The sequence below is a fragment of the Dermacentor silvarum genome, chromosome 10 (genome assembly GCF_013339745.2).
Source record: "Dermacentor silvarum isolate Dsil-2018 chromosome 10, BIME_Dsil_1.4, whole genome shotgun sequence".
Taxonomy (NCBI): Eukaryota; Metazoa; Arthropoda; class Arachnida; order Ixodida; family Ixodidae; genus Dermacentor; species Dermacentor silvarum.
The window spans coordinates 103,790,470-103,852,377 of NC_051163.1; the positions used below are offsets into that span (position 1 = coordinate 103,790,470).

At 47.6% G+C, this 61,908-nt stretch overlaps 2 protein-coding genes across 3 annotated transcripts; one reads left to right on the forward strand and one right to left on the reverse strand.

Moving 5' to 3' along the window:
- Nucleotides 1-869: 869 nt before the first annotated feature.
- On the reverse strand, nucleotides 870-22,370 carry LOC119431728 (CAD protein). 2 transcript variants are annotated; one of them, XM_037699201.2, is made up of 9 exons: nucleotides 22,180-22,370; nucleotides 21,184-21,335; nucleotides 19,212-19,481; nucleotides 17,469-17,527; nucleotides 13,095-13,178; nucleotides 11,127-11,268; nucleotides 7,717-7,897; nucleotides 5,220-5,405; nucleotides 870-990 (listed from the first exon to the last, which is right to left on the reverse strand). In XM_037699201.2, the coding sequence occupies exons 2-9, from the start codon at nucleotides 21,287-21,289 to the stop codon at nucleotides 885-887; spliced, it is 1,134 nt and encodes a 377-aa protein (XP_037555129.1). In that variant the 5' UTR covers nucleotides 21,290-21,335; nucleotides 22,180-22,370; the 3' UTR covers nucleotides 870-884. The 2 variants fall into 2 exon arrangements, with proteins under 2 accessions (XP_037555129.1, XP_049513061.1); XM_049657104.1 differs by having other exon boundaries at nucleotides 22,242-22,351.
- A 443-nt stretch (nucleotides 22,371-22,813) lies between these two features.
- LOC119465841 (acyl-coenzyme A thioesterase 13) lies at nucleotides 22,814-36,844 on the forward strand. Its single transcript, XM_037726313.2, has 3 exons — nucleotides 22,814-22,916; nucleotides 24,943-25,124; nucleotides 36,607-36,844. The coding sequence occupies exons 1-3, from the start codon at nucleotides 22,833-22,835 to the stop codon at nucleotides 36,824-36,826; spliced, it is 486 nt and encodes a 161-aa protein (XP_037582241.1). The 5' UTR covers nucleotides 22,814-22,832; the 3' UTR covers nucleotides 36,827-36,844.
- The last annotated feature ends 25,064 nt before the right edge of the window (nucleotides 36,845-61,908 follow it).

The following is a 61,908-nucleotide window of genomic DNA, read 5'->3' on the forward strand; positions in this document are numbered from 1 at the left end:
TACAATGTAGTTCGTTTTTAAAGATAAACAGTTAACTAGGTCATAGAAGACATCAAAATCTACGACGTTACAGCAAGCTGGTGTGGGATCATCAAAAATATACTTGCCACAAAATTTCTTAATCCTGACTGGATTGCAAAACCTGGCTTTGAACATGCACGACATGCTACAGATGAGGCTTACGTTTGAGACCGCTGCAATCGTTACCGTCCAGACAAGTTGTCAAATTCAAAATGACTTAAAAGTTTGACATGAGAACAAATCAAACCTGGCACTCATTCAGCAACTTTTGCACTCATTCAGAAAAAAAAAAAAAAAAAAGTGTGGATTAAATTCAGGTAAATACTGTAAGCTACAGTACAATGCAATCCATGAATTCAGGCCAACGTGATCAGTACCACAGATTGGGTGTGAAATTAATGGCATGTTCAACTAGTCTATACAGAGTGCTTTGGTAATGCTACAAAAGCCACGTAAGGAAAACCCTGAGCTCTATTACAAGATTAAATAGCTACAATGTTATAATGAAGCCTGATTATTCAGCCTGGTTACTCTTAAAATGGTCAGGCATGTGCACAAGGCACGTGCCGGTTTCCCACGAAGAACCCACCTGGCAAAATGCAGTTCCTGTGCTTGAACTGGTAGGAAACAAAATGCTCACGAGTGAATAGGCATGAAGCCCTCTTTTATTAATTTCTGGCATTTGCCTGCACCAGCCTTTACGATCTCACTTGGCTTATATGATTACATCTTTCAGATACTGCAAGTATGAAAGATGTCTGCTCAGCACCATTCCACACAGTTTTTAACTGATATGGTAGGTGTGCAAGCTCTCATGAAAGAGGCAGATTCTTCTAGCCCACAGCGAAGGGCACAAGCTGTACTTACTGAGTCTTGCTGGCAATGGAGTCCTTCACGGAGTCAAGGAAGACATCAAACAGAAACTCCAGGTCAGCTGGACCAGCCATGTGCTCCGGATGAAACTGCACACTGAAGGTTTCCCAGAGGCAACGTGTAATCAATGCAAGATTTAGATAAAACAGTATTTGTAAGATATAGCACTAATCAGGAACCCCCCCCCTCTAAAAAAAAAAAAAAGAATACTCTGGTTTCATGTGCCAAAACCACAATCTGGTTATGCGACATGTTGTAGTGCGGGAGTCTGGATTAGATTCAACCACCTGGGGTTGTTTAACATGCACCCATGAACCGCACATGAGCATTTTTTCATGTCGGCTCCAAACAAACCAGCAACTTTGAGCTCAGCAGTGCGACACTATAGTCACTGAGCCACAGAAGTGGCTATAATTTGTGAATGCAGAGCAGTTCTCACTCAATACACAAGAGTCCTGCCAAAAGAACTCTATGCATGTGAAATACAAATCACCTTGACCAAGGACCAAGCTCCTCAGTCAAGGCAGTGAATTATTTTCCCCAATTGCATAACCTTTCAAGCTAGCCAGAGCATTACATAAACATAGTGCATAGAATCTTCTTGCTGCTAATATCACGAGGTTGTGAGAAGGAAGTAGCGGCAACAGTGGACTTCACAGTAGTTAGGAGGAACACCGAGAGATGGTGCAAGTGTTATACAGGGCATTGTATTTGCTTGACAGAGCACAGGAAGGTGGACTTGGACTGATGGGCGTGGTTTTTGTGGTGTGGCGGCAGGTGCAGTGCAATCTTATCCATGTGTTCTTCACTGTTGCGTTTTCCAGTCTGCTATGTCTCGTTTTTGTGGCCCTGATCGAAATTCTGTTGATGTACATGTGCTGTAAAATTTCGGTGATACAAATCTCGCGGGGTCGTGTAAATTATTCTTATCACCCAAAATTTGTATCATCAAAACATGCACAAACTCAAGACAAAATGAATTTATTTTTAGCAGAAAAAAAAATCCTAATAGTGGAAACTTGTTGATACGTCCCTTGCTGCTGCGTTTTCCCGGCTGCTACATTGCGCTGTCGCAGTCCCGACCTAAATTCAACACTGACTTTCATGTATAAAGTTCCCCTTGATACGTCACGAATCTGTAATTTTCCTGCATCTTGCATTGCGTTTGAATGTGGCGATCATGTAAATTTAGCGGTGCAGCCATCTTGTACGTTGCAACAAGCGACCAACACGTTGCCGATACGGCGACAAGCAACCAAAGTTTGTACTAAGTGATTGAAGTTGAACAAGCCAGGCCCTGCACAAACATATCAAGAGAAAACTTGCGCACAGCAGTTGGTGAAGCAATTCAAAAAGTGCGCAGCGATAAAAACTTACCGAGAATCCCGCACACTGGGCCAAATCCACCAAGCGCAAGGCTACATTTACACTAAAAGCTCATTAATTTGAACTCGGTTTAATTAAAATCCCGCATAATTTGAAGGTTTTCGGTGGTCCTGACATTTGCCATGCAACCTTTTACTACCTAATTTGAACAGCACGCACACCTCTACCCAACCAATTCGCTGGCTTTAACCAGTGGCCTCCGAAACTTTGTTACTGACTACATGCACGGTGTATGTGTTAAGATGCATAAAACTGACTCTGTGCCAAAGGGTAGGCCTAATCAAGGAGGTTGAAAACTGGACGAGCTCCAAAACGCAGCTGGCTGATAAGCACCAGGCGCCTTTGCCAACTCTTTCGACAATACCGAAAAACAAGGCAAAGATCCTCAAAGCCTACAGCAAAACCTATTGGATAAAGTGCACAAAGGATTCATTTTCCTACATTGAAGACGCCAAGATGAACTCGCTACAGCATGCAAATGCAGCCCATCTGCCTGTTAATGGGACGCTGCTCCGTGAAAAGGTCAATGAACTTGCATGGTAGCCTGGCCAAGAGGAATTTAAGCGTAACAATGGCTGGCTGTCGTGATTTAAATACTGCAACAACCTCATGCTCTTGACAGTGTGTGGCAAAAACGAGAGCGTCGACACCATAGTTGTCGAGCATTGAAATATGCATACATTGGCTCCACTGCTTGATCTGTACGTGGAGGACGATTTTATAACTTGGACGAGGCCGTATTATTTTGCAAAATGCTACCAATGAAGACTTTCGCCCACAAGGATGCAATCATAACAGGAAAAAAATAATCCAAGGACAGAATAACTGTCCCGTTTGGCATGAATATGTCCGGCAGTCACAAGCTTTCACTGCTGATAATTGGTAAAGCGGAGAAGCCTCGGTGCTTTATGAATGCGCAATTCCCTCCTAAGGACTACGCGCTCTACAAAAAGGCTTGGATGATGGCAGCACTGTTCGAGAATTACATGTGAAATCTTCACCACAAGTTTAATGCTACCGGGTGGAAAGTTGCTTTTGTCATGGACATGCCCAGCCTAGGCTAACATTCAGAACTTGAAAGCAGTTAGGCTTGTCTTCCTACTGCCGAATGTTCCAGCAGTAATGCAGCCTATGGATTTAGTAATTCTGCATGTGAGGAAGATTTATTGCTGCCATTTGCTAAAAAGAATACTCCTGTGCTACGACAACTGCGAAAAATATTCTATAGACCTTCTGGGTGCCATTTGCCTAATCGTGTAAGCCTGGAAGCAAGTGCAGGGCAATATGATCAGGCGTTGCTGCAACCAAGCTGGGTTTTTCAAGCAGCAAGATACTATTTCCGCAAAGGATCCGAATAACGGTTGTGATGACATGTCAGATGCCTACTGCACTCTGGATGATCAAGGAGAGGCACTGTGGTCAAGCATGAATGACTTTGACGAAGACGACGAGAGCTTGCGCGACGGATTAAACTTAGCAGACTATTTGATCGCGGAATTTGATGTGCAGACGTCTTATGCAGACTTGGACGGATTACAAATTCAAGCCCTCCTTAAAATGTCTTTATCTTGCCTGTTAAGGCATTAATCATACCTTCATGTCTCGTGGTAAAGTTAAAAGATAAGCATGTTCTTTTGAAAATCAGAAGTACAGTATAGACCACTTATAACGTAACTGCTCTTAGTGCAGGACCGGATATAGTACGGTCTTCTCAGACTCCCGTTAATTTTCCCATAGCACTCCATGTATACGCGTACCGCTTACAGTGCAGCCGCGTGAGACGAAATACCGGTTATAATGCGGCTTCCGCCGGAAAATCTCGCCGACAAGGTCGGTAGCGAGCACGCTTCTCAACGAGGTGCGCCCACCGATGGGAGAGGAGATCAACGAGGGCGATGCGGAGGAGGAGCATGAGACGTGGAGCATGAGTCCAAGGGCGATAAAAATCGTCGCCGTGCGCCGTATGTGCGAGTAAAAGCGCGTGGGGGACACGTGCCTTCATGGAGAGTGAATGCACAGCGGAGAGCAAACGCGACTTCCATCGCGCGAAAGGCCGTGGGGGTATGGGAGGGAAGTGGGGCGGGGGGGCTTCTACTCTGCCAACAAATGCACCGGCTGTCGGTGTTGTCGTACGCACCGTATCTTGAAAGCGATCTCCACACGGCTCTGACCTTTGTATGCGCTGTGCTTGCCGCTCAGTTTCCGTTGAAGCGATAGACCACACCAACCTTCGCTCGCTGCGGCGGCCACGTTTCCCCACGCCCGCGTTTTGACAGTGGTTGTTTGCGGTCATCGAGTCTATTCATGTTTGCTTGTGCGCGTTGACGCCACGCTTGTTGATTCAGTTAGTAAGCGAATGTGTTCAAGTTTATGCAGCCGATAAAACTACTATCCCTACTCCTTATAGCTCTCTACTAATTTGCTATCGCAATTGATGCTTCGCCTTTCGGGCGAAACTGAGACATTTAAAAAAAAATTACTTTTGTCTGCTTCAAGCGAAGATCGTGGGTACTTGGAAATTAACTTTTCAACATTAATAAATTTAAACGAATGCAAAACTCCCAGTCGCACGCTTCGATTCTCGGATACGCGTGGCTGCTTGGTCTCCATGTTTTGCATACGTGCAGGGCTTGAAAATCGTTTTTGTTATAGTGTGGTACCGCTTATAGTGCAGATATTCACGACTCCGGGACTTACGTTACAAGCGGTCTACACTGTTCACTGTTCAAGTTCACCCAACATTTCACTTTTCATGCTCATACGAATTTTTTCACAACTTGTTCCACACTGATTCATGTTTAGGTGAACTGAACTTTCACTATTGACATGCCTCTACAGTATATTGTGAGCTCCCAAAGCAAAGTTACCAATGCAGCCCTTTAGAAGACAAGAATGCTGATTACAGGGATGGAAACATGTGGTAGCTTTCTAGTACCAACCTGAAGAACGGTAGTTTCCTGTGGACAATGCCTTCATTAGTGTGGTCATTGGCATTAGTGAAAAGTGGTGACCACTCAGAGGGAAGTGTCGATGCGTCCACGGCATAGCCATGATTCTGCGTGGTTATGCAGCAGCGACCAGAATCGCCAAAGAGGCAGGGCTGGTTGTGGCCACGGTTGCCGTACCTGAAAACATTCAAGATGGTAAAGCAAAACAATGAAAGTGCAGCGGCCACAAACACACTTCGTGTAGAATTAAAACAGTGCAGTACACCAAATGACGGTGCAAGACCTTTCACAAGGAGTAAGATTAATAAATCCAGCTGTGACAATGATTTTTAATGGAAGTGCGCCTGCTGCTTGAATTGCATTCTACAGCCTGCCATTAGGGAGCAAATCAACATCACACATCTGTCCACTGAAGGTACAAGAAAGACTGATCAGTAATCTACATAACTGTAGAACCTATTACTGGCATCAAAAAGCGTCACTGATTCCGGGACACCTAACTTTCAGCACTAAGCTCAAGAATCAACTAATTGCACGTCATGGTGCCAGCACAGATTGCTGCATTTATTCGAATATAATGCAAGATCTTTTTCCAAGAATACTTAACCTTGAGGTCACCCCCCACCTTATATGCTACCTTGACAGATTCAGTTACTGTTTCAATATCACAGCAGCAGTGCCACATTTCAAGTCATCAAGATTTTAGACAGCAGCACAGAGCGTAGCAAATAATAAGCCCTGGCAGGTGAGGCAGTACCATATTAAAGCCGGCCCTTTTGTTAGCATTGCAGAAAAACCTCAGATTGCTACACTGGAGAAGTGGGTTTGATACCAATTCATGAGTTTTTTTGCTCTTTAGTTTCTTTTCTTGTCTGTGACAGTTTGTCTGGCACGATGAGAACCTTTTCGCCAATTACCGTACATCTCATAAGGTAAGACTGCCACATACATCGGACCATCGGGTCATGTATTCGAGTTTCTTGCACAACCGTTGTTAAATGCGCTACAAAGCACATGTAAAAACAGTAGAACAAACATTGTAGAAACAGCGCAATAAATGTACTCATCCTCTACCTGACAATGCATTAGATCTGGCTGTCGAGATCGTGAGGACGTGTTGCTTGCTGTCACTTGCTATTAACAGATCTAAGTGGCGAAAATGTTTTCTTCTCGTCAGAGAAAACGACAGAAAGAGAGAGAGAAAGAAAAGAGAAGTTCCGCGGGGAACCGAACCCTGGACCATAGCGTGACAAGATGAGATGCTACCTCAACGACACTGCTGAGACTTGCTGATTCACTTTTCCAGTTGTCATACTAACCATTGCCTTGAAACTGTTAAGGCCTCTGCCACATTATTTTTGTTGATTTCGGCGTTTTGAAGGCTGATTATTGTGTGCTGTACATACATTCTACGCTAATCTCGTGTCTTATAACGTATGTAATGCCAAGAGTCGCCGCAAAATGCCTCTTTCATTAGAATAGTGAGCCGTCCACTGCGCTAGCACTTATTGCCGTCTAAATGTGCTACAGCACAGACAGTGGAATCTCATTGATACAATCTTTATGGGAACCGGAAAATAAAGTGTATCATATGAAAATCGTATCATTCAAAGTATTATCCAACCAAATTGTATTATCGGGAAAAGAAAAAAAAAAAAAAAAAACTTATCCCCAAAAACGTATTATGCAGAATTGTATCAACAAGGTTCCGCTGTACTCCTCTTTCATGTTCGTGCAGGTTTTTAGCTCGCACAAGTGATGACGGGAAGGCATGCAGGATAAGGAGCTCTGTACATACTTTAACCACTGTATTCTGAAGGTAGCACGAAGTTTTGCGAAACGCAGCTACTGAGCAGCGTTCTTCTTATGAAGCTGAATTAAATTCTCAGATTTTACGTGGCAAAACAATGATTTGATTATGAGGCACGCCATAGTGGGGGACTCCAGATTAATTTAGACCACCAGGAGATCTTTAACGTGCCCCCAATGCACAGGACAAAGGCGTTCTTGCATTTCACTCCATCGAAATGCAACCGTCGCGCCCGGGATTTCATCTCGCGACCTCGCATAGCCACACACGGCAGCTTTCTTCTTATGGATCTGCCGTATCTTTAAGGTGACAAAACTGGATTGTTGGCTCTAACGTCCGACGTAGCTTTGGACCATTTGATAAATAAAATGAACAGCTTGAAAATGCAAAACTGGTGGTTTTTATCCCAGGTGTACGCACTCAGCATATTATTTTCTTTGTCACAAAGTCAATGAACAAACAGAATTGGCTCATTTCGTCACTCATAACTGCTGTTAGCAGTAAAAAAAAAAAAGTATATGAAAAACAACAGTTGGCCATGAAGTCACAGTCACAAACATTTTGAGATAACAGGTAAAGCCCTTGCCAAGCAAACACTGAAACATGTTCCAAGTGCACAGGTGCCTTCGGTGTTTGTGCTTCAAAGCAGAGGGGCAATTCAAGCTGCTGCATACATACTTCATCTTGTACGTCTTGGCCCCTATGGCGAGGCACATCAGCTGGTGTCCTAGGCAAATGCCAAAGACGGGCTTCAGCTTGGCGGGGTCGGCGCATTCAAGAAACGTTCGCAGCATCTTGACTGTCGCAGCACACTGTGTCGGGTCTCCCGGACCGTTGCTCACGAACAGACCGTCACAATCTGTAAAAGAGGATGAGAAAAGTGCACAACAGCCAGCCTTGAGACGACAATCTGATCAAAACCGGAAAGTACTACAATTGGGATAAATGAGGCACTGAAATATGCTTTATACTCACGTTAACACCACACGTGGTACTAATTTGCTTCATTTACTGCCTCGGTAACACCAGCATGTGTTCTTCAAACAAGGCCACAGCCTGCTTGCAGACTGTTGCTACTGATTGTAATCTCTATATGTAGCAGGGACCCCTCCCACAAACTCTCCGATTCCGAAGCCCTGCCTTTGTGTACAACCCACTTGTACTGCCTACTGGCACAATAAAAATAGAAAAGGAGTAGGCTTCCAAAGGTGACTGCAGTCACCAACCGTTCATTTGGACACCGATAACACGGACATTAAAAAAAAAAAATTATGGTGTTTACTGTGCCAAAACCACGATCTGATTATGAGGCACGCCGTAGTAGGGGACTCCGGAAATTTGGACCACCTGGGGTTCTTTAACGTGCACCTAAAAGTGCACGGGTGTTTTCGCATTTCGCCCCCATCGAAATGTGGCCGTCGTGGCCGGGATTAGATCCCGCGACCTCGTGCTCAGCAACCCAACACCATAGCTACTGAGCCAACCACGGCGGGCGATAATTCGGACATACTCATAGACTCAATGTACAGTAAACCCTCGTTAAAACAAAAACACCTTAGTCAAATTATTGCTTTATTCGAAATTTCTCCCAGTCCCAGACCCAAATGCAAACATTTTAAACCGGATTACTTGAAGCATACTGATAAGGTGTTCTACTTAGAGAGAACTGTCAAGGGGTGCGTGTGCACTCACGGCGGCACTCAGCGCTTTCGCACCTAAGCCCCATGAATAAACAAAGGTATCAACATTCCTCCACTCCTGGCCTCTCCTTCTTGCCATGTGTGCCTTTGCTTATTGCACGCCCTCTCAGTTTGTTCTTTTTAATTGGGACGATCGTGCTGCGCAGCACGCCGATCGTTGCCATTGCCGGATCCACAATCACCACGATCAAGAGCAACTGTAAGGGCAACAGCGCATGTGTCAAAAGAAAAAGAAAAGAAAAAAAAAACAAACAAGAAAACAAAATGCACAGCCGGCAGCGTGTGGACACTCGCACACTTGTTTCTGCGGAAACAGCACGAGCACAACCACACAGCTCTGCTCCACAGACAAGGAGATGCAGATAAGCCCCGAACCGCCTCACTTGCCCTCGCTCGCTGGCTCGGGCGGCAAGATAAAAGAATGTCACTGCTTTTATTTTTATTCAGGGGGCTTATTCGCGCCAAGCAAGCGAGACACCCCTCTCTGTCGGCACACCCTTTTTCTCCATGCTATTGCGCCCGCACGTTACAAGTGGCGAGCGTTGCCTCCATCATAGCACCACAGCACTGTAGAAGTAGTAGTAGTGTGCAATGGCACCAACAAATGTTACTGCGCGTCGCCTTCCGTGGGCCACACCTTGCACAAAGAAGCCAATTGTGACCAAGAAATTCAATCCCGATCTGGTTCTATCATGATCGAAAATGCACCGTGTGGCACCCATATTACGACTTCCGCGGCATTGTGCTATTTTCAGTCAGCTTTTTTTAGCTTTTATGGAGCAGTCAATCGAATTGCCACATACAGCTAATTTTTTTGCCATCGTTTTCAGTTCTTTATAAAGAGGATTTACTGTACAAGTTTTACAGCAAAAACAAACAATTGGGGTTTCACGTGCCAAATCACTATCTGATTATGAGGCACATTGTAGTGGGAGTTTTTGAATTAATTTTTGACTGGCTGGGGATCTAAGTACTTGAGCGTTTTTTTGCATTTCGTCATAGATGGTGTAGGCCTCAAACAAAGCACACAAGTTGCAGTGATGTCGACATAACATGCACATGGCGCAAGCAGATTCAAAAGAACATTCTGGTTAGCCCCAATTTTCTTAAGCTTCAATGTCCACAGTACATTTCACTCCGTTTATAACTAACTCGATAGTTCCGTGAAAAGTTGTCATATCAGCAGTTCACTATATATGGACTTGACCTTAAAGCCACCAGTTAAAATTTGGCACTACTTTGGTCCGAAAACGAGACTTTCAGTTTAATTTTTCTTCCTGGTGCATTCCTGCACCTAGCTGCAAACTTCCGTTACAAGCGTGCATCTAAAGAACGAAGTGCGGAGTTGTGCAGCACTACGGCCCCCGGTTCCGATCACCTGTCATTTCAAAACTGCAAGCGCAGCTGCCATTTTTTATTTGGGAGCTTGTGATACATTTTACCACGAGCGGGACATGACTATTCTGCACACGAGAGCAAAGTGTTCCAGTTGGCTGGAAGCGTAAACTTGTGAAACTACTGTGGCATGCTGCCATTCTGTGAAGGTCTCAGCATTATGACTGAGCGTCAGCCACACAAGAGCCGTAACATTATGTTACCTATGTCGACTCGGGCGAAAAGAAATGAAATATTCGAAAGGCAAGCCGTTACGGCGAACCGTTATCACCAATTGGCAACACGTAAAGTGCCACTGAACCGTGATCTTCTGGTAACGGCGTCGTAACAGCCAACCCTCTGCAAAATTGTGCAGTGGCAGCACATGGTGCCGCATTCTCGCTGACTTGGGCCACATTGACAGGAATGCTTGAGCAGCCGTTATTACCATGGTGGAAAGACATGGATGGTCACTCCAAATAGTTAAAACAGACGCAATGCACATGGTGCCGCACGAACAATTGCTCAAGAACGGGAGTGGCGCCGTAATGGCATCTGATATCACACCATATTCGAGCGAGGCGGTCTCTCACTAATCTCGAAGGCTGTATCATTGTCGGCGTTGGAACTGGAGTGGGGTGTGTGCTACCGTGCACCCAGTTTGGTAGTGCTTCCGTGCTTTGGCACTTCACGTATGCCCTCTTTTTACAGTGATCGGGTTCGAAGCGTTCATTGTAGCAGTACGGAGATTTAAAAAATGTTTGGTATATCTGGCAGCAGTTTCCATAGGGAGGGTTGGAAAATCGTAAGTGCACTGAAATATGGTCGTTATAACCAATAGATTGTTATAACTTGGATTGTTACGAGTGGGTTTGACTGTAGTACATTTGTGGCTATAAAAGGCAGCAGAAGTGACAAGCCTTGTTCAGTGAGCAAAACTCTTGCGTCACTCAAATATATTGCATTTACCAATCTGGGCACACTTTGCAATGGCATTAAAGGACAGCTCCTCACCCTTGGGGTCCACAGGATGGTCCCAGGGCACCACTGTGACACGAGCTCCCCGAGATATAAGACAGCGCAGCTGGTTATACTTCATGCCGCAGTCCACCACGGTGATCGATGGCTTGCCTGTTTCATTGTACACGATGGGTGCCTGCAATGTGTGGACAGCAGAGACGTCACAGACACCTCTGACACAGCAGGCGCTATACTCTTGAGCTATCACTATCGGGAATATTTTCAACTTTAGCATCACGTAATGTTTAGTGCGAGATGCATCCAATATACGCACACTTAAAGTGACATCTCCGAAAGTGGTTGACCAAGAAACACATGCCTGAGGAAGCACTTGCTTACTTCATTAACACCAGAGAGCCCTAACACCATTCCACAGATAGGAAAATTAAAACAACTTGATCATTTCTAGCGTGGAGAGTACATATGCACCAAAAACACAATGAGACGTCTTTTAGGTAATAATTATTTTAATAACCAGTAATTGGTTTGCTAACCTATCCATAACTAAAGCTTCGCTCCAGCATGTCGAAAGTGCTACCATGGCGTAGGTGAGCATGTGCTAAGGTCTTTTTGGACGGGAAAGGAGGCTGCTGCTGGCCGCTCTGCTTGCTTCGGTTTGGCCTCGACTTCCCGCACGTCTTTCCTTGTCATTTTTATGGCATGCGACATTACGGTAGCTAGCGACACATCAAACCCGAGCCAAAGGCTCGGGTTTGATGTGTCGCTAGCTACTAACAAACCCGAGCCTTTGGCTTGGGTTTGTTAGAAAAGCGGTCCACGAGAGAAATTTTGTTCAAAACAATTGCGCAGTTTTTGGAGTTTGAATTCCATTGGAGTTCTTCTCTATTCAAATACACAGGACTTTGCCATGATCAACAAAGCAGTTTGAATTATCCGTCAATTTGAATTAACAGATTTCAAATCGCGATTTCAGTGCATTAATGATTTTTGTTAAAAAATTATTTTATCTGCAATCTCACATTTGTAAGCAATACCGTGAATTTTCATATGGCCTGGATTGGAAGATCTGTTGACTCGCCAGTCTAGGTAGAAACCATAGGAGCATACCAAAAGTTTTTAGCACTGCCTAGCGCCGTGCAACATTCACATCACACATTAACTTTAACCTTTCTTTTTCTTAAATTTTTAAAACAAATTCAGTCATCTCCGAGAACATGAAGGTGGCAAGCAAGCAAGAGACATGCCTTGAAAGCAACTGACTTCCCTCAATCTGCGCGTGGCACTTGCTCGTCTCATCTAAGTCGTGGTTGGACTGAAGCGAGGGGTGCGGTGCTGCATGGCCAGTTCATTAGCGCTTACATTCTTTGGAAGTTCGCGTGCACCCTCTTTTAACTGCGACCGGGTTTGAAATGTTCGTTGTAACAGTACGGCACTTTTGAAAATGTTCCGTTACATCTGGATGCAGTTTCAATTGGCAGGATCGAGAAATTGTAAATGCAGTGAAATTAAATCCGATAACTTAATATATCCGGGATGGTTATAAGTGGGTTTGACTGCATTATGTTTTTTTTTACGACATTGTTTGTGGCAAGCTAGTGTAAACAAGCTGTCGATGAAGGCATTTGTGCCCAACGCTCGAAGGCGTTGGAAATTTCAATAGAGTTCTGCGCAACTCCACTGACCCGATATGCCACTGATGCAAAGGCTCATGAAGCTAGTTGTGCAGCAGCACGCCCTACTTTGCCATTGTGTTGATAGACAATCAGCGGTATGCAGGTGTTTGAAATGCTCATGTAATGCTAATATGAAAGGCATTCTATTTGGTTTCTTCCCTTCTACACATCATTCTGGCATGGTAGTGTAGCCACGTTGTGCATGCTTGCAGATACCTCAACGAGACATCAAAGGTGTTTGAAAACAGTGCTGCCATTCGTGACGCAAGCACTAAAGTGCTAACACTTGTGGTTGCAGTTTTCCTACATCATGTGGCACCCTCCTCACCTTGAGAGAGACTTCCTTGACGAGGTTCAACAAATTTGGGTTTTCAAACTGCAGGGGAGTGTGCTCCATGCCTTCTACTATAATCTGCAAGTGAGCACAGGCAGAAAGAAAAGCTTACAATTCATCCATATGCTAGTCTGACGCATGTGCTTAAACAACAGCCAAGAGCTATGAAACCATCTAGAAATACTATAAGGCAATGAAAAACAAGGCATGCTTTTTCTTACACACAATTGTATGCCATAATCAGCTGAAGGAAAGTGCTTGTGAACCCAACAGTACCAAGGACGCTGGGCTCCTTGATATCATTGCTTTTCTTATTATCAAGTTCAAATGCAAACAAAAGTTTTGAAAAGTGGTTCGTGGCAGCTGCCTCTAAATGGGGAATCACTTTTGCTTCCTTCGAACGAAAGGTGGCAGGGAAGGTATAGGCAACAAAGGCCAGGAAACACAAAAGGAACAAAGCATTGGGATAACTGGCACTGCACATTCCCATAGCACTAACGACACATATTCTACAAGAAGACAGAGCTCTTTGTGCTTCCCCTACAAGGAACACCGGAGTTCTACTGTAATCAATAACATGCCACCCAAAAAGCAGCAGCACTAACTGGTTACTCTACAAAAGTGCCATGAAGCATCCCTGCGGTCACATGTCAGCATGAAGTGAAGAAGCTGAACTGCCCCAAACCACAAAGAATAAATATAAAAAGGCACTGCACTTGTGACTTGGCACTCGAGTTTTCTCTCTCTGTCCGGCACAGTTAAGTTTCTTTTTCAAAATGTACAGAACCACAGTTAGCACTTCTACACATCGTAGCAGGTTTTATATGCTCTTTGTATGATGTAATTGCCATACGTAGAATCTGCTGTTTTTAAGGCTTGCAGAAAAATTTATAGCAGGTGACTGGGTCGACGTTTCAAAAGTTTGTCTCAATCAATTACACGAACTCTCGCCACTGCGCCTTGGCGACTAAAATTTCAGGTGCTACATGATGGCTCGATTGCCTAGACAAGACATGCAATACTAAATTGCTAACATCGCTATTAGAAATTACCGAGGTATGCTCGGTGACAAACCGAGTATTTCAGAACAAGCTCAGCCCATAAAACTGCGTGGCAGGTGTCTTTTGAACCTCTGTGCTCTGAAACACGCGCCCACATTAAAAGAAGGCAAGCTGCCAGATCAGACAAGTATGTTGTCAGCACGTTCAGAGAGAAACCCCTTCCCACTCAAAAGCAGCTGCTGACAAAACATTCCTTGCACGGCTCCTGCTATCTTCCCACAGCTGCGTCTTCTCAAAGGCAAGCACACGTGTGCCATATGTGGCATAGCTTAACCACAAGACACATCCATGCCGCGCAATTTCTATGCTGGAAAAGCATGTTGTCGTTCTCAATACAGCCGACGTTAATGAAGATATGAGAGGCAGTACTTCTGCTCCTATAACCAAGAATGCAGGAAAGTAAACCAAGAAAATGGGGGTGGGTGTCAACACTAGCTTTTCCTTCCGTTTCCAGGGATGCTCGACTCCCACACAACCTGATGCTTATATTTTCCCTTCACAAATCTTACATCTGCCAAGTGAATCTTCGTTTCTCCACATCACACATGCACAATGGAAAGACCCATTGGCATAGTTACGCAGCCACACCAAGAGATGGCTTGAGCGCTCCATACTAGTACATAATGCCTAACAATATAGATAGCTCAGGTGCGAGAAGTGCTTCTGGTTACTGGTTATGGAACAATGACATGCGCAAATAAACTGCATGTTTGCCAGGACCCTTTGCAGGACTGTCTGTACTTTAGGCTTAGAGTAGACCTAACTGTTGATTATATGCTTCGCATCTTCCTTCTGTTGTCATTGTCACCCAACCCATGCTCCTTTCTTTTCCTTCCAACAGCGCAGAGTAGATGGCTAGAGGAATGTACCTCAGGCTGACCTCTCTGCATTTCGTATCATTAAACTTATCTCTCTCAGTCCCTGTCCCGCAGAAGGCTTCTCGTTTGGAAGTAAAACTCGACGCTCATACACCCTTTGACTCACAGAACTGCACCAGCGAAAGACTTGGGCTTTGGAACCAGGCACGGGCTCCAATAACCAGCGCATCAAAGTACGAATGGCGCCATTTGCAATCGAGATACCAAATCTTAGCCGGCTTTAGGCGTACAGAGAGGGTCGACTCACATGTGTCCGGTGATATGCCAATAAAATATGCCTCCCCTATCTCCCTTGTTCGAGTGTCGCAATGCAGATACAACACTGCAGTTTTTGCAGCGTGGTAAGGTGTTGCCCCTTGTACATCGCACAGGCACAGCCGGGTGAGAGACTAGACAAGGTACATAGACGGGTAAAAAAACGATGCCTTTATTCTGCGACAAGCGGTTATATATAACACACAGTGGCCGACGGAACATCACCCGATCCGTCACGTCAACAATGCACGGCGCAGCAGGCTCAATCGCTGCGAACGGTGCGCCGTGTGCTATTGACAGTTTTATTCAAAAGTGGCTTGCATCCAGACTGCCTACAATGCTGTGCAAAGTGGGAACATGGAGGGCATATCAAAAAGTAGCTGTGCTCTCGTAGCCACACGTTCAAACATTTGTTGACGCTCTGGATTATCTGAAAGCGACATTCTTTACGCTGTGCTGCACGTGCGCTTATGCTCCTGGTTTTTATTTAGGCTTATGGTTTCCTAATAAAAATTCAGTTGTAAGTAAAGCAATTATGAGTGTTTCCTTCTCTTGTGCTTTATCTTTTTTTTAGCCATAATTAAATACGGTCAACCTATGACAACTCGCACAATTTTCTTGTTTTGTTTTCTTCTATCTTCATAGGCATGTCTGGAAATAGCCAACCGTATTTATTTGAATATAGGTTAACCTTTTTTCGAAAATGATCTTCAAAATGAGACATCAACCTATATTTGTGACTGAAGAACCTAGACTTATATTCATGAACAAATGTAGCAAACTTACTGAGCTAACATACTTCCTCTGTCATGAGTATCTTAAGGCCAGTCTAGAGATTATCCAGACTGCCTGAAATTCTGCATAACTAACACACTTGAAGGCACCAAGGAGGATGTCGTTTGGGTGACAAGGATGCCTGTGAAGTATCCCATGAAGACGACTTCTCTGGCAGTTCCAACGAGGATGCAGCTTATGACATCGACTAGCGAGATTTAGTAGCCGAGCTCACAGTAAATAAAGGCATGTCACGTTCGAAGTTTTCATAAAAAAAAAAAAAAAAAAAATATGGGTCGACATATATTCAAATTATAATTTTTTATTTCTTGGCAGGTTCAATAAGCATGGGTCGACCTATTATCGAGTACTGTATTTATTCTATTATAAGGCGATTATAAGTTGGGGAACCCAAGAATAAAAAATTAAGTATGCACACTAATATAAGGGGTTATAGAGAACCCGAAGAGTTATTCAAACTTGGAAAGGATTGCCTGAAATACTGAATTACTCACACAGCCAACACACAAGATGGTGATGATTAAAAGTGAGAAAAGGAGCATCAACACGCAGAGTGTCGATTGTATGCGAATTTTCATTTTAGGTGTGGCTTCACAGCAGCACGAATCATGCCTCATGGTGTAACTTCACGGCACGGTGACGTGCACTGCCGTAAAGCCACACTATCAGGCGAAATTTTCAGTGCCGTGAAGCCACACCTAAAGGCAAAATTCGCGCAAGGCAAGGGGGAGGCGAGGGTGAGGCTAAGAATTATGGGAAAGAACCTCGCCTTATATTTGAATAAATACGGTACCTAGCGATTATTCTCGAACAAACCTGCATAATGTGCCGCTTCATTTATTCTTCTGCCTTTTTTTTTTTCTGCAGTCTCGGTGCAAATCTTAGTGGAAAAGATGCGAAATATGAAAAAAATGACCAGAATGATAGAACAAGCATGCATTTTGGCAATTCCATTTCCCCTGTTCTCTGTTCTGTTGTCGATGTGCATATACGTTAGCACATACTGGCACCTTTCATGAAAAGTGTATCCATCTTCTCTCAAAATAGCTACGAGGGATGCTCTTTGCTGTCCAGTCGTTCTTGCACATTATTTCGCGCTTTTCCGCTGCAAGAAGTATGAATCAAATGCCCCAGCAACAGGTAGTTACACATTATACCCATCCACATGAGGATATATCTTTATAATTTACCAACAAAGGACTCTGCCATCTATTGTAAACTTATATTGGTACATCCACCGATAGTTCTCCAGCAAGCTCTAAGATCTCGACAAACAGATCGCTGCCCATCTTAATGAAAGCAGACATCAGGCCTGGGACAGGATAGCACAGCCTCACATGCACACCAAAGCAGGCTATGAAATGAAACTTATGCCTGACCTTTCCAAGCATGATGCCCTTTTCCCGAATCTTCTTGGTCAGCTTCCTAGTATCAATACCTGTAAGACAATGCTGCTTGTAAGCGTCTGGTAGTTAAGTGGGCTTTTTCTTGCACTGAGTGCAGGAAAAAAAAAATTCAATTCCTACAACTAAAGCACTGGGAACCAAGGCTTGCTGACCGACAGCATTTTCAGTTTAATGTAACAACGGGGACAAAATATTACAAGATCTGCAAGCGGATGCCAAACTGCATTTCTGCGCCTTTTGATGAAGCAAGCACCTGGCGTCGAGACATCACAATGAGCATGCATGATTTTTTTTTCTTGCTCATGTATTGCCAATATATCCACTTGTGGCCACCCTGCTGTTAAAATCAGCATTAATACAGATAATTACACTACGTCAACCGTCTGCTTCAGTTGAGGGAGTGTGCGGTGCATTGTCGCACATTAGAAGAGCCGAAATAGATACCGCTCTTCCAGCGTAGTAATCTTCTGCACTGATCACGATTGCGATGGCAGTAACAAACAAAAATAACCCACTGACACTTTTGATTGTGACAAAAAAAAAAGAAAAACTATAATATGCAAAAGAAAATTTTTGTCTGTGACTAGCACAGTGGAACCTCTTGGATACAATTCTGTGTAATACGTTTTTTGAGGTGATACATTTTTTTTCTTTTCTGATAATACGTTGGATGATAAGCTTTATTTTCCGGTTCCCGTGAAGATTGTATCAACGAGATTCCACTGCACTTTGCAAAGCAGCTTTTCTCCCAATGTTTTACAACTAGCTAAACAAGACTAAGGCTAACAGGAACATGGAGACGAAGTAAGCAACAGAAGTCAAACAAGGGATGTCTTAGGCTGCAGCCACAGACATCTCATATTGTCCCACTCAAAAACTGGGAACAGGACTATGAAAAAGATTACCTGTGCCTGAAGACAGAAGGAGGAAGTGACGAAAAAAGTACGAGAAGATGGAAAGATGGTGTCTACCAGGAGAATTAAAGGAATGTTCAAGGCCGTCTGACATTCACTGTTACAATATTTGCACTTGTCGGACTGAAGGAGACAAAGCCGGTCCACACCATGCAGCACAGCCAAATCGGAGCATATGAGCGCGAGCATGCACTCAAGCCCTGTCGTGCACAAAGCAAATGCTGTGTATATGCATTAAAGTTGATAAGAGTGATAATACCCGCTCTTCTAGCTAACAATGAATGAAAGTGTTACATTTGAAATAGATGCCTATGCAATTTTGTCGTAGTTCATTTGAAGTCGTATATGATGAACCCTAATTTTAAAGTGCCACCGGAATAAAACTGGCTGTGGTTATGAGGCCGTATTTGGTGAAGGTTTCTTTGTGGCGTCTGAACATGTACATGCCATGGTCTGTGGTGGCACTGTGGCACATGTGTGTAAGAATGCCATCAGCATTCTTAGCCTACTTCCCCAGCTGTAAATTGTAAATAAAGGTGTCTCCAGCAATTCGGTTTGTCGCTACCTTGCTTCAGTGCTAATCACATTAGCATTGACAGTCACGACGAGACGAATTCTGCCGCAATTTTCTTTCCCTTCTCAGTTTCGTTCTGGAAAGAAAGAATATCAAAATGTTGTGGTTCAATGGCTTGTTTCAATTTGCGGTTCCCTTTTGGTTTGACACCCTGATCAGAAGTAACAGTTGTACAAAGGTGGTGTCCCTGCCAAGAAAAGCACCCAAACAAACCGATGACTTCCTTACCCGAGATGCCTGGCACGGCTGCAGCGTGAAGCCAGTCAGAGAGGGACTGACGGGCACTCCAGTGGCTGTACTTGTCCACACACTCGCCCACGACCAGGCCAGCTGCCCAAATCTTGTGCGACTCGAAGTTGATGGGAATGCCGTGCACGTCCTTCTCGGTGTTGGGAACACCATAGTTGCCAATCAGCGGATAAGTCAACACAAGAATTTGCCGGCAGTACGAGGGATCGGTCAGCGATTCCACGTAGCCCACCATGCCTGTCTGGAACACTGCATGGCAAATTGCGGGGAGGGGAAGAATGACGAAGCAGCCAGCTTGAGATATTTAGAAAATTAGCATTGCCAAAAATGAAAAAGCTCCCTAATCAGTGCAATGACATTTAAAAAAATATTTTTCAACTTGCAGGTTAAATTTCTGCCGAATCAAAGAGAGAGCGCAAAGACAAACAAAAAGCAAAGTTAAATTAAAACTTGGCAGTCCTGAAGAATGAATGCACTGCAAAGAGCAGCGTTTCCACAAGCAAGGAAAAGACAAATGTTGAGAAAGGATTGGCCCCGCTACTTTGGAAGTAAGGTGCCTTCTCCTGCTGACACACAGCCTTTATCAAAAGAAACGAAACCACTGCTCGCATGGCTGTAGCTGCCTCCACAATGTCTACCTGGCCTGCCAGTGCATCTGAAGCACTTCAAAAGTGAGGGAAGTGAACCCTTACCCCCCCCAGAAGTTTCTAGCGCAAGAAGTGATGACACAGCACAGGCAGGACTTGGCAACATTCATGCCCCTAGTCAGCCTAGTGGCTTCAATAGTTTTAACAAAATTCTAGCATCTCCTTGCCAAGAATCTGTAATAATAAACAAGTCTTGCTGTATTTTATATGTGGGAAAAAGAAACTACAACAAGGCTATCCTGCTGATGATTCCTTCACCAGAATGCACGAATGTACGTTTTTGTCTTTAGGCTCTCAGCAGTGTTTCACCAGATGTGTGCGTGGTCCCCTGTGAAAACTCATTGTCACTCATTAACCAAGAGTGGCAGAGCATGGTCTCCAAGATCCTTAGCCTGACACAGATCAAGTTCCTGTGCTCTGTCGACTATCTCAGAGGCTGTGAAACACACTATTGACTCACAGATAGCACACGGGCTCTTCTGTTTATCGAGGCTTAATGCTACATTCGGCTGGTTCAAATCGAGTGCTTGGAACACATTTGGCTAGTTCTTTCAGAATGCCGGGATCCAGCTCAGATCGCTGGATCTGGTTATTATGTGGTTCCTACAGCATCCGTTGTTGGCGTAGCTAAAGTAACCACCCTAGCACGATGGCAGTCATGGCCGTGCCTTGGTACATGCACACCTTGTTTGTTTACAACAGAAGAAGCGCTGTTGTGTCTTCAGGGGCCACCTAGTGGACATGTCTATTTCTTCTGCCGTCAGAAGAAATAGACAGGTGAAATAGGCTGAAGAAATAGACAGAAGAAATAGGCTGGCGAAGGCGTCAGAAGGAGACAGGTGCCCCCAGCTAATCAGCACTGCAGCAGCAGACAAAATGGTCATGTCCACTAGGTCGACAAAGAATACCGCCTCCTGGTCCGGCCTCCGATTGTTCCGGCATGCGGCTGCACAATCAGCTAGTTGAGTCCGATCAAGCGTGGGCTCTACATAATTGCAATCTCAGTGAGAGAAGGCAGTAGCGAATAGTCAAATGTACCACTAAATTTAAGAAAAGACCTGCTGCCTTCAAGAGAGACTTTATCCTTAATGAAGGCCACTTTTTTATATCCCAAAGCAACATACCAAGTTGAGACATTTCAGCTTTTATCGATGAGCATATGAGGTCATCCACAAGCAAAATGAAAGTGCATATTCAAGATGAAAGTGATCAGACAAGCAAGCAAGTTTTCAGTATGCTCGTGTGAAGCTTCACTAGCTGTGACAGACAAGGCTTGCGGAAAAGTGTGACCTTATCAAACTCACCAACTTCCCCGGATATGCACCTCGGATTTCCAAACGCGACACCTGCATACGTAGACCCATCTTCCAGGATGAGCTGCGCAGATCTGCGCTTTGGCGTGGTCTCCATGGCAATGCGGTGGGTGACGCTGCTTGTTCCCGGCTATTAGGGCAACCTGAAAAAAAAAAAAATGTTTTTCACATCAACGAGAACACTTCAGCGTCGGGGCAGGGACGTATACAGGGACAATGACAAAAACAGAAACTACAGCTGAAGATCGAGCGCAGGACTCTCCACCAGTGATACCAGAGGCCATGCTGCAAAATGGTACACTTTAAATGCCTTAGGCACGTTTGGTGCAACTGTGTGGCTTTAGTGCACTGTACACGGCAAAATGTGCCATCACGTATAAACATAAGAAAGCAGCGAACCTCCAGGCGGTAGAAAGGGTGAAACCAGCTTAATGCTTCGCGCATTATAAATTCCATATGAAATCGCGGAGTTTGGTGCGCTCGTTTAACCGGCTAATTGGTGAACGGCTACTGGAAGTAACATTACACGAAGTGTTTAACTTCACTTCCACCCATTCTTCCAAGCTGTGCGCGGGAGAGTTTGTCGCGGTCGCCTCTCGTTTGCACGGCAAATCCCAGCGAGTTCAGCCAATGAGAAATTTCCTGCCGCCGGAATTATTTCCCTATGTGAAAGCGAAAAACTGCAACGATTTTTACTACACCATACGTCGGAAAACCATAAAGTTATCGAGATGCACCTAAGAAACGTGCCGACTGCACGTAGCTCAGGAGACGGCAACTGCGAGAAACTGAAGGCACGAATATTTGGCTCAGCGAGTTGTCACGGGTGTGGCAGTACCCGACTCTTCTAGAGACAGGCGCAAACAGGTTACTGATGCTGCTGTTGAGCTCTGCCACTGTGCCATCAAAGTATTCAAGCGACAGCACATGTGCGGCGCGTGTGTGCCAGCACTGCGAAAAGACAAAACACGTTCAAAGCGGGCTTACCTACTCGTGCATGCACCGCGCACAGGAGAAGAAAAAAAAATTGCCAAGGCTAGAGAGCCTACAGTTCAAGTCTGCCGGGAGGTCGAGCTTCGGAAAACGACAAATTCTCAAGTCGGCGCTCACCACGGCGACATTGTTTACTGGAAAACACGTGCTGCGGCTCAAGCAATTCAAGTCGAGCTGCGCCGGCTGACACGCTCAGCTCGCCCGCGCGTATTACGCAAAGAACCCACCACGTGTCGCCACCTTACCGATGAAGTTTTTGCGGCAAGAAAACAGCTGATATTGCGGTTTCTGATTTCGAGCCAGTTATACTTGATACTTTATTACAAGATTGAAGATTCTGTGACTATACGTCTGTCGTAAGCAGCCTATAACCTTGAGATGGACTTCGCTATAAAATTATAGACGCGTAAATCATGTCGGTTCGGACATATGCTAAGCGACACCCTAACAACGTACCGTTACATGTCTTACAAAGAACAATGAACAGTTGGCTCTTTCTCGGACGTAGCTGCATTGTCTAGCACACTGTGGAGTATATTGTCCACTCATCACAAAAGCGAAACCAAACGACGCCCCTAGCGCCTTTTTTTAGCCGCAGCCATGGCCACAGCAACCACAGCAACCGAATAGCAACGACAGTAAACAACATGGCAGCGTACACGCTAGACCGTGTGCGCCAGCTCTTGCAACGCGTTGTAATCGGCGGAACGTTCACGAAGCACTTTGAAGCGGTGAATACGTTTGCGTTTTTTTTACAAGATATCTCTTCTGTTTTTTGCTGCTTTTGAGGGCCTAAATCAGGCGTGCTTTAACCATGAAGCGTACGTTGTCACACGTAGACGTATGAGCGTGCTTGACTCGCGATCAAGCGCTGCAGCATGACTGCGTTACTGCTGCACTCACTCAGCTTCGGCTGCGCTGGATAATGTCTGTGCATATCTTTCCCAGCGCTTCATTTCCTTACCGTGGTCGCTGAACACGGGCAACGGGAGACAGCGCCAGGCCCAATTTCAAGGTCTCTGTCCATGGTCCCTGTATAAATATGCTTTGCTCTTTACTAGAGTCACTCTCTTTACGGACTTGCTGCTCTATTTACAGCGCCTTTCGTTTTCTGGGTAGGTTTGAAATATTTCTGCCGGGCGCAGGCGATATGTAGCGCGGAGCCCTCGCGATTCTGCTGCGTCCTCAGATGATTTATTGGTTGCTGCTAGTGCCGGTGAGTGTGACAATGATGTCAGATTATGGGAACTTAATTTGGACGATAGTAACCCCCAAAACCAACCCAGGCTACCCAGCGGCGAGTTTCGTTTTCTGACCAATCGATTCGTGTGCTACAGCATACGATTTGCTGCCTCAAACGCAACAGAGTGTGATGCTTTGCCCGATATTTATGGCACCTAACAGGAAAAGGGAGTTGCCACTGGGAAAAAAAAAAAAAAAAAAACAAAAAAAAAAACAGTACTCACCGTCTCTGATGAGCTGGCACAATCAAACTTTATTGGCCGTGCAGCATTAATTAAAAATTAGTGACAACACTAATTGTGTATATTTCAAATTAATTGTTTCGTTTATTTTCATATTAACAGTAAAATGCCTTTTTTTCCAATTTACATTACACAATACGCCTTTAAAATGTATTGTCGAAATTCGTATCATTAGAACGTACATTTTTCAAGCTTGATATACGGGGTCATCATTTTTAGGTTCTCCAGAATTTTTGAAACTCGCCTATGTCAGATAGCTTAATTCTTGTCCTTGAGCTAGATTTTCGTAGAGGTGGACATTATTAGCACGAGAAGCCGAAACACATATTCGACTAATAAACACAACATCACTGATTAACTTAACTACTTACGACACATATTGTCTTTAACGAATTGTAGCCGGTAAGTTTGCAACGCGTATCCGCTTGACACGAATCTCCAGGATGACACCAGTTTCGAGATATATCCCAAAGTGTGGGACGAAATACACGGGTGTTCCAGTTACTTTTGTGCTTCAGTGCATAAAAGAGCGTTTTGTTAAGTGGAAAAATAGTGCATTTTTACGGCAAATTTGTTGGCGCATATCACCAAACTGGTGCCATTCTGGAAATTCATTCCAAGTTAATACGCCTTGCAGACTCACCGGCTATAATTCGTAAATGGCAATATGTGCCGTAAATGAAGCAATTAATTAAGCAGTTGAAAAGGTGTGTCGATTCCTCGTGCAAGTAATGTCCGCTTCTCTGAATAATCCAGCTCAAGGACTAGAATTCAGTTATCTGCGACATGCGATTTTTAAAAATTCTGGTAAACGTAAAAATGATCACCCCGTATAACGTGCTATATTTTAACCATGAGGATGTACTCAGTGAAATATCTTTGCTAAAGCCTTCAATAAAAGGCCATTTTTAAAATTTTTGTCTGCAGTTGGGTACAACTTAAGAAGGCAGGAGAGTCCGCCCAGCCCAGATGACCGAAGCGCGGCAGCCGATTGCCTCCGCGGCTGAAGAAATAGTACCGCTGACGCGACTCATGACGTGCGGCTCATGACGTCAGTCTAGAGTGCGCCCCCATTGGGGGAGGCTCGTGTGCATCCGCCTTTGAGGGGCAAATGCCGCTGCTTTCTAAAGTTGTACTCGACTATAGTGTAACGAAAGAGTATCGAAAACTACCTCCGCGACAGCGTCGTACGTGTGCTTATCTATTTTTTTTTCCCAAAACGAAAGTGTAACGCGTGCTAGTTCAACTTTCGGACCCTCGGTCTCCTCGACAGGTGCGCATCGTTTCAGCTGCCGATGGGAAATGCACCGCCGAGCTTACGGTCAACGAGAACATCCTCAACAACCTTGGAACTATGCAAGGGAGTTTTTCGGCCAGCCTCGTGGACGTGATCAGCACATTCGCGCTGCTGACCCTACGCGACGTGCGGAATGTCAGCGTGGACATGAGCATGAGGTGACGTTCTTTTGATTCGCAACGATTTGCCGAGAAGCAGGCATATATATATATATATATATATATATATATATATATATATATATATATATATGTATATATATATATGTCGGCACGTGTTATACACATCATGACTGGGAGCTGGGCTATAGTTGGTGTGATATAATTTGAACAGACAGCTCAAAAAAACACGGACAAGAAATGGAAGACGACGAACACGGTGCTGTTCATATACCGTCGAAAATGGATATATCGAACTCATATATAACGAATTATTGTGCATAACGAACAACAGTAAAAGCGCCTTGAAAATTTTTGTATAAAATGTTTATGTTACATATCGAACTTCTTTGTGATCCCCTTCAGATTCGATATGTCCGGGTTCGACTATAATGGCACAATATACAGGGTGTCCTAACTATCATGAACCAAGATTTAAAAGATATGCATATGCCACGTAGCTGGACAGAACCAAGGTAATGTTGTTTGCCGTCGCTTGGAGATACTCAGATTATTTTTCTTGCATTCCGCCTATAAATACAGACAGACAGACAGCCAAGAAACTTTATTTGGTCCTAAGGGACTACTTTGTCGTAGTCGCGGGCCGCGCCGGGGGCGGAAGACCGTGATCTTCAGCCCTGTCGCAGGCCCTTTGGACAGCCCGAAGCTGGACTTGAAGGTCGTCGCTCTTGACGGTTTCTTTCCAGTCTTCTTGCCTGTTGAAAGGCGAGTAGTTCAATGCAGAACATTACCACAGCATGTGGTTCAAGGTGGACCGTTCCTCGCCGCAGTCGGAGCAGCGGGGATCCACACCCGGAGCGTAGTGGCTCAGCCTGGATCGAGACGGAAATGAGCCCGTCTGCAGCATTCTCAGCACCGAGGCGCGGGGTCCGCCGAACTTCGGGTGAGAGAGAGAAATAACTTTATTAAGGAAAAATGGGGTTAAGGGGGCCTTAGTCCAGGACTCCAGTGGCCACCGCCACGCGCCGTGCCTGGTCGAGGAGGCTCAATTGAGTCTCCAGGTCAGTCCGGGCGAGGATGGCTGCCCAAGGCTCCCTAAAGGAATTTTGTGCTAAACGGGGTGAATTTGAATTTTGGGGTCGTGATTGGCACTCCCATGTCACATGGGGCAAGGATGGCCTCCCCCCACACCAGGGGCATTGACTGGCATACCTGGTTGGCCAGATGGCATGCCATCGCCCCAGATGTGGGTAGGTGTTTGTCTGGATTTTTCTGTATAGCCGAACCTCCTCCACTGTTAATTGCGGGTTTGGCGCGGCGAGTTCTTGGCGAGAACGACGTTGATGTTCTAAGACATCGCATGCTAGTATTTGATTGTTACTTCCGATTGGGGTGTCATTCCTTGCTCGGATTGAAGTCTCGCGAGCAAGAGCGTCTGCCCCTGTGTTACCAGTGACACCAACATGCCCCGGACACCATACAATGTGATGTGCTTCGGGTGAGGAGCCGGGAACTGCCTGCGTCTCAGCTGGTAGTGAGCAGTGAGTTCATGGAAAGTAAGCAGCGGGTCCATGGTCCGGTCGATCCCCTGCGAAGCCGGGCCCCTCGTACCGGCGCTGTTGACGAGACTTCGCGCCTGGTCGTGGGCCAACTTATTGGGGTTGACTGAGCCGGGGGAGATGTTCCCGCCCATGTGAGCCGGGAATTAGCCCTGATTAATTAATGAACTTCTCAAATATTATAACTAGATGAAAAGTGTCGATGAGAAAATTGTAGAGCAACATGAAAAGCTCCCGATACAGATTTCTGTTGCTCAATATACGTGCTGTATAAAAGTGTTTTCCGAGCGTGAAAGAAGCCCGCAAATACACGCAAAATTGCCGGGCCACTGGCCGCTCGAGACACTTTGCGTGTATACGCGGGCTTCTTTCACGCTCGGAAAAACACTTTTATATAGCACGTAGTATTGAGCAACAGAAATCTCTGTCGGGAGCTTTTCATGTTTCTCTACAATTTTCTCATTGACACTTTGATAATTAGGACAGTACTTCTCGAGTTAGATAATTATTTACAATGACGTAATTAAATATCAATAACGAAAAAAATTACTCGCGGCTACTCCACTGTACTGGAAACAATATGCAATAGGTTTTCTTCGAGTAACGCAATTGCTCTTTTTTTAATCTTGGTGCATGCATGATAGTTGGGACACCCTGTATATATAGTGCCAAATACCGCCATGTACCGTGTTGCTGTTTTCAACCGATCAGTGAAGGCTTAGCAGCCCTGCGAGCCAGCCAGCGCTGACAAAGGGCTCATTTGACAATATGGAATTTGAGACTACCCGGAACGGCACCGCAGCGTTAAATTTTACCGACCTCGTCTCGTAACTGCGTGGCTGTGCCACTAGTTTGACATGCGAAACCAGCTGCGCCGACGTCGGACGTCAGTCGCCAAGCCCCGCAGCATGCGTCTCCGCATGTAACATGTGATGCGAGCCCTCTGAAATGATGCGCTCGGGTGTCAGAAACTCCGCAGTACAGTTGACTTTACATGACAGTTTGACAGCTCGATCAGAGCGAATGACCCGTTCTTTGCGTGAAGCGAGTTCTGCGCCTCAGGAACATATCCTATTGCAGAAACGAAACGTTGGTAACTGTATCTGTATAGCAGAGAGTCTGTAGCCGTATAGCCACCGTAGCGCATTCTTCTGGACACTGCCGAATTCCGCCGCGTTGGCGTTTTGAGCCAATCAGAGATCCTTCGGACCAATCAGCGCTGACGAGTGAGATGGAGAATTCAACAATAAGCCGGAACTATCCGTGGTGGCATGCTGCTGCCGAACACGAGGTCACACGATCGATTTCCGGCCACCATGGCTGCAAAAACGCTGGTGTACATGCTGCTTTGGGGAGCTCGCGTCAAAAAAAAAAAAAAAAAAAAAAAAAAAAAAAAAAAAAAAAAAAACCACAGGTGGTCAAAATTAACCTGGATGCCCTCATTACGCTTAAGCCTGTGTCGTAGTTCCCCGCATTGTTCTGGCTCGTAAAACCCCGCTGTTATCAATGAGTATATCCATCAATTAATCAACATAAGATCTTCTCTCTCTCTTTTTTCACGGTAGCACCACTGCCTATGCTTATAGCAGAAGCGTATCTCGCTTTCACTCTACACCACAATGCATCAGTTTGGTGTCCCCAGCGCTTACAGTCAGTGCAAAAAGCGCTGGCGACCATGGACCATGCGATTCGAGTATCGCGTTTCAATTAATTGCTGAGCACTGTACGTGCTGTTGCCGACAGACCAGTGGCGTAGCCAGAAATTTTGTTCGGGGGGGGGGGGGGGGGGCTCAGGTTGCAGCGCGGCCTCCTCCTCATAGAATTTGTCGAGGGATCAAATACATGAATAATAACTGCATTGCGAATGCCATTGTATATAAGATGCTGCAAACGAATTATTGAACGCTACGCACTGTCAAGTAAAATATGTATTTTTTCATAAAAGAATATATTCGTATGTCCTAAAAACTCTGGCAGAAATAACTGATATCAATGCGGCCGCGTTTTTTTTTTGTCTATTTAATAAGGAAAGAAAATATCACACGGACATTAGAACTATATCAGTTGGAAACCAGCAAAGCAGTGTATACAGCTGATATGAAGAATGTAAAGGCCATGAAATGAATAAGTTGAGGACAAATATTTTGATGAATCTTCGTCATTCAAGAACCTTGTTTACATTTTTGCACATATGCAACGGCCAGGAAAAAAAACCTCAATGACGCTGTCCCTCGTTGCAATAGATTGCGCAGGAGCAGCTGTTACCGGTCGTGTATTGTAATTACACCGAGATTATACTCGCAACAGTGAATACAAATAAAAAGTAGGAGAGAGAGAGAGAGAAGTCATAAGGGAAAGGCAGGGAGGTTAACCATGCTGAGCCCGGTAGGCTACCCTGCACGGGGGAAGGGGGAGAAGGGATTGAAAAAGGAGAAGGAAGAGAGAAGTTCACAGTTCACACGTTGCATATTTACTGTTAAACGTTCATCGCTGAGTTTCGTCACAGGCGGTCATACAGGCTTGTGCACTTCAAAAAACACAACAGCGCCTTTGTAGCCCTGCACATAGCAGACGCACGAGGCCACAAGATCTTTTCCTCCGTAAAAAGCCTGTCGTCTAAGTGCCCCAAAGCCGTCCGAAGGGCAATCCTCTCATCATCGTATCTGTGGCAGTCGCATAAAAGTAGGAGTTCTGCAAAATATACATTAGAAATGCGAAGATAAAATGGAATATACAAATGCGAAGATACAACTCGCTAAAGGGCAAAAAAGAGTCGCTGGAAACAAAGTTCACTGCTTGTATACACAACACCTCGCAACAAGATATTTAAATATACGTCTAAGTCTTCAATAAATCTACGTATTTAAGCAAACGTCATTGTATATTATGCGTCAAACAAGACAAATAAACACGTTGCGGAGTCAGAGATAGTAAACTTTGCGCACAGAGAGACAGATGATCTAGGCAAGAACAAAACTATGATCGCAGAAATCGTGATATGTACTCGGGCCATGCAGCGGTCGCGACAGCACCATACAGGTAGAATAATAGAGGAATAAAATGTGTAACTACCTGCGTGTAACTGCCTGTATGAAAATGTGTAACTGCCTGCACAGCGGCATCAATTATTCTGCACCCAAAATTAAAGGAGGGTTTTACTTCGTTTCAAAAAAGAAATAAAAGCAGGTAGGTAAAAAGGAAAGAAAAGGACAAACGAAAGCCACAGATGACGCGGCAAGTTACTACCCAATATTCGAGTGTGTTTTTGGCAAACGCCGCGTGGGCCGGGCTTTCAATGAGCAAGGTCGGTCAAAATTGGTTATTGATGTCCTCGTAATTTTCGTATTTGCATGATAATTTTGATCATGATGCTAACTGCTAGAATAAACGGCTAAAATTTCTGCGGTTTTAAAAGCTAACGAACAGCCATACGTTTTCATAACTACGAGCTTATGGACCTGAAGGAACAGAGCTTTTTACTTGCATTGATTTTTGCTGTTTCGCTATCTAAAGGACAAACTTCTTTCGGCGGGGAAGTTGAGCGAAGCGGCCAATGACTTCGGACACGTTGATGCCGACGTCTCTGTGGGTGTATAGAAGCACCAGTCTAACCATGCGTTCCACAGACATTGCAGAGCGCAAGTAGGTTTTTAGTAAACTCTTGTTAAAAAATATTCTCTCTGCGCTGGCAGTGGTCACTGGAAGGGTGACTAGAATCTGGAACAGTTTGTACACATTTACACAGAACCTGCAGTCGCAAAGGTAGAGGGCATCTATTCCGGTGATAAAACCTTTAACAGTCCCTCGATGTCGTTGGCATCCTTGTTTAGGTACCTTGCACGAGTAGACTGTTCGATTCCGGCGATGTCCGTCGTTTCGTCAGGAAGTGTGGACAAGCAGCCTGCTTTTGCAAGTAGGCTTTCTTTGATAATTTCGCCACAAACTTCTATAATTTGGTTTTGTGCATCTGGGCTTAAATACGAGGCATTACTGGGGCAACTTTCCAAATGGTTCTTCAGATATGTATTTCCACAATCAGCTCGCCTTGCGGAGAAGCGCTCTGAAAATACCTGCATTTTCAGCGGGGCCTATGGTTAAATTCATAGGGCCACTGTCCCTGTGGCCAACGAGAGCCAGACCTTGTAGCCCGCAAAAAGAATTTTCTCAATAATAGGCCATTTCCTTTCTCCTGTTTTCTCAAATTTTACTTTGCCTGCCCTGGTCCAGCTGATCGATCACATTAGGCACGCGTCCTGAAAATGTTTGGAGAAAATTATCAGCTGCTAGCTCACAGTCACGGCAATATTTAGTATTTTCGTGTTTGTGGAAGATTGCGAGCGCGTGCTTTCATTTCTGGAACGGCTTGGACACGAGGGCTCCAGTGCACGCATGTTGGTCCAAGTTTATAACAGCATTAACCCCATAAAATTCCAGAATTGAAAATCTTTTAAAGCACGCCTTTGGAAATGTCAGTGCACCTTTCGCGTCAAAAGTTTATGAGAACTTTACACCCATAAAGTTTCGGAATTGAAATCCATGTGCTCCGTAGATTCCGCGGCTGCTGCGAAATGCCGCAACGCGCCCTCTCGCTATCGAAAAGCCCTTGAAAGTTTGTGCTCGGATCCTTGCGTTACGTGACCCCAGGTGCCACGAAATCCAGCCCGAGTTCGCAATGTTCGTGCCGAAATGTCTTTCGAGCGTGAAAAAGACATTGTAGACAGAATGCAGAATGATAGAACAAAGCTCGCCTACACGAACATGTCACAGCCTGTGACGCTAGGACACCTGAACAATGGAACATTCCACACTCAAGAACGAATTATTATTATTATTATTATTATTATTATTATTATTATTATTATTATTATTATTATTATTATTATTATTCCCGGTGTCGGTGGTAGTTTTGGTCGGCGGTGTATACCGGCACGAAAAAATTTCGGGGAAACTGAAGCCCCATCAGCCCCCCCCCCCCCCCCCCCCCCCCCTGGCTACGCGCCTGCGACAGACCGCACATATAGGCTCCGTACAGTGAACAGGCGGCGCTGCTGCGCAGCAGCGGTGGCGCGATGCTCAGCGTCGCATGTGGCGGGCGGCGCGAACCTGGGAAGGGGGGAAGACAGCGAGATTTCGGAACTACGTATACACGCCTCCGAAAGCCGCACGTATATCCGCGATCCGCTTTCTTTTTTTGTGCGTGTGTGTACGTGAAAGTACAAGCGTGGCCCTGTGTGATGGCACAAATAGTTTTTGCGGGGTTCAGGCCTATTAAAGGAATAGACGATTACTTTCACGGTGCAGCGTTAACCAGCGGAGACAAGCTCTACGCTGCTTCGCATGTTGCTTGTGTGAAAGACGGCGTGGACGTTCACGCGAAGTGCCATTCGCAACAGGGAAAGCAAGTATACGACGTCATCCTTCACGTGAATAAAGCTTACTGTTATACTAAAATTGAAGTCACTAAACTGGCACCCTGAAAACGTGACACCCTGAAACCGATTTTTAATCGACGCCTCACTGTTGGCAATGCATGCCTCATTTCGCTCCGGCGCGTTGTACGCCGCGGCCTATCATTTGATGCCCCTGTCACACTGTTACTTTAGATTGTCATACAGCTCGATCTGGACCGCGTGCAGCTACACGCTCACTCGTAGGCTGTCGTCAGCACAGTCATGTCGTTGTTGGATCGTGTGGCAGTGACCATGCTATCCTCGTTGACTCGTTTGGGACCCAGTCGGAGCCACCTGCTGCGCTGATAAACGAGATTTATTAACTAGGCGATCTTAATTTACATGACGCGAATGTTCGTTCTCCATCATGTACAATGATCGAGGCTCATTAGGCCCCTTTCACGAGATACGATATCGCATGCGAATTCCTTTCCTTGCATACGCGCTTTGCTTTTACAATGATACATCGCAAATGTATATCACAAGAAAAATCGCACCATGTGAAACCGCGCCTCTCAAGCGCCAGCGGCCGAATCGAGGATCGTCGAGTTAGGTTAGATAGGCTTCCTTGGCATAAAATATTGCTCATCGCACATGCCAGTGCTATGCTGATCATACCGAATGCTAAGACAACGGCAAGCAGTCGTCAAATCAGCAAAGTCGTGACAAATTTCTTTTAAATGTTCAGCAGCTGGCCATGGCCGCTGGCGTCGCACAACGAGCTGTGAAACGCACATGTGTAGCACGCTTTACAGAACAAAACCTTGTCACAAATATCAAAGAAGCTGACTTACTTTACTCTCCTCACAGCTGCAACCCATTTCTTTCGCCGTTCGATCTCATAAGATTTGCCAGGAAACCTGTACAACTTTATCACCGGCTGGCCTTCGTGGTTGTGACAGCCCTTTACGCAGCAGTATCACCGGTTCCACTTGCCTTTTTTTTTTTTTTCACCTCCGACGCTTGCCGATGAAGCGCATGCCATTGCACCGTCGCAAGACGTATAAAAAAATAAGGAGGCTGGTGAACAAAGCAAAACGGCTTCAACCGTGGCCGAGACTAAATGTAGCGCGCGGGAAAGAACACTCATCGAGCCGGCCGAGCTGCGGCGCCCACTTCCCAACACTGTTGCGTCGCTGCGCCAGATGGCGCCAGAGCAGCCGCAAACTCGACTGTACGGAGCCTATACAGACGTTCCGCCTGAAAAACGCGATGCCGCGATGAGCAACGATTGAATTGAATGGCCTAACCACCTTCAGTTATGTTTCAGTAACTGTTGGTGCACCTAAAAACGCAACATGTTTGATTAGACTTGGTTTCACGGCAGCGCCTGCTGCGCGCGGCCCGGCCGCCACATGCCATTACATTCGCGGCGCCGCCGCATGAAGGCGCCACCGGTCCAAATTCATCCCGCGCCCGGTGCCTATAGAACGCGTTAATCAAGTTCTCAGGACTGCGCTGGCTAAATCTATGACATGTGGCACAAAATCGGCTGTATGTAAGGTTGCGTGACCACATGTACAGTTTCCATTGATTTCTCTCGACCTGGTGGTCGGCCTAAGCTTTGGTAGCTGCTTTGGCCCTTAGGAGTGTGTTCTAGAAAAGTGTGCTCACCTCTGTATACGTTCACTTTAACAAGCGTTCAAATTAATATATGTTGATGCATTGGGCAACTACCTCGTCTGTGTTGGACGATGTTTCCGCCCACGAATGAAATAATCTTGGTTGGTAGTAACAACATACCGCATAGTGAATCGCACTTGTCGAGTGGTTGAGCGACCGGCTGATGCTAGGTTATAGATCTGTTTTTTCTATCAACCCAAAATAGAGGGAGGCGCTGGTTCTATATAGCGCATCGTCCAATCATGCGACATGACTATGCGAGGCCTTATTGCGGCATTAGGCAGTTTTTCTCTCTCTCTCTCCATTTTTTTTTGCCGAAAGTACAGATGAAACCAATTTTCTTCGGTTTTGTTCGTCCCGTCCTCTGCATACGACGCATACACCCGTTTTGCGGAAATAGTGTCCTCACAAATAGCCGTCGGGCTCTTTTTTATGCGATTCCCTTTGGATATTGCTGCTCTACAGGGCTAAAGAGCAATTCCGAAGAACAAAGCTTATATCATCATCATCATCAGCCTATATTTATGTCCACTGCAGGACGAAGGCCTCTCCCTGCGATCTCCAATTACCCCTTTTGTCGGAGTCATCAGGGAGGTAGTGGCCGAATACTGCACCAGGGAGGCCAATTCCTGTTCTGGTGAGGGAGTGACTTTGATGAAGCTTAGTGGGCCTGCCTAGTTTGGTTGCACCTGAACTAGTATAGCCCCACTAGCTCTCGGCAACATGGATTTTTTTTTTCTTTGCCGGTGTCAGGCACCACTCCATGCCTGAAAATGTAGTGGAATGGAGCAGGATTCGAACTTACGACCTTCAGATTTGAAGTCGGGTGTTTTACCTCTACTCCACGCCACCTATATATGCTTATATGTATCATGCTAATTTGACATGCAAGCGCAGTGATCGCCGTGGCTCATCGCCGTCGGCCTCAACAAACAGGAGCCTAACGTAGGCATAACATAGTGATTTCAGGTCCACTAGGATTGAAATGCGTGAGAAAGATAGCGGTGGCTGGCGCAAATGTTTTATAACGATTGGCGCTTAGATGTTTCCACGGGGTTGCATCAGCTTGGCCGTACAGGACCGCTCTTATGTTTTTCTTACGCCAAGCGATCAAATCGAATATTTTTACCCTCCACACTGGCAATTCACAAACGCCGCTGCTCTTCGTCGAGCGAAAACCGATACAGCCAAAATAGTTTACAACACGTTAAGCTAAAGCTTGTAGTATCTGACAAAATGAATATTTCGCACTCAGCACATAGTTCTTGCATTCTGGAAGGCCTGAATGTTAGCCGCTATCATCATTATCAAGTTACCGTACGCATCGAGCACACACGCAGCTCAAACGTATTCGGTCATCACGGTACGTTACCGTACTTACCGTACCGTAACACGGCATTACTAAAACTAATTGACTAAACTGTCGCGACAGGAGTAGAGCAGCAATGTATTGTCTTCTTGCCTGTTTACTAATGGCAAGAAGCACTTGTGGCATAATCAGAGAATAAAAGTTCTTCCAGGTATGACTCCGAGCTTGATGCTCTACCATTGGTCCACGATCGCATGCATACTTCCCTTCGACTTCGTGATCGGCCAAATGTAATATTACGTTTTAACACTTCGACGGCGCACAAATGCCATTGTTGTTTTAACATTGACCACATGACACAAACGTAAGTCCGTACGGTTGTATCAATTGTCGCTAACCGCCTCAAAATCCTGTGTTTTTCTCATTAATGCCCGTTAAGTACCTGCGCTAAAACCCAACAGTCGGCTCGCCACGGCCGCACTAGAAAACGATCGTCTTCTCAATGTGGTCGTCGTCGCGCTGTTTGCGCACGCACAGCTCCGTTCGCGCAAACGCGTTGTTCCACCTTGTATCGCTTCGTTTTATCTCAAACAATGCAGGATAGACATCGATTCCCGCAGTGTGCGCGCCTCCTGCTCGCGGCGAGTTGCCGAGCCCGGCTCAGCGCAGGCGTTCCCGCGGCTATGGCGGCGAGCGGGGACTATAGGGGCTCTACTATGCCACCATAGCTCGACGGAGATAAGTACGCGCGAGCCCTAGGAACGAAAAAGCACCTAGATGCGTAGTTCCCGTTGGTGCCGCGCGGGTGCGCTGCAGTCAACCGGCTGGACGGGCGCGCGAATGTAAATGCGCGACCGGGCTAGAGGAGGAGACGCGCACTCTCTTCACTAGCGCGCGCTTGATCACATGACCTCCAACGTTGGGCGCCCGGGAGACGCCGTGCATCAAACCACCATCCTTCTCGGCTCACCCTCGCATGCTTTTCCTCATGCCCCGCTGGTCTGGTCGAAGGCTCATTCGCGTCCGGTAGTCCATATCGTTGACCAGTGTTAAGCGAGCTGCATCGGTCGCTTCTCAAACTCGAAGGCTGCTAGCGTTTATCTTCTTGTATGGCCATTCCTAGTGTTGGGCGCTGAAGTCGCCCGGCACGAGCATTCTGCCTCAGGGGTAACGCTGCCGGAGGTCGATTTGGTGATTATATGTTTTTTTTTGTGTTGAATATTATGAAGAGCAACAAACCCAGTGGAACATATGCAGTGCCAAATGTTTTCGTCAAAGGGAGAGCCGCACATACATCAGCGCCACAAAACCAGTAATCCAAGTTCGTTTGCGGTTGGATAGCCAGATATAGCCGCAAATAAAAAAATGCCAGGAATTACGTTAGCATTAATGTCATAGGAAAGGAGCTTAACTAAACTCTGTTATGAACTTTAGGGATTTATTACGACGGAGATGGTACTCATAATGTCAGTAATTTATGATGAGAGAGCAGCGGCGACCACAAGATCGTATGTCGGCCTGTTGACGTTCAATTCCTATCTCTCGCATTTTTTTACCACTTCGTCTACATGCGTGTGCAGCTACGTGGGCAAGGCGGTGCTCGGGGACACGGTGACGGTGGAGGCGACAACCACGAAGCTGGGCGGTCGCACAGCCTTCCTCACCGTGGACATCCGCAACAAGGAGACGGGCAGGCTGCTGGTCAAAGGCCTGCACACCAAGCAGCTGCTGAACAACATGGACTATCTGGGAAACAAGCTGGATGGGGCCGCAGCGTCGGCCACCGCTTCCAAGACGTGATACAATGACACCTCGCCCGCCCCCCGCAGCTTTAGCTTGTTTGTCTTTCAATAAACCACTGCGCTGTTTTCGAGAGAACAGGTTGTTTCGTTACGTATGGCACCTGGGGAGGTATTCTGTAAGGCTCCACCTAGTGGGCACGTTCACTTCGTCTGCTGTCGAAGTTCTGATTGGCTGGGCTGAGGGCGGCGTCCGCAGGCGCCTCGACAGCAGACGAAATGGATGTGTCCACTAGGTGGACCATTACAGAATACCTCTCCTGCTAAGCGCGTCCATTTTGCGACGAATTATACGTCAAAGTTGGCGTGAATCTGGAATCGCAGTGCGTTTGCCACTTTTGACCAGTTTCATAAATGGAATATGAATGGAAGAGATATACCTGACTGGGGCCCAAGTGCGCATTCAGCCCGTCTGAAGAAGAATGAAAAAATGTCGCAGTTTCATCCGAAAGGCGAAGCATCAGTTGCGATAGCAAATTAGTAGAGAGCTATACGGAGTAAGGATAGTAGTTTTATCAGCTGTATGAACTTGCACATGCAGCAGCACCAGCAACGCGCAGAACTGTTGTCGACGCCGTCGGCGTTTTGCCCGCGTTCGCACCGAACGCGTGCGGCGTTGGTGACTTGCCGGTGCCTCTGGCGGCAGCTCGGAGGTTTTCGACGAGATCAGAACGGGACACTCGTCGAGAAGCGTCGGAAGTCTTTACCACCTTCTCGCCTCGCAACGTTTTTATATAAATACGAGTCTCCATCCCCCTGTGCAGCGCGGTTGAGGTGTCCTCTATAACGGCCGCTGGATAAAAAAAGGTGCGGCCTGCTGCGTCGCGTCGCCGTCAATGGGCGAGCGCGTCTCGGCTAAGTTGACAGTTCGGCCGCTGTTTTTGGTGAGGACGCCGCTGCTACGGTACGCAAGGCAGACGCCGCTTCGTGCTACAATGTGGTTGCCTCGGGATTTATGCGTGTTGGTGTGCTTTTTCGTGCGCATTCTCGTGTGCTTTTTTTGTGTGATTGAGTGTGTGAGCAGCTTGCCTCATGTTTCTTGTGCTTGAGTACGGTTCTTTGGTGTGCGCGTGTGTAGCAGACGGTTTTTTCTAGGGGTGTGATGCCGCGAAGCTGTTGTGGGCCGCTGTGCAATTCGAACGCGAGAAGAGAGGCTACTGTGAAGTACCACAAATTCCCCTGCGGTCTACAACGTCGGGAAGCGTGGCTGAAGAATATTTCTCGCCAAGGGCCGTCAGGGAAAGGAAGCAAGTGGGAGCCAAGCGACAGGTCGCTGGTATGTTCATTATATTATTGCGATAGCAATTATATGGACACTCCAAAGCAGATTTCTGCCGTCGTCGCCGTCGCCGTGAGGTTCCGTATGACGTCAACGACGTCGTCGCGCTCCGGACGCTGTATGTGCGAGTGAAAGGGCGCGAGGGACGCGCGCTTTCACGGGGAGCGAACGCAAGTCGGAGAGCAAACGCGCGTTCTGCGCCGTGCTCCCTGATAAGTGGTTCTTGAGGGAAAGGGAAAGGTTGGCGCTATCTTCTGCAGCCCTTGAGGGAGCACGGCTCAGCGCCAATGCCGTGCTCCCTGATGATGATGATGATGATGCTCCCTGAAGGGCTGCAGAATAATTAAAGCGTCTCTTTCCTCCTTTCCATATATAGAGAGCAAACGCAACTTTTTCCGTCGCGCGAAGGCTGTGGGGGGACGGAAGGGAGGGAGGGAGGGGAGGCGACGTTTAGCTGCGGCACCAAATACGTATTTATATAAAAACGCCGCGCGCGTTCGGTGCGAACGCGGGCAAAACGCCGACGGCGTCGACCACAGTTGTGCGCGTTGCTGGTGCTGCTGCATGTCCAAGTTTATACAGCTGATAAAACTACCATCCTTACTCCGTATAGCTCTCTACTAATTTGCTATCGCAATTGGTGCTTCGCCTTTCGGGTGAAACTGCGACAAACTTTTTTTACTGAGAATGACTATAAAAAGAACACGAAGATTAGGCTCTTGCTTCCGACTGCGGTCCCGACTGTTTCCTGGTTATCCACCGTACATGCAAAAAAAGAACGCGCAGCCCAGGAAACTTTTTTTTTTCGAGCCCAGGAAAAACAGCGGCCGCAACTCTCAACTCAGCCGAGACGCGCTCGCCCACTGGCGGCGACGCGACGCAGCAGGCCGCACCTCTTTTTTTTTTTTTTTTGTAACAGGAGCCACGAATGGATTGATCAACTGCGGGCTGTCCAGAAGGCCCACGATGCGGCGGTGAAGCTTGGCCTTCCCGTCCCAACGCGGGAGCGGCCCGCAGTCTTGCCCCTATGAAAACGGCATGAAGATTCTTCCGACTACCTACCTACCTAGTGGCCGTGCCACTACCAGCGCAGAGAGAATATTGAAAAGTGCGAGGGGAGTTCGGTTGAAGAGAAGAACGAAGCTGGGCTGGATCGGGTGTGGCACCGTGGACTGTTTTCGCTCAGCGATACCTTCGCATTCGTCATCTTGTAAATAAACGCGATCCATCGTTTTGAAGTCGTCTTGAAGAAACACGTAAATCCACTCCCGATTATTCGTAATAGAGCACTTCTTTTTATTTGAGGTGAGTCCAGCGGGCAGCCTTCATGGAGAGAATTGAGCCTCACTCGACAAAAGATTGGCACTCCTAGGGCAGACTTTTCACATATGTGGGGTAATCGGCACGTCTAATAACGACTTCAGTATTGAACCTGTAATGTGCAACTATAAAACGCGTTATTTATGACCTGATTAGAGTCACTGTCGCGCGTACAAACGCGGCTGTGGGAATGCTTCTCCGTGAACGGCTGTACCTGAGCAGTGGCGCCAGAGCGGGCGCGAGGAGAACTAGGCCCGAGACGCCGTTTCGGCGCCACGCAACGGGCCGCACCTTTTATTGCGATTATATGGACACTCCAAAGCAGATTTCTGCCGTCAGCGTCGCCGTTGCCGTCGCCGTCGCCGTGAGGTTCCGTATGACGTCAATGGAGATGAAATCGTCGCCGCGCGCCGCCGAACGCTGTATGTGCGAGTGAAAGGGCGCGAGGGACGCGCGCTTTCACGGGGAGTGAACGCACGGCGGAGAACAAACGCGCGTTCTGTGCCGTGCTCCCTTAAGGGCTGCAGAAGTAGGCGTCTCTTTCCTCCTTTACAATCACCATATATGTAGAGCAAACGCGCCTTCTTCTGACGCACGAAAGGCCGTGGGGGGGGGGGGGGGAGGGAAGGGAGGGGACGTTTAGCTGCGGCACCAAGTACCTATTTATAGACAGTTTTATGGCGAATTCCATTGGGAGAACAGGAGCACTCAAAAGCACGCTGAAAGTGCTCGTTCCAGAGGCGACGTGTTTCAGTGGTCGAACAGGAGTGGGAGCGCCGTCATCCAGTGGTAGAACAAGAGCAGTTTCGCTGCGCCGAGAGCAGCCGGGAGCAGTCCGGACTGCTCTCGCCTGAAAAGCGGAGTACGGAGGAAGTCACGTCACTTAAACCGTCATATCCTCCTCATTTCTTTTTATTTTGCTTCAGCCGGCGCGCGCGGCGGCAATGGCGGCAGCCAAGTGTAGTTGGCGTTTTGGCATCGCTGATTTTGACGTCGGTGATACGAGCGAGCTTCGCAGCGATTTAGCGACAGATCCTGGCATTTCTAGTCCGCCTTGCTTCTCGTTGGATGCGCGGGGGACAGCGGCAGCAAAGCGTCGTCGCCTTGCTGAAGTGCTTGAGACGCTCGACGGTGACAGCAGCGAAAGCTGCTGGAGCTCAACTTCAGATTCAAGTTGCAGTTTCAGATGATCTTCGCAGGCGGACAATTTGTGGGATGCGTCGGCGCTGCACAAAAGTATGTAGTACGTGGCCGCAAACGGTGACATGGTTACGCCCGACAAGACGATCACGCGTGTTTTGCCGCTCACCTGAAGAGAATGGGACGTCGATTGCTTTAGTCACATGGTTCATTTCTCCTCACACGTCCCCCTCCCACCTGCTCTCCGAATGCACGCTGTATTCCAGTGGCGGGTCGAGTGTGCCTGCTCTCACTGCGCTGTCGCCCGCCTCCGCACTGCGCGGCGCCCTGCTCCTGTTCTCCCAATGGAATTCGCCATTAGTTTAGCGTTTTTACGCTCCCGGAAGCACGAATGCGCATGCGCTCTCCGCTTAGCCGCAAGCGGGATAGCGCAGCGGGAATCACGGTCCGCTTACAAGCTGAGCGGGGAGCGTTGCTGCCGTCTTTCGCTAGCGAGGGTGGGCGATGCACGCGCCCTCTCTCGCGCGTGCATCGAATCGCCTTGCATCGAGGCACCACTCGTGCGAGCGCGAGTAACTTGTGTAATACACCTCCAACTGGTTATTTAAGGAAATAAAGTGAACAGCACAGCTAACAAAAACGTCGCGAGTGCATTGGCGTCAGAAAGGATTGGATTGGATTCGAAATGCAACCTCGCTGGCTATCACGTGGCGTTCAACAAGTCGACGTTTCATTTCCCACTCGATAAAATGGACCGCTAATGCATTACAAGCACCCGTATAGATACTTAATGAACAAATAAGTTATATATTCGTCTTACTTTGTAAAAGTGACAAAACGTTCTTTTTGATTTTGTTTCACTACGCTGAATTTGGCCAGAGGGCGCTGTAACTACGAAAGGTCTGCTCCGCTACGTTACACGCATAACTAAAACGTGAAAATCGCCCGCCGCTCCGCTGTGGCTTAGCGGGGCAACTCTGAGCGGAGCGGACCGTAAAGACGCTCAACTAAAACACTCTTATATCAGAGGCTCGGCAACAGTCACCAACGCCGCACGCATTTTGTGCGAACGTGGGCAAAACGCCGACGGCGTCGACAACAGTTCTTCGTGTTGCCGGTGCTGCTGCATGTCCAAGTTCATACAGCTGATAAAGCTACTATCATTACTCCGTATAGCTCTCTACAAATTTGCTATCGCAATTGATGCTTCGCCTTTCAGGTGAAACTGCGACAACTTTTTTTTTTAATCCAGCGGCTGTGACACATTTAACTTCATAGTTCTCATTTCTATATAGCCTTCATCATCCCTGTTCTTCTTCGTGCTTGAGCATGGGCCATGCCTGCGGAATAAACGGGTCTGCTAGCGCTGCCTATCTTGGTTGTCTTCCGTCTTTCAATATATGTACATATATATTTATGCAGGCGCAAGTCGGTATCAGCTAGCGCAAGACAGGGGTAATTGGAGGTCGCAGGAAGAGGCCTTCGTCCTGCAGAGGACATAAGAATAGGATGATGATGAATCCTTGTGTCATTTTGGCACATCCGTTGCGGAGGTTTGGCCAAGAATGCGCATATACCAGTATCGCATATAATATCCACATTTATAGGCCCATCAGACCATGGACTATACCCAGTGACCCACGTTGACGGCAAACTTGTTAGAGGCATCCCGGAAAGTGCGTTCGTTATACTAAGAATGCTAATAACACTATAATCGTTAATTTGAAGCGTCCCTGCATATTACCGCCTCGACGCTCATAACATTCACCGTTCTCGTGGGTGAACATACTCGTAATATGTTAATCCTGCGATCGTGGGAGGCGGTGGGCGTATGCTTCGTATTCTAGCAGCTCACTGCCGATGGGCATTAGTGGCCCGAGCTGGCTCAGCTGTCACGACACGCTCTGGCGTGACAGTTGGCTCAGTTGGCTCAGCTGTCACGACACACTGGCCAATCAGGGCAAGCGTTCGGTTTCCAGTCGCACATGAGGGGGCGCACGTTATTCATGATAGTGGTTGCTTGCGCCGATAACCCGTCGTAAACCTGTTGTCTGAAACCTACGTATATAGTTGGACTTTGCCGCGTACTCGAAGTAATCTATGTTGTAGTGGTAACCTCGGTGCGTAGCTTGTATATAGTACGCTGATTTACAGCGGGATGTGCATACTGCTGCACCATCAACTGCTGTGGAGGCAGGTGAAATATACTAAACTGCAGCATTCGGGCATTCCACAACGCTGGCCCATTCTTGGAAAGTAATTACATTGTGGCGTAATCACGAATCCGCGTTTCTTGCGAGACCTGGAAGAGCCGCCGCTTAACTTTTATCTACTGATCAACCTGCGTTGTTATTATAATCAGTGTTAAATTTAATGATGGCGCATCCATCCTTTGGATGTGATTGGCTAGGTTGGATGGACATTTGTTGGGTGGATGGTCATGTGTCGCAGCCAGAGCATGCGGGCCGTGCGCATATCAGCGGCAGTGAATGCGTCTCCGTTAACGCAAATCTTGCGCCAGCGTCCTGACATATAGCAAAGACGCAGGTTAAAACGTTGAACATAGCTCACATATCATTGATGGTAAATGGCGTATAATGAAACCTGTATTTCACGAGAATCTAACTTTGACCTGTTTCGCTATCGGAGCAGTGGCGTAGGATTTTGTTTCGAAACGTGGTAGGAAAGTGGTAACAGCACGATATATATATAGATATACTGCAGCGGCCTCTCCGACGCTGTTGCGCTACTGTCTCCATCTGACCGCTTTCTCACCCGACCAGGCCTACTGCTACCTTTTGCGACAGTGGACATCAAACAGGGCTACAGCACCATTTTCGTTTGCAACCCGTTTCCATACTCTGTGATGCTGCTCCGAGGGCAATGTCTCGGCCATGTACAAGCGATCGAAGACGTGCAAGTTATAGACCTCCCCGATGACCATTGCTGTGCGAGTTCCAGTGCGCTCACTGCTCTTTCTACATGTGAGGGACCGTCCAGTGATGTGTTCGTTTCTTCTATCGCCGATGACCTTACGCCGGTCCAGCGATCTCAACTTTTGTGCCTCTTAGAAGAATTTCGTTCTTCTTTCGATGTCGGGCAACCTTCCCTAGGCCGGACATCCACTGTTACGCACCGCATCGACACTGGCTCGCAACCGCCATTGCGGCAACGACCGTATCGTGTATCTCCTGCAGAGCGTCGTGTAAACAATGAACAAGTTGACGACATGCTTCGCCGCGAGGTGATACGACCTTCCAACAGTTCATGGTCATCCCCTGTCGTCCTCGTTACGAAGAAAGATGGTTCTGTGCGGTTCTTTGTCGACTACCGGCGCCTCAACAAGATCATACACAAGGACGTCTACCCTCTCCCTCGCATAGATGACGCCATTGACAGTGTACAGGGCGCAGAATTATTTTCGTCTTTAGATCTGCGCTCAGGGTAGTACCCATGGCAGACGCTGATCGGCCAAAGACAGCTTTTGTAACACCCGACGGCTTATACGAATTTAACGTAATGCCTTTTGGACTTTGTAATGCGCCCGCAACTTTTGAGCGCATGATGGACACAGTTCTGCGTGGCTTGAAGTGGCACACATACTTGTGCTAACTTGACGACGTTGTTGTTTTTGCGGCGGACTTCACAACACACCTTCAACGCCTACGGTGTGTTTTGACGTGCTTAACAAACGCTGGCCTACAACTAAACCTAAAGAAGTGCCGATTTGCTGCTCGGCAGCTGACAATCCTCGGTTACGTCGTATATATCCAAGGATGGGATACTCCCAGATCCAGCCAAACTTCGGGCCGTCGCCGAATTCCCTAAGCCAACGTCTGTCAAAGAATTGCGCATTTTCATTGGTCTGTGTTCGTACTTCAGACGCTTTATTCGCAATTTCGCCGCCATCATCTCACCCCTGATGAAAGTTCTGTCACGCAACGGGCCCCTCATTTCGTGGTCATCCCAGTGCGATGAAGCTTTCAGGAAGCTCCGGCATCTATATACGTATCCGCCAATTTTGCGCCACTTCGACCCGACAGCTCCTACTGGGGTGCACACAGATGCCAGCGGCGTCGGCTTCGGTGCTGTTCTTGCCCAACGCAAAAAAGGGTTTCCTGAATATGTCGTCGCTTATGCAAGTCGTACGTTTACGAAAGCTGAGACAAATTACACTGTGACGGAAAAAGAATGCTTGGCCATCATCTGGGCTCTGACTAAGTTCCGGCCTTATTTATATGGTCGTCCATTTGACGTAGTCACGGACCACCATGCACTATGTTGGCTGTCGTCCTTGAAGGACCCCTCGGGCCGTCTTGCTCGATGGGCACTTCGCCTGCAGGACTACGATGTCCGGGTGCTGTACCGTAACGGACGCCAGCATTCTGACGCCGAAGCTCTCTCGCGCTCTCCCTTGCCTGACAATGCCTGCCCCTCACTATCTGAGATTATTGTTTCTTCGCTCGACCTTAACACCATCGCTTCTGAGCAACGCAAGGACCATTGGATTGCCTCCCTTATAGAATTGCTTTCTAGTTCGTCGGCACAACCAAGCACTTGCACGTTGCGTCGCCAAGCACGTCATTTTGCCATTCGCGACAACCTGCTGCACCGACGCAATTATAACCCCGACGGGCGCCAGTGGTTGTTAGTGGTACCCCGCAGTCTGCGTTCCGAAGTATGCGCAGCTTTCCATGCTGATCCACAGTGTGCACACTCCGGAGTTTTCAAGACTTACCAGCGCCTTCAACAGCGCCATTACTGGCGCGGGATGTACAGCTACGTTCACAAGTTTGTTCGCCCTTGTTCCGATTGCCAGCGCCGGAAATCTTCACCCCGCCTTTCGCCAGCTGGTCTGCAACCTTTACCTTGCCCTACCCGGCCGTTTAGACGCGTCGGCATCGATTTGTATGGGCCCCTTTCCTTGACGTCTGCTGGAAATCGCTGGGCCATTGTGGCCGTCGACCACCTGACGCGCTACGCCGAAACAGCCGCCCTACCGGCAGCTACAGCGCGTGATGTTGCCTCCTTCCTGCTTCGACGATTCATCCTGCGACATGGGCCACCTCAGGAACTACTCAGTGATCGTGGGCGTGTCTTCCTGTCCGAAGTAGTTGAAGTCATTCTCAAGGAGTGCCACGTTGTTCATCGCACAACTGCGGCGTACCACCCCCAAACCAATGGCCTTACAGAACGCTTCAACCGTACGCTCGGGGACATGCTTGCTATGTACGTCGCCTCCGACCACACTAATTGGGACGTCATTCTGCCATTTGTAACTTACGCGTATAACACTGCCACTCAGCACAACTGGCTTTTCACCTTTTTTCTTACTCTATGGTCGGCAACCGTCGCACACCATCGACGCAATTCTACCGTACCGGCCGGATGCATCTGAATGTGCGCCCATTTCTGACACGGCAAGACATGCTGAAGAGTGCCGCGATCTCGCACGGGTCTTTACATCCAATGACCAAGAGCGGCAGAAGAGCACACGCGGTGACACCACTTCTGCACCCACCTTCCTTCCTGGAGCGCTTGTGTGGCTCTCGATTCCTTCCGCTACGCCTGGTCTCTCATCCAAACTAGTGCCCAAGTATGAGGGCCCCTACCGTATTGTCGAACGCACATCTCCCGTCAACTACTTGATCGAACCTGTTGAACCTTCTGCGGACATGCGCCGTCGTGGACGCGACACTGTCAACGTCGAGCGCCTCAAGCTCTACTATGACCCTGTCATAGTGACCAGCTGTTAGGTCGCCCGACGGCTCCCTCTTCGCTCCCGGGGGTGATTGCAAGGAAGAATACGAACGCCATAGCGGGTCACGCTCTCCAGTGAGTGAGTGAGTGAAATAACTTTTATTACAGGTCCGGCGAGGACGCCAACTCGTCGCGGACCTGGCTAGTCCCACGTCGGGACCGGCAGGTCTAGCCCACCGGCCTCCAGCCATTTCTAGTGGGTCGATCCCTCCTGCGCTTTCCTCGAGAAACGCCGCTCGTGCTTAGAGCTCGGACCTTCAAACAACGGACAGCCCAAACGGCTGGTGTCTAATAAACGCCTTTACAATATATATATATATATATATATATATATATATATATATATATATGAATGAGGACAGAGGGAACCAAGGGTCTTGAGCTTTGTTAATCATATCATAATTCTTATGATTGATTATGTATATTTTGAATGAGAGTAAAGGAAACCGGGGGCCCTATTTTAAATGCGAAGCATTTCTTGGCGCACATTTGCCACTTATAGGGTATCTATCTATCTATCTATCTATCTATCTATCTATCCTATCTATCTATCTATCTATCTATCTATCTATCTATCTATCTATCTATCTATCTATCTATCTATCTATCTATCTATCTATCTATCTATCTATCTATCTATCTATCTATCTATCTATCCATCCGCGTAGGTCTTCGTGCTCTGATGGTCGTTTCGTTAACTTGGCGTGTACCAAAATTGCCATAGTATATGACAAGCGTGTATGACGAACATAAATGATAAGTCATGTCATGGCATGCGTGTCATGTAGGTCATGAAACAGCCGCGTACGTCTTGGTGCTCTCATAGTCGTTTCGTTAACTTGGTAGGCACTCTGCTTCGCATAACATCAATCGCCACAGGGCGTGGGATCTGCCGGCTTTTTTATTAGTCAGATCATAAGAAACCAATAAACAATGAGCCTATGCTGTCCTTGGTGTCATTGTTCTTTTGCGTTCGAGTGGCCTATTAGAGGGACTGTAGTCCTCACGGACGTTTCCAACCTCCTCTATTTTTCTTTTGCGCCATTGCAAAGGTGAAGCATCAATTGCGATAGGAAATTAGTAGAGAGCTATAGACCTACACCATGTTTGTAAACAGCGGTAGGCACCGTCGATATATTTTAGGCCCTATAGACCTACACTATGTTTGTAAACAGCGGTAGGCGCCGTCGATATATTTTAGGCCCTATAGCGACGTCGCGTAGGCTCCACCCAACGTTTGGCTCCGCCCACGTTCGCCGCCACCGCTTGCACGCGCGGTTGGCGCATTTTCTTTAATGGGGTGGGGGAGCTGAAACCACGATTTCATTACGAAGCACACTGTAATGGGGGCGCCGGATTAAGTTTGACTACGTGAGATTCTTTAATGTGCACCCAGTGCACGTTCTTGCATCTCGCCCCCATCGGGATACGGCCGAACGAGACGCTAGGCCTAGCTCGTTGACCGCCGCAGTGACGGCCGACAGCGCTCGCGACCTGGCCTGCTGCTCATCATTGTGCGCTTATTTTTGACAACACGATTAACGTGGGCTTAAATGAATCGGCTTTGTCGGTGTCGTTGGTGCGAATAACAAACGAAACGTAGTACTTGCAAGCCAGCCGAGCCGCCTCGCTGAGAAGGTCGGTGCTTCGGTTTCCGTCTGCGAGACGAAATGCCGTCGGGTTGTTGCTCCGGATGGCGCCAGTGGTTTAGTACTGGGCGCTGCTTTACGAAACACGCGCAAATTCGAGATAGCTTTTATATTAAGAACTATTTTATGTTAAAAACAAGCTGTAGCCGATTTCTACGTCGCCGTGAGCGGCGATAGAAGCGATCGCCTCGGTGATTAGACCGGCAAGGTACCGGCCCTACGGCGACGCCGCCTGTGTAGGCCCGCGCAATGTGAGCTAGCTGTTGTACGCGGCCGTCCGATCGCTCCGACTCTGTACTAACACTGTACATTTTGTTTCGCGCTCGAAATTTAACTGACACGTTTAGGCGCGTTTATGACTTCCACACTGCAATAAACGCAGCTGTGACCCTGCTGCCTGCGTATGTGAACGTGTGGCAGGATATTTACACTGGTGGTGGCTCAATTCTTTGAGATGAAAACAAATTCAAATGTGACGTGTTTTGTGGGGCATCTGCTCGCTCGACCTACATCCAAGGCTAATCCTAATCTAGCTTTCCCACAGTGCGGCAAGCAATTATAATGGCACGCTAATAAGGATCCTAAGATCGTATATGATCCGAAGGTCGTAACGATCCTAAGATCGGCTAATGCACGCCAATCAAAATAAAAGAGAAGCCTAACGGTTACGAAATGTTTTGCGCATAATGGATGATCTGGTATCATAATCCAACTTTCGCTTTTTACCGCGGCGGCCCATTGCTTGCGACGGTTTTCATCAACAGGAAACCTATGAAAACTTTAGTCTCTTGCGTATTTCGACGCAACTCAGCTCATCCACATACTGCGTTTCTTTCATTGTAAAATCATAGAATAAAGACCTCACAGATTGAACCGCACAACCACCCGCGAAACCCAGCGGCTGCTGTGGTAGGCGCGACACGGGCGGTGGCTCGGCGGCGGAGTGCCTACCAAGCGAAACTAAATTCCGACGACAGCGCCACCGCATTTTCGTGACGTAGCGCCGTGGTGTAGGTCTATACGCAGATGACATTACCATCTGGACCAACTCGGGCTTCCCCGCACAAATTGAAGACCGCATGCAGCGCGCGGCGCTTATTGTGGACACCTATGTCTCATCATGTGGCCTGGAATGTTCTCCTACCAAATCATCTCTTCTCTCAATATCACCTCTACCGCCACCTCAGATATATATTCCGTCTGGCCCGATACAGGTCGTCTCAGAAATTCGCATACTAGGCCTCCACATCTCCTGTACTCTCAACCCTGGTTCTACCATTGCCCATCTTCGACGCACTAGCGAGCAGGTTAGCCGTATGATTCGGCGGGTCTCCACCAAACGTGGCGGCCTCCGCGGCTGGCACTCCCTCCGCTTGGCTCAAGCGTTTGTGACCAGCGGAGTCCTTTCCGCCACTCCCTACCTTCGCTTGCGTCGCCACCACGAGAACCAGCTGGACGCACTGCTCCGCTCGGTTCACAAGCGAGCACTAGACCTTCCCATTGCTACCTCCAATCGCCGCTTTGCGGCCTTGGCAGTACACAACTCGTATGACGAGTTGCGGGAGGCCCATCTCGTCAACCAAGTCAATCGGCTGTCCCAGACGACTCCTGTGCGCCGCCTTCTGGATAGGCTCTCACTGAACCCGATCTCTACCCCACTTCCTCCTGCTTCCGTCCCGGAGCTATGGCGGCACAAACTTTGGGTTGAACCTCTTCCTTGCAACATGGATCCCAATCTACACACAGGCAGAGGCCTAGCCCGAGCACACTCTCTTCACACACGGTACTCCAATTCTCCTGGCGTCTTCTATGTAGATGTCTCGGGACCAACTCCCTCCGGACACTTTACGGCCGCAGTGATCTCCGAGGGCCACCACATTGATGGCCTCTCTTTCCGCTCACCGGACACAACATAGGCCGAAGAGGTGGCCATCACTTTAGCAGCCTCTCACCCGACCTCAAGGGCCATTATCACGGACTCGCGCTACGCCTGTTCCCGATACCTCCCGGGTACCATAGCTCCTCTGGCCGCCCACCTTCATCGGGCGGCCTCATGGCGCTTTGAGCCTCACTCCATCCGCATCGTCTGATCTCCAGGCCACGCGGGTCTCCCTGGTAACGAAGCGGCGCATGCCGCTGCCTGCGTCTCTCCCTCCCGGGCCGTTACCACCTCCCACTCTGCGTCTACCCCAGACACCTCAGTTCTTACGCAGTACCGCGCAATTCTAGAGCATTATCGCAGCTCACACCGCCTTTACCCAGACCCTGCACGGGGCCTCTCTAAAGCGGATGAAAGACTTCTGAGACGCTTGCAGACTAACACCTTCTTGTGTCCTGCGGCCGCCCAGCATTTCATGCCGGGTATACACGGCTACTGTGCGCATTGTGGGGTCCTGGCCGACACCTATCACATGATGGCAGTATGCCCCTCCATACCCCTTCCCTTTTCATCCCCCTTCCCCCTACCCACAAGAGAGGCTTGGGAGGAGTTCCTGCTTGGCTGCTCTACCCTGGACGCTCAACACTCCCTGGTGGCCCGCGCCCGAGCGGCGATCATTTCCAGTGGACTTCCGGAATAGGGAGACCACCCAAGTGCTTCTGTAGAGCAACTCTCTGTACTTTTCTGATTAAATGTTTATCCACCACCACGCCCCCAGAGGCACCGGCAACAGTCAACAACGCCGTGCGCGTTCGGTGCGAACGCGGGCAGAACGCCGACGGCGTCAACAGTTCTGCGCGTTGCTGGTGCTGCTGCATGTGCAAGTTTATACAGCTGATAAAACTGCTATCCTTACTGCGTATAGCTCACTACTAATTTGCTATCGCAATTGATGCTTCGCATTTCTGGTGACACTGCGACAAATTTTTATGTGTAGCCCACTGTCATTCAGCACGTTAGCTGACGCAAAGCAGTGTGGCACAAATGCAACCAGTGCAGTTTCCACTACGAGCCAGTGAACTCCAGCGACAACCAGCGTGTGTACAGCGCACACCAGTGCGCCCCAGCCTCATAGGAGTGAAACCAGCGTCTCGTCCAGTGTAACGCAGCTCTTATCCAGCGATCTCAGCGGTGTCCCAGTGACTCCCAACGAGAGCCAGCGTCCCGAGTGCGATCCAGCGTCAAAAATGTAATGGTTTCACACTAGAAGGCACTGGAAGACGCTGGTTTTTGCAGTAGAGGTGCATTAGAAAAGAGTTTAACCTTTTCTACAGGAGATCTGTGTACCCCCAAGAAGTTACTTTTTTTTTTGCAAATGGTCGCCTCTTGAACTCATTGGCCCCATCGATTACGCTAACTTTCGAATTATTTTAGTATATCTAGGTTTTTAGTCTTCACGAACTAATTAAAAACATTGTCCTTTTTCAGTATTTGAGTTGCAAGATCAGAGCTAGGCCATTGTAGGGGTATTTTTTCTACCTTCTTGCTTTTAAAATTAACTCTTCATTAGTTGTTGTGGCAATATTTGTTTTGAGTGTGCTTTTGCAAGGTATTCTGCATTTAAGTTGCAAGATCAGAGACAATCTGTGGTTTACAGCATATTGTTTCTTCTTACCAGTATCAATGGTAAGGAGGTAAACTTGAATCTTGAGTTGATAAATTCGACTTCGCCCTGCCATCTACTAGCCGCCTGGTTTTCTGACATGGTAGAGCGGCTGCCCCGGAAAGGCGGTGGTCCCGGGTTCGTGTCCTGGGCCACGACGACTTTTTCTTCAACTGCGAGGCTTTTCTTTCAAGGAACCCGTATGGGTTTCCTTTGTTACAATTGCTACGATTGGGTGAATGTCTCATTTTCCATTTAAGGTAGCTTATATGTGAGGATAACAATGAACTCATAAGCTTGGCTGTCAATATATATTTTGAGTGTTCTGTGCAGAGATGAATTTAAGTTCTTTTTCTCGTGTATACTAGTTGAAAGGTGAAAGCGAATCCATGGTTTACGAATTGCTTTTGTTTCTTCATAGGCATATAAACAAAAAGCAGGCTTGAATGTGGCGCCGCCTCGTTCGTGTTGGCCTAAGTAGATGGACAGCATGAAACATGAAAAAAAAAAGAAGAAAAGAGTAGTACAGAAAAACAAAAGGTAAACATGCGTGTATCTCACCCAACTCTACTGCGAACCGTCAACCTTACTGCATGCGAGAGCGTGCTCACAAAAACAATGAAACTGTAGCACAGAAAAATATAAACAAACGTGTTCGGGAACTGCATGCGTGTGAGCGCGTACCTCACGGCAGTGCACAGCGAATCGGCAAGTTAACCGCATGCAAGAGCGTGCGCACGAAGCCAAGCAAAGAAAAAAAAAAAAGGGGGGGGGGGGAATGGCCCCCGCCGCACGAATACCGCAGAGCGGCAGGGAAAAAGATAAAAAATGTCCCAGTTTCACTCGAAAGGGAAAGCATAGCCTCCTATATTTTTATATAGGAGGCTATGGGCAAAGCATCAATTGCGATAGCAACTTAGCAGAGAGCTATAAGGAGTAAGGATAGTTTTATCAATTGTATAAACTTGGACACGCAGCAGCAGCCAGCAACGCGCTGAACTGTTGTTGACGCCGTCGCAGTTTTGCCCGCGTTCGCACCGAAGGCGCGCGGCTTTGGTAACTGTTGCCAGGGCCTCTGGGGGCGGCTCGGAGGTTTTCGACGAGATCAGAATGGGAAACTCGTCGAGCAGCATCGGAAGTCTTTACCACATTCTCGCCTCGCAACGTTTTATTGCGATAGCAATTATATGGACACTTCAACCGGATTTCTGCCGTCGGCGTCGCCGTCGTCGTCGTCGTCGCCGTCGCCGTCGCCTTGAGGTTCCCTATAGATAAAATCTTCGCCGCGCGCCGTATGCCCGAGCGGAAGCGTGCGGGGACGCGCGCTATCACGGAGAGCGAACGCACTCAATCTCCCACGCGCAAGCAAGGAAGCAGGAAGCCAGCGCCGGAGGGAGCAGGGAGGGGGGGAGGGGCGCACTTCTCTGCCAACAACCGCGCTCGTCGCTCGCTCGCACCGTCTCTTATGTCCACACGGCTCTGACCTTTATGCGCCGTGCATTCGCCGCTCAGTTTCCGTTGAAGCGATAGACCGCACGTACCTTCGCCCGCTGCGGCGTATGCTTGCTGCCAGCGTTTTGACAGTCGTTGTCTGCTGTCATTCCGTGTGATCTCTTCGTGTTTATGCGCGCTCACACCACGCTTGTTCATTCAGTTCGTAATAGTCGGGCCACATTTTCCAACGCACGCTACACATGCAATGCTGCCCGGATCGGCAGTGCAGCGCTACAGGTGTGTCCCTTCGCACGCGCTGCCCACGGGAAGCGCTTCTCATCAACACCACCGTTTCACACGCGCCTTCTCGTGGTCATCGAGTCTCTCTTCATGTCGGTCTACTTACGCCGCAGCACACCTGCTTACTTAATCAGCTCATGTTTACTACAATTCATATTGCTACCAAAGCCGCTCACCTTACTTCGTATGACATTGCTGTGTTGCTATCGCATTCATTGCTTCGCCCTTAGGGCGAAACTGTGACATTTTTATATAACTACGCATTTGGTGCTGCAGCTATACGTCGGCTCCCCTCCCTCCCTCCCGTCCCCCCACAGCCTTTCGCGCGACGGAAGAAGTCGCGTTTGCTCTCGATAAATGGTGATTGTAAAGGAGGAAAGAGACGCTTAATTCTGCAGCCCTTCAGGGAGCACGGCGGAGAACGCGCGTTTGTTCTTCGCCGTGCGTTCGCTACCCGTGAAAGCGCGCGTCCCTCGTGCGCTTTCACTCGCACATATAGCATACGACGCGCGGCGACGAGTTTATCGCCGGTAGACATTATACGGAACCTCACGGCGACGACGATGGCGACGGAAGGAATATGCTTAGAGTGTCCATATAATTGCTCTCGCAATAAAAGAAGGACGACGCCTGGCGCTTCTGCATGGATTACCGGCACTTCAACAAGATCACCAAGGAAGACGTTTATCCTCTACCACGCATTGAGGGTGCCCTCGACTGCTTACACGCGGTGAAGCACTTACATCGACCTTCGTTCTGGCTACTGGCAGATTGCCGTCAACGACATGGACCACGAAAACACTGCCTTTATAACGCCCGATGGCTTATACCAGCGCAGTCATGCCTTTCATGCTATGTAATGCCCCAGCTACTTTTGAGCGCATGATAGACGCACTCCTGCATGGTCTCAAGTGGTACATCTGCATTTGTTACTTAGATTACGTCATTGTTTCTGCTCCTATATTTACCACGCAACTGGAGCGCCTCTCGCTCGTTCTTTCCACTTTTCGCAATGCTGGCCTTCAAATTAATTTGTCTAAATGTCACATTGGACGCCGCTAAATTACTATCCTCGGTCATATTGTTGACTCATCTGGTGTGCGATTATACCCCGACGAAGTTCATGTCGTATAGAAGTTTCCTGTGCCAATACGTAATAAAGATGTCCGGAGCTTCGTGAGCCTGTGCTCATAATTCCTCCACTTCGTGCACAATTTTGCAGAAGTCACCCGCCCTCTTACTGCTCTTCTGAAGATAGAAGTTTCATTTGCTTGGGGCCCTGCACAAGCAACCGCCTTCTCGAAGCATATCTCTATCCTGATATCTCCACCTATTCTGGTGCGCTTTGACCCATCTGCTCGAACAGAAGTCAGCACTGAAGCCAGTGGTCATGGAAGCAGTGCCATTATATGACAACGTCAGCGAAGTCACGACCACGTGATTGCTTCGCCAGCCGCCAGCTTTCTTCAGCTGAGCGTAATTATTCCATCACTGAACGTGAGTACCTTGCACTTGTCTGGGAAGGCGCGAAATTTCGCCCTTACCTGTATGGACGGCCATATACAGTCACCAAAGACGACAATGCGCTCTGCTCGCGTTCGTCCCTGAAAGACTATACCAATCGCATAGGTAACTGAGCGCTAGAGCACTGCACGGGCCAATTTTTTCAGCCCGGGCCCGTTTTTACGTTGGGATGCCCGCCCGAGCCCGACGAAAAGTTTTATGGCAAAACCCGGGCCCCGCCCGGGCCCGGAAAATAATCTACGTTACCCGCCCGGCCCGGCCCGCCACCCCTTTACCTTAGGCCCGAGCCCGGCCCGAGCCCGGCCCGAGACCAAAAAACACATGTTTTTCAGGGTCGAGACGCGCGAGGATAACTCGTTGCAGGTTACATCACACCACCAGAAAACCCGAGCCCGGCCCGGGCCCGTGTCAGAAAACCCGAGCCCAGCCCGGGCCCAGGTCAAAAAGCACATGCCGTGCCCGAGCGCGGCCCGAACCAGCGAAAAAACTGCCCTACCCGGCCCGGCCCGGGCTTTCGGGTAAGCCCGAGCCTATGCAGTGCTCTACTGAGCGCTACGCCTCAGAAATACTGTGCACTGTTGCCTACAAGTCTGGCCGTGTACACCAAGATGACGACTGCTTGACCCGCCATCCAGTCGACCCTCCTGATGTTCCTGCGACCTATGCTTCTGCTTTTGTATTTTCGCTATCGGTTTTCGGTGACCTCGCTGCCGAACAGCGCCGCGATCCAAACATACGTGGTATCATGGACAAGCTCACACCTGGGTCAAGCGATTCCTTCCTTCGCATGTTCTTACTTCAGGATGGCATTTCACATCGGCGCAGCATGCACCCTAGCGGACCTGAGATGCTGCTTGTCATACCCCTACATCTTCTGTTCTCTCCCAGCTGCACGATGTACAAACTTCTGGTCACCTCGGGGAATCTCGTACTTACGACCGTACCCGAAGACGATTCTTCTTGCCTGGTCTATACCGATCTGTCCACCACTATGTCGCTTCTTGTGAGTTATGTCCAAAGATGGAGCAGATATCATGATTGAAAAGCTTACTACGCTTTATATGAAATTCTTCACGACTTCAAGTGTACCAAAGAGCTGGAAGAATGCCACCATTTTACTAATCCATTAGAAGAGAGACGTTAAAGATTTGAAGAACTCTAGACCCATTAGCTTGCTTTCAGTATTGTATAAAATATTTACCAAGATAATTTCCAATAGAATCAGGGCAACACTTGAATTCAGTCAACCAAGAGAACAGGCTGGCCTCAGGATGCATAATATTCATATCATCAATCTGGTAATCTAGAAATTTGCCGATCTATGAAGCTTTCATACATTATGAAAAGGTATTCGATTCAGTAAAGATACCAGCAGTCAGAGAGGCATGGCGTAATCAAGGAGCACAGGAGGCATGCGTGAGTATCTTGGCAAATGTCTACAAAGATTCCATAGCTACCTTGGTTCTCCTCAGGAAACATAGAAAGTCACCTTTCCAGAAAGGGGTCAGACAAGGAGACACAATCTCTGCAATGCCATTCAATACATGCTTACAAGAAGTATTAAAGCTCTTAGACCGGGAAGGCTTATAAGTGAGGATCAACGGCGAATATGTCGGCAACCTTCGGTTTGCAGATGACATTGTCCTATACAGCAACAGTGGGGACGAATTACAACAGGTGATGTAGGACTTTAACCTTAAAATGTAAGAGTTGGGTTGAAGATTAATATGCAAAAGACAAATTTAATGTTCAATAGTCTGGCAAGGGAACAAGCATTTGGGATCGACAGTCAGCCTCTAGAGTCTGTAAATGAGTACGTTTATCTAGGTGTATTCACAGGGGACCCTGATCATGAGAAGGATGTTTAGAGAAGAATAAAATTGGGGGTTGGGGTGCATACGACAGGCATTGCAAAGTCCTGACTCAGAGTTTACCACGGTCGTTGAAAGGAAAACTGTACCGTCATTGTATTCTACTAGTGCTAACATATGGTGCAGAAACTAGGAGGTCAACAAAGGAGCTCGAGAACAAGTTTAGGACCACACAACCAGCGATGGAACGAAAAATGTTAGACCTAACGGTAAGAGACAGGAAGAGAGCGGTGTGGATCAGAGAGTAGACGGGACAGCCGATATTGTAGTTGACATTAAGAGGAAAAAAAATGGAGCTAGGCAGGCCATGTAATGCGTAGGATGGATAACCGGTGGACCATTAGAGTTACAGAATGGATACCAAGAGAACGGAAGTGCAGTCGAGGACCGCAGAAAACTAGGTGGGGTGATGAAGTCAGGAAATTTGCAGGCGCAAATTGGAATCAGCTAGCGCAAGACAGAGGTAATTGGAGATCGCAGGGAGAGGCCTTCGTCCTGCAGGGGACATAAATATAGGTTGATGATGATGACCATCCACAGACCAACACTCTTAGAAAAGCGTTTATGGCAGTCATCACCGTGACGCAGGCTATCCCCCAGGGGATCTTGTGCTTCTACGGTGGCCGACCCTCTGCGTCGGTCTTTCTGAAAAGGTAATGTCTCGCTACTCCGGTCCTTACCGGTTCTTCTGCGAGGTGACCAACGTGACTTACGATATCTCTCCGGTCACACCTACTATTCGCTCCCTCCAGACTTCCCATGACGTCGTCTTTTCTGTCAGCCGCCTAAAATGCTACCAGTCCTCTTCTACCAAAGAAGCACCAGGACGGCGCATCCACGCTGGGCGTAAATATGTTACACTACTCTACACTACATTGAAGAAGAGGAGCATGAGCTTGGGGCTGAAGAAGACGATGCTTCAGTGACTGGCCTGCATTGGACTTGTCTTTGTCAATCCTGTACATATTGTAGATACATTTCCCGTGTGGCTCATTCCCTCCGCAAAATTATTACGCGAATGAAGAACTACTTCCACACAAAACTGTACATGATTTACTTACACACCGTATTGCAAAGCAAGCGGACTGTTTTCCGACCATCGTAGATGGATGGGGTTTTCAGTATAGTCATTCGTCGAAATATATCGCCTTGACAGGATGTTCTAATACAGCGATCAACCATGGTACCGACTTTTGTACATCCTGTTTTACAAAACCTACAGCCACATTGTGAAGCTTCAAAATGAAATGAAATAAGAGCGGAGAAGTTACAGCATATCTGAACCTACTGCTGTGATAAGCCAAATGCTAATCATTGCCTTCATTCCCAGTGAGTGCTATCGTAGTAATTTTTGAGTTGCTTCTTGTTTGGCCGACGTATTACTGATGAAAATGCATTGAAACAAGTCTGAACACTCAAGCAATGTACATGTACTCTGCAAAATGAGCCTTTTATGTCCTCTCAATATCTCTGGAAAACGATGATATTGGTCTAAATGAGCTCTGCATGTGCAACCGCTTCTGTCATTTTGAGGGAAAAATTGAAGCCGCGTCGAAGTCCCTCACAGTCAATCCTGAAGTGCACGCTCCTGAAGTCTACCTGTCACTTCTCGAGTTAGTTCTCAGTATCAACTATTTAGAATTCGATTCTATTCACTACCTACAAACTTTCAGCGCAAGCATGGGCACACCATTCGTTCCCACGTATGCCAACATTTTTATTAGACATCTTGAAGCAAACCTGATAAAATTATACCTTTTAAATCCACACACCTACCTGCGTTACATTGACGATGTTGGGAACATGGCACAAACGCGCTAACCGACCTAATGAGTAATTTTCACCGCTTTCACCAGAGTAATAATTTTACTGCTCACCACTCTTCTAGTCAGATCAACTTCCTCGACACGAAGGTTTACATAGAAAATGGAAAACTGAGAACAACACTTTACCGGAAGGCTACGGATAGCCAGCAGTATTTATACTACACTAGTCATCACCCGCGACACTGTAAGCGAATAAGTTTTGTCGGACAAGGGAAACAAATAAGAATGTGTAGCGAAGACGACGATTAAAACCACCTGCTAAATGTCCTTAACACAACGCAAACGAAACGAAACCATCCACAAATTCCTTTCGACCAGGATTATGATGTGGCGTCAAGATTAGAGAGGCAGTCGGCATTACCTAAGGAACAACCTACACCAGAATCTGAGAGACCATCAGCTTTCATAACAAAATATTCTAATGCTATCCCAAACATAAACACTCTACGAACACACCACCCAATATTATCAAGTAACGAGCGTCTGAGATAAGCGTTCGCGGATGTACCAATGGTTACCTATCGCCACAACAGAAACCTTAAAGACATGTTAGTGCATGCAAAAGTCTGCCAACATCATTCCCCCGTAATAAAAGCATGTTTTCTCCCAGGTGCAAAACCTGCAGGCACCTTCAAAGTGACCTTAAAATTAAAAGCACCGTAAATAGCTGCCCACACAAAGTGAAAACTAGCTTTACTTGCACTAGCTCCGATGTAATTTATATGCTTGAGTGTTCCTTCTGTAAGAAGCAATATATCGGCGAAACGGGACAATCAATGAACACCAGGTTAAAGGGACATCGCACGGATACAGTTAAAAACCTTCCCAAAGCTGTCACCGAGTATTTCAACCAACCAGGTCATAACTTTGATGAACTTAAACTTTACATACTACAGTCAAACTTCCGTTCTGCGCGAGACAGAAAATATAGAGAATCGTACGTCATACATAAGTTCAAGACATTGCAACCAATAGGCATGAACTTATCAAAGGGAGCTTTAGAATCTATCCGCTGTGCTAAACATCAAAGCATAGGCAACAGCACTTAGTTATTTTTCATTGAGTTACTTTTTTTTCGTTATCCGATTGTGAATAATATTGCCACTTCCCTTCGCTTTAATCATTCCTTTCGTTCTTTTATTTATATATTTCACCCCCCCCCCATTTGTTTGCTTTATTTTTCTCATGGGCACCATTTTTCTGCCGCTAGTTTTATTCTCTCGGTCAGACGCGATAGGTCACTGACCTACAGCGGACCAAATACATCCTCCCCCCCCCCCCCCTCCCCGTCGTCCAGGCCCTTTCCACGAAAAGAGGAACCTACAATGACATGTCAACCGGCCAGCACACGACGCTGTCTCAAATGCCTTCACCAACTATCGCTGGCGCATTTTCTTTCTCTTCAATTCTACACCCTCACCGCTAACACACTCTCGCTCGGTACCTCACCAACCCGCCTTACCTTCTCTCCCCTTTAGAACCCTACCTATATATAGACCTTTTCAGAAACCATCGTTTGGGTAGCGCCATTGCCCGACACGGGCGACGTCTAGCGTCGGAAGGTGTTATGCCGCCATTTTGGACTGTGAGTTTTGAGAGAGCAGGCCGGCCGCATTTAGTTTGTCTGATGTTCGCCGAGGATTATTTCAATTTTCTTCCGCTTCGCTTGACTTGTTACGTGTTTCACGTGCTCCCGTGACCGATCTGTGTGAGATGCAGTGGGAACAGCAAGCCCAGCCAGTGGATCTAACGTTTCGTCGTTGGTAGCGGTGGTAGCCGCGTCTGCTTCGTCAAGACCCGGTGTGCCAATCAGCGATAAGTATTTTTCATTGCTATTGCTGGACACATGTGAGTGTAGTCGTAGATTGAATCTGATCACCATCGCGGCTGAGGGCTACCTCATTTAGCGAAAGCAGACGCGTACGTAGCTGTCGAGAAATGGGTAGCACAGGCGCCGGCGGCCAGCCGAAGCGTGTCAACGGTTGGTAGATATGCGGTGGTTACTCCATACGCTTGCGAAGCAACTCAGCAGCTCAGTCATGCTAAAATTATTGAATCTGGTGCAGTGCAGGGTGCTCATAACCAAATGTCAAAGCACGAGCGTCACGCTCGAGCAGCGCGGTACCTGCAGTGAACCGACGCGTGACTGCGACCTCAGTTGTCAGCGCAATTGATACAGCCCAGGTGCTAGATTTCGAAATTGCCTTTACGTGCAGGGCCGCGCAAGGCGCGTGTGAACGTCGAGAGAATGTCTTGGTGGACACAGGGGCTGCATACATCTTAGGAAATGATTTTTCCAGAGCGTTGCGAAGTGTATTTACCGATTAGTTCTCTCGCAGAATGCTTCAATGTGTCTTATACCGGTGTCACACGGCCACTTTTGATCGCGATCGAGCCCGATGGACCGAAATTTTTGACCGCGATCGGCTCCCTTCCGCCGATTGAGCAAAGAAGCCAATCGCGACCGAGAAATTTGATCCAGACCGGGCTCGATCACGTTCAAAAGTGCGCCGTGTGACCCCCGTATTGGGCAGTGGAATGAAGTGTTTAAAAGAATAACAAATGTAGTCTATGCCACTACATACGAGAAATATTGCATTGAAGAGCTGACAATTTTCAGAAGTGCCAAATGTGCCAAAAACGGTTCATCAAAATGCGTTATGTAACTGATGTGTGCATTGGATCATATTAGACTGAAATGCTTCTTTCTTCTTCTTCTTCTTTCTGGGGTTTTACGTGCCAAAACCAGTTCTGATTATGAGGCACGCCGTAGTGGAGGGCTCCGGAATAATTTCGACCACCTGGGGTTCTTTAACGTGCACTACAACGCAAGCACACGGGCGTTTTTGCATTTCGCCTCCATCGAAATGCGGCCGCCGGGGCCGGGATTCGATCCCGCGACCTCGGGCTCAGCAGCGCAACGCCTTAGCTGACTGAGCCACCCCGGCGGGTAGACTGAAATGCTAAGTCCTTCTTCACCGGCATACTGTTTCAGAAACTCATTTGTAGCAAGGTACGGTAGCAAAATAATTTCGGGGAAGTGTTAAGGAGCATGAACGGGGCATGTGAAAAAACGGTGCTTTACTCGCACTCGCGCAACGCAAACATAACTCGCGCAACGCAAACATAGCGTGACTGACCCTAATTATTTATTTGCAGAAAACTTCGTTTATGCCCATCCGGATGATATTAAGGGATGGACCGAGGACAGGCGGGACTAGCCTGAAATTAAGGGACCAGATATAGTGTATTATTTAGTGCATTCGAAGGCCTGCGACCTGCAAGACGTCCGATGTTACAAGTCCTTGCAGTCATACAACTATATGCAGCCAGGCTCGGTCGGCAAAGTTCTCCTGCACAAGGTGAATGAAGACATTATGATTTGAAGGCAGATGTGACGCCTTCACGAGCTATAAATAGAAAGCCTCATCGTGTGTG

Coding starts and splice junctions, on each gene's coding strand:
- LOC119431728 (XM_037699201.2), bottom strand. CDS start 21,289: ATGGAGACCACGCCAAAGCGCAGATCTGCGCAGCTCATCCTGGAAGAT. Junction 13,179..17,468: donor AGGGCATCATGCTTGGAAAG/GTCAGGCATAAG, acceptor GCTCACTTGCAG/ATTATAGTAGAAGGCATGGA. Junction 11,269..13,094: donor TCAAGGAAGTCTCTCTCAAG/GTGAGGAGGGTG, acceptor CACACATTGCAG/GCACCCATCGTGTACAATGA.
- LOC119465841 (XM_037726313.2), top strand. CDS start 22,833: ATGGCAGCGTACACGCTAGACCGTGTGCGCCAGCTCTTGCAACGCGTT. Junction 22,917..24,942: donor TCACGAAGCACTTTGAAGCG/GTGAATACGTTT, acceptor TCTCCTCGACAG/GTGCGCATCGTTTCAGCTGC. Junction 25,125..36,606: donor AGCGTGGACATGAGCATGAG/GTGACGTTCTTT, acceptor ATGCGTGTGCAG/CTACGTGGGCAAGGCGGTGC.